Source organism: Coregonus clupeaformis, chromosome 16, assembly GCF_020615455.1.
Source record: "Coregonus clupeaformis isolate EN_2021a chromosome 16, ASM2061545v1, whole genome shotgun sequence".
Taxonomy (NCBI): Eukaryota; Metazoa; Chordata; class Actinopteri; order Salmoniformes; family Salmonidae; genus Coregonus; species Coregonus clupeaformis.
This window is the reverse complement of record NC_059207.1, coordinates 31,100,298-31,172,386: the sequence shown is the minus strand read 5'-3', so window position 1 is coordinate 31,172,386 and position 72,089 is coordinate 31,100,298. Positions and strand designations below refer to the sequence as shown.

The 72,089-nt window shown below is 42.2% G+C and overlaps 1 protein-coding gene, 1 long non-coding RNA gene and 1 pseudogene across 5 annotated transcripts; 2 read left to right on the top strand and 1 right to left on the bottom strand.

Moving 5' to 3' along the window:
- Positions 1-15,123: 15,123 nt before the first annotated feature.
- On the top strand, positions 15,124-18,512 carry LOC121584188. 3 transcript variants are annotated; one of them, XR_006003676.2, is made up of 4 exons: positions 15,124-15,308; positions 15,689-15,811; positions 15,945-16,021; positions 18,216-18,512. It is a non-coding gene; the product is annotated as an uncharacterized LOC121584188 (long non-coding RNA). The 3 variants fall into 3 exon arrangements; XR_006003675.2 differs by having other exon boundaries at positions 15,125-15,297; XR_006003674.2 differs by having other exon boundaries at positions 15,125-15,314.
- A 16,811-nt stretch (positions 18,513-35,323) lies between these two features.
- On the top strand, positions 35,324-41,647 carry LOC121583982 (annotated as a pseudogene).
- Positions 41,648-43,278: 1,631 nt separating this feature from the next.
- Positions 43,279-63,389, bottom strand: LOC121584907 (squamous cell carcinoma antigen recognized by T-cells 3-like). 2 transcript variants are annotated; one of them, XM_045225664.1, is made up of 19 exons: positions 63,068-63,389; positions 62,204-62,330; positions 61,792-61,896; positions 61,513-61,697; positions 60,794-60,899; positions 56,100-56,224; positions 55,661-55,816; positions 50,137-50,275; positions 49,804-49,932; positions 49,620-49,697; positions 49,473-49,531; positions 49,226-49,335; positions 48,984-49,096; positions 48,304-48,380; positions 46,688-46,859; positions 46,074-46,549; positions 45,822-45,974; positions 44,662-44,852; positions 43,279-44,439 (listed from the first exon to the last, which is right to left on the bottom strand). In XM_045225664.1, the coding sequence occupies exons 1-19, from the start codon at positions 63,251-63,253 to the stop codon at positions 44,250-44,252; spliced, it is 2,877 nt and encodes a 958-aa protein (XP_045081599.1). In that variant the 5' UTR covers positions 63,254-63,389; the 3' UTR covers positions 43,279-44,249. The 2 variants fall into 2 exon arrangements, with proteins under 2 accessions (XP_045081599.1, XP_041757084.2); XM_041901150.2 differs by having other exon boundaries at positions 49,825-49,932.
- Between the last annotated feature and the right edge of the window lie 8,700 nt (positions 63,390-72,089).

Sequence of the window (72,089 nt, the reverse complement as noted above, 5' to 3'; positions counted from 1 at the left end):
AATTCATTAAAAATCCTACAATGTGATTTTCTGGATTTTTTTTCCTCAATTTGTCTGTCATAGTTGACGTGTACCTATGATGAAAATTACAGGCCTCTCTCATCTTTTTAAGTAGGAGAACTTGCACAATTGGTGGCTGACTAAATACTTTTTTCCCCACTGTAACTCCACCAGTCCTACCGATGATATCATTTACGAAGATTATACCTTTTTAAAAACACACGTTTTTTTTATCAATTAGTATATTGGAGTTTAACCACAATATTTGTTGCATTATTTGTTCTGTCGTTTCTGGAGGATTCAATTGAAATTGCAACCAACTTTATATGGCTTGTTTTAGAAATAGTGATATTTGGGAGATGATTTCCTTTTCAAATAACTGAAAGTGTGAGGTTGTAATCTGAATAAAGGGAAAAAGACCAATCTTGAACATTGGGTGAGACAATCTTACTAATTTGCTAGAGAACCAGTTCGGATTTAAGTATAACTTTTGTATGACTGAAGCTTTTAGTGATAGGTCTAATCTTTAATATTTAATAATTTCTGTCCTCCGAATTCATATTCATTATATAAATAGGCCCGTTTAATTTTTGTCTGGCTTGCCGTTCCAAATAAAATGGAATATTTTTTTCTCATATAATTTAAAAAACTGTTCGCTAGGCATAGGTAAGACCATAAGCAAATAGGTAAACTGGGATAATACTAAAGAGTTAATCAGGGTGATTTTTCCACAAATTGACAGGCACCCACCTTTCCATGGTAGCAAGATCTTATCTATTTTTGCTAACTTTCTATTATAATTTATTGAAGTGAGATCATTTATTTCCTTTGGGATATGTATTCCGAGTATATCCACATCACCATCAGACCATTGTATTGGTAAACTACATGGCAATTTATCCAATACGTAATATAGTACATTTGTCATAATTTGGTTGTAATCCAGAGAGGTTAGAAAATGTATCTAGATCCTCTATGAGGCTATGGAGTGATTCTAGTTGTGGATTTAAAAGAAAAACATGAATCATCAGCGTACAATGACACCTTTGTTTTTAAGCCCTGGATTTTTAATCCCCTGATATTATTGTTGGATCTGATTGTAATAGCTAACATCTCGATGGCCACAATAAATAGATATGCCGATAGTGGATAACCTAGTTTCACTCCTCTTGACAGTTTAAAACTTTCTGAGAAATAGCCATTATTTACTATTTTACACCTAGGGTTACTATACATGATTTTGACCCATTTTATAAGAGATTTACCAAAATTGAAATGCTCCAGGCATTTATATACAGTGGGGGAAAAAAGTATTTAGTCAGCCACCAATTGTGCAAGTTCTCCCACTTAAAAAGATGAGAGAGGCCTGTAATGTTCATCATAGGTACACGTCAACTATGACAGACAAATTGAGAATTTTTTTTCCAGAAAATCACATTGTAGGATTTTTTATGAATTTATTTGCAAATTATGGTGGAAAATAAGTATTTGGTCACCTACAAACAAGCAAGATTTCTGGCTCTCACAGACCTGTAACTTCTTCTTTAAGAGGCTCCTCTGTCCTCCACTCGTTACCTGTATTAATGGCACCTGTTTGAACTTGTTATCAGTATAAAAGACACCTGTCCACAACCTCAAACAGTCACACTCCAAACTCCACTATGGCCAAGACCAAAGAGCTGTCAAAGGACACCAGAAACAAAATTGTAGACCTGCACCAGGCTGGGAAGACTGAATCTGCAATAGGTAAGCAGCTTGGTTTGAAGAAATCAACTGTGGGAGCAATTATTAGGAAATGGAAGACATACAAGACCACTGATAATCTCCCTCGATCTGGGGCTCCACGCAAGATCTCACCCCGTGGGGTCAAAATGATCACAAGAACGGTGAGCAAAAATCCCAGAACCACACGGGGGGGACCTAGTGAATGACCTGCAGAGAGCTGGGACCAAAGTAACAAAGCCTACCATCAGTAACACACTACGCCGCCAGGGACTCAAATCCTGTAGTGCCAGACGTGTCCCTCTGCTTAAGCCAGTACATGTCCAGGCCCGTCTGAAGTTTGCTAGAGTGCATTTGGATGATCCAGAAGAGGATTGGGAGAATGTCATATGGTCAGATGAAACCAAAATATAACTTTTTGGTAAAAACTCAACTCGTCGTGTTTGGAGGACAAAGAATGCTGAGTTGCATCCAAAGAACACCATACCTACTGTGAAGCATGGGGGTGGAAACATCATGCTTTGGGGCTGTTTTTTCTGCAAAGGGACCAGGACGACTGATCCGTGTAAAGGAAAGAATGAATGGGGCCATGTATCGTGAGATTTTGAGTGAAAACCTCCTTCCATCAGCAAGGGCATTGAAGATGAAACGTGGCTGGGTCTTTCAGCATGACAATGATCCCAAACATACCGCCCGGGCAACGAAGGAGTGGCTTCGTAAGAAGCATTTCAAGGTCCTGGAGTGGGCTAGCCAGTCTCCAGATCTCAACCCCATAGAAAATGTTTGGAGGGAGTTGAAAGTCTGTGTTGCCCAGCGACAGCCCCAAAACATCACTGCTCTAGAGGAGATCTGCATGGAGGAATGGGCCAAAATACCCTAGCAACAGTGTGTGAAAACCTTGTGAAGACTTACAGAAAACGTTTGACCTGTGTCATTGCCAACAAAGGGTATATAACAAAGTATTGAGAAACTTTTGTTATTGACCAAATACTTATTTTCCACCATCATTTGCAAATAAATTCATAAAAAATCCTACAATGTGATTTTCTGGATTTTTTTCCTGATTTTGTCTGTCATAGTTGACGTGTACCTATGATGAAAATTACAGGCCTCTCTCATCTTTTTAAGTGGGAGAACTTGCACAATTGGTGGCTGACTAAATACTTTTTTCCCCCACTGTATAAACCCCAGTCGTACTTTATCAAATGCCTTTTCGAAGTCTGCTATGAATAGCAGGCCTGGTTTCCCAGATTTTTCATAGTGTTCAATTGTTTCCAGTACTTGCCTTATATTTTCTCCAATGCATCTTCCATGTAAAAAACCTGTCTGATTAGAATGAATAATGTCCGACAATACCTTTTTAATTCTATGAGCTATACATTTTGCTAGAATTTTTGCATCACAACACTGAAGTGTAAGGGGCCTCCAATTGTTTTAATGGACTCTTCTTGAGTGTCTGATAATCTACCATTTACATAGGAGTGGTTAAAACATGCTAATAACGGTCCTCTGAGTATATCAAAAAAGGTTTGGTATACCTCGACTGGTATGCCATCCAACCCTGGAGTTTTCCTGGACTTAAAATCTTTAATTGCATCTAGAAGTTCCTCCTCTGTAATTTCACCTTCACATGAGTCTTTCTGTATGGCTGTTAATTTTACATTATCAATAGAAACAAATCTTTACAATTAGCTTCAGTTAGAGGAGATGGAGGCGACTGAAACGAAAACATATGCTTAAAGTACTTTGTTTGCTCCTTCAAAATATAATTTAGTGAATCATGGGTGACTCCGTCATTTGTAACCAGTTTCAGTAAATTATTTTTGGTAGCATTCCTATGCTGAAGATAAAAAAAATAATTTGGTGCATTTTTCCCCATATTCCATCCAGTTTGCTTTATTTATTTTTTATAATATATTACACTTGATCTTTCTTGAATAAGTTTCTCCATTTCTTTTTGTTTTTCCTCTAATTTATTCTGAGCCTCTATGTTACAGTTTTTATTGCTATCTATCTGTTCTGTTAGACCATCTATTTCCTTTGTTAGTATGGACTCTTGAGTACTGAATTGCATGGCCTCTAAAGGCACATTTAAAGGTGTCCCATACAATAAGGGGATTTGCTGTACCTACAGTACGTTATGTCGAAAAAAAATTAGTTATGAATTCCTCTGTCCTAGTTAAAAACAAGTTATCATCCAATACGCTTTGATTACATTTCCAATATCCTCGCCCACGTGGAAATTCAGTAAGAGTAATGTATATGCCAATTATATGATGGTCCGACCGCATTCTGTCCCCTATCAACACTTTTTAAACTTTTGGTGCCAACGAGAATGACATAAGAAAGAAGTCAAGACGACTACCTTGATTGAGTCTCCGCCATGTATATCTCACTAGATCAGGATATTTAAGCCTCCATATATCTACTAGTTCTAATGTATCCATGACATTCATGATTTCCTTAAGAGGGTGATTGTTTGTAGTGTGATTTCCTTTACGGTCCATTGAGCTATTTAAAACGGTATTATAATCTCCCACCATAATAATAGAGTCTTGAATTGCTTGCAGGGTTGATAATTTATTACATTGTCAAAGAAGTGTGGATCATCATTATTTGGTCCGTAAAGGTTAATGAGCCATATCTGTTTATGGTCCAATAACATATTTAAAATAATCCATCTACCTTGCGTATCTGTTTGGACAATTTGCACATTCGGATCAAAATTACTGTTAATTAATATCATCACCCCTTTTGAGTTTCTTTGCCCATGGGAAAAGTATATGTATGTATTTTTGACAAGCAATTATTATTTTAGAAAACAATTATTGTGGTTCATCCTATATTCTCCCTAACATCCTTACCCCCCTTGCAGCAGATGTGGGATAAACACACACACACATACTCTAACACACTCAACCCCTTTCCTCCACAATCAACCATAGAATCAGATGCTCAACGGTTTTCACATCCCAGAGCCCAACTCAAGAAAGGACCTGATTTACGAATGCATATACGAATGCATATACAGTTACAGCTGTTTGAGAAAGCATGCAAGATTGAGCAAAAATTGACAATGTGAGATTTGATTAATCTATTTAATCTATGTCAAGTCCTAGGTGATTGAGATCAGATTCAGCATGATGTTGACATGATCAGTCCAATCAAAGCTACGGTAGATATAACGTAATTTGACCTCTTTTTTAAAAAATCTTTCTAGCTCTCCCTGTAGATTTTGTGGTGTTGTAGTGTCCCCATGAGTGACAGAACAATGAGCCAATCAAGGCGCAACTAGAGAAGATTACCAACCACTACGCTCTGTATTTTTTCGCTGGCTGCCCCTCCACCACAGAAAGCACTGAGCTAGGCTGATGCATTTTGGAGCTGCCTTATTCAAGAAAGCAAAAAAGAGGCCATGTTTGTATGCAACTTTATTAACTCAATATGATTATTTTTTACGTTGTTTGCAAACTGATATATGACACGTATTAATGCCAAAATAACATGCAAAATGACGGGCCGCTAAAAACTGCAGTCCCATTTATGTGAATCGGGACATGTTCCCTTCTCTGCTTCCTGAAGTCAACAATCAACTACTTTGTTTTGCTGACATTGAGGGAAAGGTTATTGTCTGAGTACCGCAATGCCAGTTCACTTACCTCCTCCTTATAGGCTGACTCGTCGTTGTTGGTTATCAGGACTACAATCGTGGTGTCGTAAGCAAACTTTATGATGGAGTTGGTGTTGTGCAAAGCCACGCAGTCGTGGGTGAACAGGGAGTACAGCAGAAGGCTGAGGACGCACCCCTAGGAGGCCCATGTGTTAAGAGTCAGTGTGGAGGAGGTGTTGTTGACAATCCTCAGAGCCTGTGGTCTTCCCATCAGGAAGTCCAGGATCCAGTTGCAGAGGGTGGTGTCCAGACCCAGGGCTCTAAGCTTAGTGTCAAGCTTGGAGGGAACAATACGGTTGAATGCTTAACTGTAGTCAATGAACAGCATTCTCACATCGGGCTTTCCTCTTGTCCAGATGTGTTTGGGCCGTGTGAATAGCGATGGAAATGGTATCTTCCGTGGAGCGGTAGGCAAATTGGAGTGGGTCCAGTGTGCCTGGAATGCTGGCCTTGATGTGGGCCATGACCAGACTCTCGAAGTACTTCATGATGACCGGGGTGCAATGGGGCGATAGTCATTTGGGCATGTCACCTCTTCTTTTTCTTGGGCACTGGGATGATGGTGGTCTCCTTGAAGCAGGTGGGGACTACAGCCTGGGACAGGGACAGGTTGAAGATGTCTGAGAAGAGGCCCTCCAGCTGGTCAGTGGTGCTATCCGGGGCCGGTGGCTTTGTGAGTATTCACTCTTTTGAGAGTTTTCCTCACGTCAGCCTTGGAGAGCGAAAGCACCTGGTCGTCCGGAGCACCGAGAGTCTTCCTGGATGGCTCAGTATTGTCTGCCTTGAAGCGAGCATAGAATGTGTTAAGCTCATCTGGGAGGGAGGCGTCGGTGGGCACCACAAAGCTAGATTTGCCTTTGTAGTCCGTGATAGTCTGTTGTCCTTGCCAAATGCGTCACGAGTTTGAGTTGTCGAACATCAATTAAAGTTTGAGTCTGTATTGTCTTTTTGCGTCCCTAATGGATTTGTGGTGCTCATATTTATTTTATTTTATTTATTTCACCTTTATTTAACCAGGTAAGCCAGTTGAGAACAAGTTCTCATTTACAACTGCGACCTGGCCAAGATAAAGCGAAGCAGTGCAATAAAAACAACAGAGTTACATATGGGGTAAAACAAAACATAAAGTCAAAAAAATACAACAGAAAATATATATATACAGTGTGTGCAAATGTAGCAAGTTATGGAGGTAATGCAATAAATAGGCTATAGTGCAAAATAATTACAATTAGTATTAACACTGGAATGATAGATGTGCAAGAGATTATGTGCAAATAGAGATACTGGGGTGCAAATGAGCAAAATAAATAACAATATAGGGATGAGGTAGTTGGGTGGGCTAATTTCAGATGGGCTGTGTACAGGTGCAGTGATCGGTAAGGTGCTCTGACAACTGATGCTTAAAGTTAGTGAGGGAGATAAGAGTCTCCAGCTTCAGAGATTTTTGCAATTCGTTCCAGTCATTGGCAGCAGAGAACTGGAAGGAATGGCGGCCAAAGGAGGTGTTGGCTTTGGGGATGACCAGTGAGATATACCTGCTGGAGCGCATACTACAGGTGGGTGTTGCTATGGTGACCAATGAGCTAAGATAAGGCGGGGATTTGCCTAGCAGTGATTTATAGATGGCCTGGAGCCAGTGGGTTTGACGACGAACATGTAATGAGGACCAGCCAACAAGAGCGTACAGGTCACAGTGGTGGGTAGTGTATGGGGCTTTGGAGACAAAACGGATGGCACTGTGATAGACTACATCCAATTTGCTGAGTAGAGTGTTGGAGGCTGTTTTGTAAATGACATCGCCGAAGTCAAGGATCGGTAGGATAGTCAGTTTTACGAGGGCATGTTTGGCAGCATGAGTGAAATAGGCTTTGTTGTGAAATAGGAAGCCGATTCTGGATTTAACTTTGGATTGGAGATTCTTAATGTGAGTCTGGAAGGAGAGTTTACAGTCTAACCAGACACCTAGGTATTTGTAGTTGTCCACATACTCTAGGTCAGACCCGTCGAGAGTAGTGATTCTAGTTGGGTGGGCGGGTGCCAGCAGCGTTGGATTGAAGAGCATGCATTTAGTTTTACTAGTGTTTAAGAGCAGTTGGAGGCTACTGAAGGAGTGTTGTATGGCATTGAAGCTCGTTTGGAGGTTTGTTAACACAGTGTCCAATGAAGGGCCAGATGTATACAAAATGGTGTCGTCTGCGTAGAGGTGGATCTGAGAGTCACCAGCAGCAAGAGCGACATCATTGATATACACGGAGAAAAGAGTCGGCCCAAGAATTGAACCCTGTGGCTTGCCAGGTATATTTGTCATACCTGCTTGCCTTGTACGCGTTGCACCACCGAGTCATCAAGGTTCATTCTGCTGACATTGAATGCTGCAGTACGGGCTCTCAGCATGGTACAGATATCTCTGTTCATCCAGGGTTTATGGTTGGGGTATGTCCGGATTGATATTGTGGGTACAACATGAACACATTTCCTAATGAAGCCTGTGACTGACAATGTATATTCCTCGATGTTGATGGATGAGTCCGGGTGGATGAATCTTTGAACATATTCCGATCAGTATTCTCAAAACAGTCCTGCAGCATTGAGTATGCCTCCTCTGTCCAGCGCCTCACTATTCTCTGTGTTGATGGCTCCCTCTTGAGTTGAATTACCTCTGCTCCAGTGGCCATAAGCAGATACACCACTGTACAATATCAAGCTGGATGTGCTGTACAACAGAGATTAAAACAGGCCTTCTGATTTATTCTTGCTCCGAAGAAGTACCGTCACACACAGCCATGGTAGAAATAGCCACGAACATGCAGTTTGGGCATGTGGGATGGCATTGTGGACCTAGATGGCATACTAAGTAGACTGTCTATGGGAAACGGGTTGAAGAGCAGTGGATGCTCCTCAGAGGAGGAAGGGGAGGACCATCCTCCTCAGTGAATTTCATCAAATTAAAAATAGTAAAACATTGAAAAAGTTATCCTTTTTAGATAAAACTGTAATAAATATATTCACTTCACAAAATAATTGATTAAAACACAATGTTTTGCAATGAAGGTCTACAGTAGCCTCAACAGCACTCTGTAGGGTAGCACCATGGTGTAGCCGGAGGACAGCTAGCTTCCGTCCTCCTCTGGGTACATTGACTTCAATGCCAAACCTAGGAGGCTCATGGTTCTCACCCCCTTCCATAGACTTACACAGTAATTATGACTTCCGGTGGACGTCCTCCGAACTATCAGAGAGCTTTCAGCATGAACTGACATGTTGTCCACCCAATCAAAGGATCAGAGAATGAATCTAGTACTGAAAGCATAAGCTACAGCTAGCTAGCACTGCAGTGCATAAAATGTGGTGAGTAGTTTACTCAAAGAGAGACAAAGACAATATTTGAACAGTTTTGAACCAATTAATTTCTTCAAAAATGAAGGAGAAGCAAGAGAGAGAGAGCGCGAGAGAGCTATATTGTCATTCTTTTCACTTCACTTACTTAGCTAGCCAATGCAGCTAGCTAGCTTAGTCTACTCAAACACCCGGCTCAAACAGAGGGATGCTATGTTAGCTAGCTGGCTATGACTATCCAACACAACACTGGAACTCTTCAAAGTCAAGGTAAGTGGTTTTACTAATTTATTGCCACGGGGCCCGCCGGTGTAACTGCAAGACTTCTTACTGACTGTACACTGTAACGTTACTGCATGATCGTAGCGGGTTTACTAACGCGTTAGTTCTATTAGCTATGTTGACTATGACGTTACTTTAGCTAATATGACGACAATGATGTAGGCTGTGTGTAGCGGTTATGATATGGTTGGGCTTGAAAATGATTTTTTGCCTGGTCACATAGAGCTGATGTGTTGCGCATTGAAGTCCACAAACGAAGGGAAAAGATGAGAGGAGGAGTGCGTATAGATGCGAGAAGGAATATAACGTGGCTGATATGAAAGTGAACTGTGTTAATGTGTGATCAGGGGTGTATTCATCCTGCCAATTCTGTTGAAGCAAACGTAGATAAACATGCCTGAATTTGTCCAATAGAAACTCTCATTTGCAATTGTTGGACTAATGACTACACCTTAGATTAGCTAGATGTAGGCAAGAGTGTGCAAGGCGGTATTGAATGTATCAATGTCTGTCACCTAAAGAATTTCTCTCCTACTGTGTGCACCTACGTTGTAAACTTTCATTCATAGGCTATGTTGTAGCAACCTCATGATGGGTATAGGGAAAATGTGAGTATCATGTAGTAGCCTAAACCTATTGATGTTACATTGAACTGGGTAAATGGAATATGAATGACGGTCATCCAATATGTTGTAATAGAAATAAGGCCATGCTCATAAAAATAACATCCTCCCTCATCTTAAACGGCACCGTCCGCCACTGGTGCAGAGACACCACTCTTCTCCCTCTGACATTTCTTCAGATGAAGGAATAAAAGCTTTGAATCATCACATGATTGGGGTATTTGTTTTTTTCTTTCCGAAGATACAGTATGTTCACCATGGGCCAGCAATATAAGGCATTGGCTTGTTTCATGAATTATGGAAGGCATTTTCCTCCAAGGCATATCTATAATCATACAGTTGAAGTCGGAAGTTTACATACACTTAGGTTGGAGTCATTAAAACTTGTTTTTCAACCACTCCACAAATTTCTTGTTAACAAACTATAGTTTTGGCAAGTCGGTTAGGACATCTACTTTGTGCATGACACAAGTCATTTTTCCAACAATTGTTTACAGACAGATTATTTCACTTATAATTCACTGTATCACAATTCCAGTGGGTCAGAAGTTGACATACACTAAGTTGACTGTGCCTTTAAACAGCTTGGAAAATTCCAGAAAATGATGTCATGGCTTTAGAAGCTTCTGATAGGCTAATTGACATCATTTGAGTCAATTGGTGGTGTACCTGTGGATGTATTTCAAGGCCTACCTTCAAACTCAGTGCCTCTTTGCTTGACATCATGGGAAAATCAAAAGAAATCAGCCAAGACATCAGAAAATCAATTGTAGTCCTCCACAAGTCTGGTTCATCCTTGGGAGCAATTTCCAAACGCTCTGGATAAGAGCATCTGCTAAATGACTAAAATGTAAGTGTACTACATACTTAAACTGCCTACTATCTACTCACCGTCACATACTATTTAGCATGTACCATTTAGTAAAAAGTATGCAGTATGCCACGCAGTAGCGACTCCTGACAGGCTGAGTAGGTGGGGTGGGGCCAAGTGCGGGTTGATTTTTCAAAATTCAACAGACATGCATCGCATTAACCAGCCTGATAATAGCTAATTCCAATTCAATTAATTTCTCTAAACTCTGAATAGAATAGGAATGCCGTTATAGGCCTACTCAGGCTGGTTATAGGCAGACTACTACATTCCACCTACAGTGTATACAGTAGCCCATTTGGCCCATCTATCCTATTTAAAAAGGGACTGAAGACAGAAACAGATAATTTGGTTCAATTTCAACATATGTATTAGTGAAACCAATGTGCTGTAAAATATGAATTAAATCAAATAGCCTAGTACACACACCAAAACTTTTCAAATGTTCAAATCAAAAGGCTATTGCACAGAAAAATGTGGACAGTCAGCTGCATCGCAAATTCAGATCCGCTCGAGAGCAACATAATAAACTAAAGCATTGATCATTGGGAATGAGATCAGAATGACCTCTAAGGCTTGATCCATAAATTAAATAGGTAGCCTAGCCTACAAAACTACAACAATCCAAATGCTCAAATCAAAAGGTCTGATTAACATGACATCTATAACGCAGGCAACATCCAGAGTCCCCGGTGACGACACACTCAGAAATCAAGAGATGGTTTAGTATTTAGTTTAAAAGCTCTGACAAAGGCCAATAGAACAAGAAACACTTTTCAATGAGAAAATCCACTTTGGGTAAAAAATAAAATACAAATGTAATATGTTTTCAAAGATGTAGCCTACAGTATGATGCAATACTCATGTTAATTTTAAGGAGAACAAAACTACTTAGGCAACATTTGAACACCACCGCATATGCTTAGCTATTCGGTGTCTTCCCAAATTAGGCCTAGTTTTTGTTGTTTGGCTACTTGAAGAGAACTAGGGCCTATCACTCGCAGCCCACCTCTTACATTTACATTTTAGTCATTTAGTAGACGCTCTTATCCAGAGCGACTTACAATTAGTGAGTGCATACATTTTTCTTCCAATGCATTGTCAAAAAGTGTGCATCGAATTCTACTAGATGTAGAGCCGAAATGAGTAAAACATCCTGGCATTTAAACCATACTCAATTTTCGAAAATTCACATACTATAAAACATTCTATTTTCACATAGGCATACTAAGATTGCGTTGGTTCCCGCTATTCGTTGATTTCGGTAGCACATCCCCATATCTAATTGATCAGCTGTTGTCAAAGATTAAATTAGTATGACATCCGGGCATTTAAAGTATACTTGATTTTCGTAATATTACAATTCAACTTTATTTTTTCGCATACTCAAACGGCTTACTATTTAGGACACAGGTATGTGTGTGGGCGGCAGGTAGCTTAGTGGTTAAGAGCGTTGTGCCAGTAACCGAAAGGTCGCTGTTTCTAATCTCCGAGCTGACTAGGTGAAAAATCTGTCGATGTGCCCTTGAGCAAGGCACTTAACCCTAATTGCTCCTGTAAGTCGCTCTGGATAAGAGCGTCTGTTAAATGACTAAAATGTAAATGTATGGGTATTTGGACACGGCCCCGGCCACTGTCTTGTGTAGCCTACACCTCCACCCCCACCCAATTGAAAGAGCAGAATGGAGCCTTTACAGTAAATACACTTGGCCACTAGAACTGCTTGAGGTTGCAGAGGAGAGCTCTCTCATGACATAAATCACACTTTTCCCTTCGCACTGCAGAGGACGCAGACATCTGCAGCTTTAGCAGGCCTCAGCCCTTTGGGAAGAGTGTGTGTATGTATGCGGGTGGGTGTACTTATGTATGCATCAGTGGAGGCTGATGAGGGGAGGACGGCTCGTAATAACGGCTGGAACGGAGCGAATGGAATGCCATCAAACACATGGTTTCCATGTATTTGATACCATTGCACCTATTCCGCTCCAGCCATTACCACGAACCAGTCCATCCCAATTAAGGTGCCACCAACCTCCTGTGGTATGCATGTATTAAGTGTGTGTGTGTGTGTGTGTGTGAGCTCATAGCAGGGGGCAAAGAAATAATGTAGTGTAAGCTCTTTAGAAATGTCTTGCCACTCCATCATCTTCTGATGGAGGATGACAGTGGGACTAAGCACTCTGGGCTGGGGCACTGTGGGGAAAAAGGGAAGCCAGAGCATGGCTAAAGACTTGTATACATTGGCAGTTTGAAGTGACTCAAATCCAATTTTTTTGCATATCCGATTCAAATCTGTTATTTTTCCTAGAAAGACAATTTCCAATAGTTCCATTGAACTATTCAAATAATTGTCGCTGGGGCCGATAATTTTTTTCATCACTCACAGCCGAAGATATTAACATTTTATATTCATCCAATGTCTGCCATGTTTTTGGATGACATGATGAAGTTGTCGCTGCCCGCGCTGCTCCCTGTTGCACTGAGTGCTAGTGCACATGTGATGTTAGTCCGTATAAACCAATAGTGTGCAACTTCAGCCCACAAGCATCTCATTGGTTCCTTCCACAGCAGGTTGGGGTGATGCCATGCGCTATCTAGCTAGCTTGTTAGCGACACAGTGTGTTAGCTTACTAGTTAGCTAGCACACGGTGTGCCTCCGCCTGCTGTGTACCGGAGAAACCCATGGCCGCAAGGTGGGGGCGAAGGACACTGTCTATCGGTCACCCCAGCCTCCCGCTAACTAGTTAGGGACACTGTGTGCTATCTAGCATGCTAGTTAGCTAACTAGCACATGCTGTCACCCCAGCCTCACGCCTGCTGTGTACCGGACAAGCTGGCTAAGTTAGCACACAGTGTCCTTCGCTCCCGCCTGCCGAACACCTGCCCTCGCCGTCATTAACAGAACTGCAGGAAAACAATGGCCGACAGGCCGGGACAAAGGACACTGTCTATCAGTGTACGGCTAACTAGTTATCGTTGTCACCCCCGCCCCTTCTTCTGTGGGTGGCATCCAAAGTTATTGTGCATTAGCGCCAACCAATGTACTGGAGCGCCCCACCTCCCGCCTATCCTAGCTTAAAAATGTACCAATTAAAGTATAAAGAGGGGTTCCTGCAGATGCAGGAACGCCCTGAATTGCAGGCTGCAATTGCAACTTTCTCATATAAACTGGATGAAACCCGGAAATAGAAGGTCCATGAATCGGATATGCTAACGTGAGGCTACCCGGACTATTTGCACTGCCCCCCCACCCCATCCTTTTACGCTGCTGCTACTCTGTTAATTATTTATGCATAGTCACTTTAACTCTACCCACATGTACATATTACTTCAACTACCTCAACTAGCCGGTGTCCCCGCACATTGACTCTGCACCGGTACCCCCCTGTATATATAGCCTCCCTACTGTTATTTTATTTTACTTCTGCTCTTTTTTTCTCAACACTTTTTTTGTTGTTGTTTTATTTTTACTTTTTTGTTAAAAATAAATGCACTGTTGGTTAAGGGCTGTAAGTAAGCATTTCACTGTAATGTCTGCACCTGTTGTATTCGGCGCATGTGGCCAATAAAATTTGATTTGATTTTATTTGAGATTACCTTGAAAACAATGGTCGGACATCTTGGGCGCAGTCTCCAGTTCTTATTATACAGCCAAAAAGCACATGGAATTGGATATTTCAATTCACATTTCAAACCACCCCGTTACAAAAAATGTTGTTGCTGCAAACTAGGGGTGTGCTGATGAGTCGGACAAAACGAGTATCGTAACAGATGTGTGCAATTTTCTGGATATGATTATGATCCAAGTATTCTTTTTAATTGTCCGTGATCTGGAAAGAAAAAAAATCTGGGTGCCAGCAAGCATCTTTCTCATGTCAGTCAGTCATAGAGTTTCTAAACTGTACTGTCTTTGAGTCAATCATGTGGGAGGTTCTACATGGTCTAAATAACTAAACTGGCTAGTTTGCCCGTCTGTAAAGAGAAGGGCATAAACGTTGATCCTGCTGCTCTGATTGGATAGAGTGAAGCTCTATTTCTCCGTCCACTCGCCTCATAATTTCACTTGATCACTTTTCCTCCCATGTTTTCGGTCTGATCATTTAGATTGCTACTATGATAAATCACATGGCGAGGACGTTTGCTATCAAGCTATTTATTTGCATAATATCTAACAAGCGGGAAAGGGGTAGGGAAAAAATATGAAACGCTGATGCGCATTCTGTCTGAGTGACAGCAAACTTGGCTGCCCGCTCCAAATTGAGGACATATACCCCCACCCCTCCCTCCACGCTTCTCCTAATCTGCAGTTTTTTTTGCAGTTAGAAAGTGGATTTTACGTCAACATCTATTTAGGTATATTAAAACACTACATTATTTTCCAAATACGAGTATCATCCGATCCCATATTTTACGGATACGGTTATGACCATGTTGGAAGACCCCTACTACAAACTTACCGCAATGTGTGGCAAATTCGCTGCAAACTAAATAGTGTGCCACAAAATGTTGCCAGAAGTTTGCAAATGTTTTCCACTAGTGGTGAATTTGGTGGCAAACCTTTGGCAACAATAATATTTATTGCTGCTAGTGGCAATTCTCTCAATATTCTATTTTAATATGTGGCAAACCTGTAGCAACAATATGTATTGCCACTAGTGGCAAACAGTTGGTTTACCAGAAGTTGTTTCTGATTAATACATGAGTTCCAAGACCAGTAACCGTTGATGACCAGTCAGGGGGAGAAGAAAAATCTATTGGAAATGGAAACCACGGGATCTAGGCTACCTACGAAGGTTGTCTGGCGGTGACTGTAACTTATTTAATTAACTTCCTAATAAACTTTAAATTGCGTTAGCTAATTGATGCCTGGTTAGCAATGTCATGTTTTATGGGATATAGTGAAACACATTTGGTTGCTATGTCAGTTTCAACCCGTCAGTGTGACTGCTAGCTAGCTAATTAGTGGCTAGTGCCTAACTAGCTAGCTAACGTCAGCTATCATATATTTGCACAATTAAAGTGATAGCTAGCAAGCTAACTAATGATTTGATTGCTGTCTTTTATTACCAATATACATTTCAATATGCTAGCGTCACTGTTCATTAGCATGTTAGTAAGCACAACAGCTAAAGTAACGTTAGCAACAATATGACTTGACATCAAAGCAAAACTTCACTTTTGCAGATGGATACCCTTCCGCTACCCGTGGTGTTGGAAGAGGCTGCATTGGGAAGAGAAGTTTGTGGTGCACTCACTCATAACTTTTTTTTTGTGATAAATGAGTGTATGGTCTTAAAGCTTGTTAAGGTAAGAAAATGCATGTATTATTGTCATAAATGTAGTCAATACATTCCTTTTGTGTAACAATTAGCTAGCTCTTTCATTGCTTTAAACTTGTAGTTAGTTTCTCGATGATGTGTTGTTCCTTCTCTCTTTCTAGAAGCAATCACTTACCAGGCAAAAAGACAGATTGAGGCCTTCAATCAAACTGAGGACAGAGAAATGTGCATGCTCCAGGTCAAGACTTCTTGCAATCATGGCCTTATTTAAAAATAATTCATTTCGGAAAAGTAATGAATTGCCATATTAGGCATAACTACATTTTTATGTTGCTTTTCTTCCGCACAAGCCTTACACACCTGAGTCAGAAAGACGTGACAACTAAATTAGTAGACAACTGGCTCTTGATGATGACATCCCCAGTCTAGATTGAAGATCATAATTAGTTGATTAGTTTGAATCAATTGTGTTGAGGCTTGGCTGGAACATAACCTTGTATGCTGGAGCTCTCTAGGAACAATTGGCCACACATTTAGGTAGATTTAGTAGGTCCCAGTTTATGCTAGCTACAGTACATCATTTGTTTATATAGCATTTATACAAGGCAGATTTGTTTCCTTACTGAAAAAAATATACAGTGGGGAAAAAAAGTATTTAGTCAGCCACCAATTGTGCAAGTTCTCCCACTTAAAAAGATGAGAGAGGCCTGTAATTTTCATCATAGGTACACGTCAACTATGACAGACAAAATGAGAAAAAAAAATCCAGAAAATCACATTGTAGGATTTTTAATGAATTTATTGGCATATGATGGTGGAAAATAAGTATTTGGTCAATAACAAAAGTTTCTCAATACTTTGTTATATACCCTTTGTTGGCAATGACACAGGTCAAACGTTTTCTGTAAGTCTTCACAAGGTTTTCACACACTGTTGCTGGTATTTTAGCCCATTCCTCCATGCAGATCTCCTCTAGAGCAGTGATGTTTTGGGGCTGTCGCTGGGCAACACAGACTTTCAACTCCCTCCAAAGATTTTCTATGGGGTTGAGATCTGGAGACTGGCTAGGCCACTCCAGGACCTTGAAATGCTTCTTACGAAGCCACTCCTTCGTTGCCCGGGCGGTGTGTTTGGGATCATTGTCATGCTGAAAGACCCAGCCACGTTTCATCTTCAATGCCCTTGCTGATGGAAGGAGGGTTTCACTCAAAATCTCACGATACATGGCCCCATTCATTCTTTCCTTTACACGGATCAGTCGTCCTGGTTCCTTTGCAGAAAAACAGCCCCAAAGCATGATGTTTCCAACCCCATGCTTCACAGTAGGTATGGTGTTCTTTGGATGCAACTCAGCATTCTTTGTCCTCCAAACATGACGAGTTGAGTTTTTACCAAAAAGTTATATTTTGGTTTCATCTGACCATATGACATTCTCCCAATCCTCTTCTGGATTATCCAAATGCACTTCAGACGGGCCTGGACATGTACTGGCTTAAGCAGGGGGACACGTCTCGCACTGCAGGATTTGAGTCCCTGGCGGCGTAGTGTGTTACTGATGGTTGGCTTTGTTACTTTGGTCCCAGCTCTCTGCAGGTCATTCACTAGGTCCCCCCGTGTGGTTCTGGGATTTTGCTCACCGTTCTTGTGATCATTTTGACCCCACGGGGTGAGATCTTGCGTGGAGCCCCAGATCGAGGGAGATTATCAGTGGTCTTGTATGTCTTCCATTTCCTAATAATTGCTCCCACAGTTGATTTCTTCAAACCAAGCTGCTTACCTATTGCAGATTCAGTCTTCCCAGCCTGGTGCAGGTCTACAATTTTGTTTTTGGTGTCCTTTGACAGCTCTTTGGTCTTGGCCATTGTGAAGTTTGGAGTGTGACTGTTTGAGGTTGTGGACAGGTGTATTTTATACTGATAACAAGTTCAAACAGGTGCCATTAATACAGGTAACAAGTGGAGGACAGAGGAGCCTCTGAAAGAAGAAGTTACAGGTCTGTGAGAGCCAGAAATCTTGCTTGTTTGTAGGTGACCAAATACTTATTTTCCACCATAATTTGCAAATAAATTCATTAAAAATCCTACAATGGGATTTTCTGGATTTTTTTTCCTCAATTTGTCTGTCATAGTTGACGTGTACATATGATGAAAATTACAGGCCTCTCTCATCTTTTTAAGTGGGAGAACTTGCACAATTGGTGGCTGACTAAATACTTTTTTCCCCCACTGTATATATATAATGCAAGTTTCAGTGAGAAGCATAGCAACATCAAGACAACTTTGTAAAAGCAAACCCAGTTTTTCTGAAGCCAAACCCGCCCATTAGCTGATGAGTAATTTTTAAAGGTGCCAAAATATAAAATCCTTTCAGTAATTGTTTTCAGTAGGCCTATCTTAATGTTGTTTTTGTTTCATGTTTTCTGATTGTTTTAGTGCATGCATTCAACAAGCTTTGGATGAAGAACTTCTACAGGGCTGCCATCTCCAAAGTTCACTCAATACGGCAATAGTTCTGAATTGGGTTTGATTTTTGAATTTTGTTGTTTTAATCATTTCATGTTGTTCATTCTCTTTTAAACTTCCATTGGTTTAAAGCTCATTGCTCAGTTATCATTTGGCTCATGTAAATTCTGAAGTTGCCCATTTAAACATCCTAAGGTTAACGTCCCCATAGTGTTCACATTTTTCTCATGTAAATGTTGTAGCTACATAAAAAGATAAAACAAACAATTTATTTGGGAAATATTCAGTCTTGCTCTTCATTAGCATGCTGATGATTTCAAACTCAATATTGTAGCACTCTGCATAATGTTTTAATTGTGAAAGATAAGAAAGTTGTAGTGGATTTAATATTCTGTTAAGACATTGAATACATGTTGTTCAGTATATTTAGTTCTCTCTGTGAGAAGCAAGTTCATTTAAAGTTATGTGATTTGGTTTATGTAGATAAGACGTTTCAATGTTGTTAATACACAAAGTAACTAAAAACATGATCTAACTTGCATATTCATAATGAGTTTGCAGAAAATTAGCAAAAAAACAGTAGAATGTTCGGCACAAGTTTCCCCGCAAGTCGCTACATATTTGCCGCAACAATTTTCCACAAAACGAATTTGCATGTGAAAATATGAGTTGGCGGCAAATTGGCCAAAGATTTGCTGTGTGGCAAAAACATGTTTTTTTTTTGTTAAGGGCCATCGTAGATACAAATCTGATTCCTGGCCATGCGACTTGTGTCTGAACGGTCAAATCTAATTTATTTGCCCGCAATTGGTTTTTAGACTTATTTGACATATCTTGTTGCTTGCTAGCTACTCTGTTTACACCTTGACAATAACATGTGGTAGCTAACTAGCTTTTTAATTGTTTACAAACAAATTAATGAATGTGCTAGAAAGCTAAACAGCTACCTAGCTAGTTGATTGCTGTGGTTAGCCAAAAATGACTTGTTAAAAGCGTTCTTATACTATGATTTTGAACATTCAAAGCAACTTTGAAACGTCCATGGCAGGCATTGCTGTCACCTTAGCTTGCTACATAACTTCTGAGTGATAGGAAGCACGAGAACCACCAATCAGCCTACACCACTGCGCATGCACCTATTGTTATTATGACAACTAGCGTAGCCATGTCAGCAAATGACTGCTGTCTGAACACACACACATCTGATTTGGTCACTTGTAACTTGCTGTTTGGACAGTCAGTATTCCAAAATGGATTTGAAAAACAAAACTGATTTGAGCATTAAGGCTTGCAGTGTGAACAAGGCTTAACAAGCCTTGACAATTTCGGACATGGATTGGGAGATAATCATCAAGTCAGAGCAGAGCAGGGATGTAGATATACAGTGCATTCGAAAAGTATTCAGACCCCTTGACTTTTTCAAAATTTTGTTACGTTACAGCCTTATTCTAAAATTGATTTTTTCCCTGCCACCACAATATTTCACAGTATGGAGGGTGCCAGGTTTCCTCCAGACATGACGCTTGGCATTCAGGCCAAAGAGTTCAATCTTGTTTCTCATGGTCTGAGAGTCTTTAGGTGCCTTTTGGCAAACTCCAAGTGGGCTGTCATTTGCCTTTTACTGAGGAGTGGCTTCCGTCTGGCCACTCTACCATAAAGGCCTGATTGGTGGAGTGCTGCAGAGATGGTTGTCCTTCTGGAAGGTTCTCCCATCTCCACAGAGGAACTCTGAAGCTCTGTCAGAGTGACCATCGGGTTCTTGGTCAACTCCCTGACCAAGGCCCTTCTCCCCCGATTGCTCAGTTTGGCCGTGCGGCCAGCTCTAGGAAGAGTCTTGGTGGTTCCAAACTTCTTCCATTTAAGAATGATGGAGGCCACTGTGTTCTTGGGGACCTTCATTTACAGGGCTTGGTCTTCTGTAGCTCAATTGGTAGAGCATGGCGCTTGTAACGCCAGGGTAGTGGGTTCGATCCCCGGGACCACCCATACGTAAAAATGTATGCACACATGACTGTAAGTCGCTTTGGATAAAAGCGTCTGCTAAATGGCATATTATTATTATTATTATTATTTACATTTACGTCATTTAGCAGACGCTCTTATCCAGAGCGACTTACAGTTAGTGAGTGCATACATTATGATTTTTATTTTTTCATACTGGCCCCCCGTGGGAATCGAACCCACAACCCTACCGTTGCAAACGCCATGCTCTACCAACTGAGCTACATCCCTGCTGGCCATTCCCTCCCTTATCCTGGACGACGCTGGGCCAATTGTGCGCCGCCCCATGGGTCTCCCGGTCACGGCCGGCTACGACAGAGCCTGGATTCGAACCAGGATCTCTAGTGGCACAGTGCATAATGTATGCACTCACTAACTGTAAGTCGCTCTGGATAAGAGCGTCTGCTAAATGACGTAAATGTAAATGAAGGTCCCCAAGAACACAGTGGCCTCCATCATTCTTAAATGGAAGAAGTTTGGAACCACCAAGACTTAGACCACTGCGCCACTCGGGAGACCTTCAATGCTGCAGACATTTTTTGGTACCCTTCCCCAGATCTGTGCCTCGACATAATCCTGTCTCGGAGCTCTACAGACAATTCCTTCAACCTCATGGCTTGGTTTTTGCTCTGACATGCACTGCCAACTGTGGGACCTTATATAGACAGGTGTGTGCCTTTCCAAATCCTGTCCAATCAATTGAATTTACCACAGGTGGACTCCAATCAAGTTGTAAAAACATATCAAGGATGATCAATGGAAACAGGATGCACCTGAGCTCAATTTTCGAGTCTCATAGCAAAGGATCTGAATACTTTTGTAAAGAAGGTATTTCAGTTTTTTATTTTTTATAAATGTGCAAACAAATGTCTGCTCTACCCAAAATTACAACCAAATAATTGCAGCCTTACCGCAAAAGTGGAAGAGGAAAGTGGAAGGGGGAGAAAGTAAGGAACTTGTCTGTCGGCCTTGCATTAAAGAACATAATTGGTTAAGGAAAACTGTGATAAATAAAAAAGTATATCAGTTTCACTTAAGGACCAAAGGATTGACAGCCGTCCCATATAGATTGCAAAATAGTTGGGAAGAGATCTTTGACGTACCGATCCCATGGCATAGTGTTTATGAACTGACACGCAAAACGACACCGGATTCAAAAAATTAGAATCTTTCAATTTAAATTATTATATAAAATTCTTGCTACCAATAGAATGTTATTTATATGGGGGATACAATCTTCCCAGCTCTGCAGATTTTGCTGTGAAGAGACAGAATCATTAGATCATTTGTTTTGGTTCTGTCCATTTGTAGCTTGTTTTTGGACACAGGTCCAGGAATGGCTAAAGGATTGCAATATTTACCTGGAACTAACCTTGCAGATAGCATTACTGGGTGATCTGAAAAGTCATAGTCAATCAATCAATAATATAATAATACTTTTAGCAAAAATGTTTATTTTTAATTCACAATCTGTAGAAGCAATGAGAATAGAAAGGTTCAGAACTTTTGTAAAACATCACAGTACGGTTGAAATATATATGGCAAATAGAAATCCTATATGGATGGTGTTAAGAGATAGATGGGAGGTATTGAATAGAGTTGAAGGATGGGACTAATAACAAATAACAACAAATAATAATAAAGATAGCTAATGATGTAAGCATACTGTGTCCATAATAAGTATATGGGTTGTATGTTGGGAGCTTTTGGGAAAGAGCACAGTTAGAAAGATATGGCATATAGAAGCAAACCGGATGGACATCATGAAAATGATCGGAGAGGTTGAGAGTAGAAGAGCAAAAAATAAATAATATATATATATATATATATGTGTGTATAATATAATTATTGTAAAATTAACTCTGTCCATAAGGTGTAGATAGTAAGTATAGACCGGAGGTAGAGGCCTGGGCATTGTTGTTCACTAGTTTGCTCCAAGTAGGGAAAGGATGGTGGGGTTGAAAGGTAATAAAGGGGAGTATATATATAAAATAAAATTTAAAAAACAACAACAAAAAACATGGGGGATTGGAAGTGATGCAGACAATTACATTGATAGACGATACAATCTATCTGCAATATTAAGCTGATCCATTCCCCCCCCCCAAAAAAAAATATAAAAAAATACTAATACAAAAAAAATAAAAAAACTTTTGTAAAAACCTGTTTTCGCTTTGTCATTATGAGGTACTGTGTGTAGATTGATGAGGAAATGTTTTTATTTAATCCATTTTAGAATAAGGCTGTAATGTCTTACTTACTTTAAGTCATTTAGTTTACTCATCTGTTTCCCTATGACAGTGTAGAAGTGGTACCACAACCTGTCCAGTAGATGGCAAGGTGTAGGCCTGTTAAAGCACTGAAAATCCAGATTCTGTGGTCTTGATATTGTGGCATCTGGATCAGAATGATCTTATCTGAATATTTTCTGAAAAAATGGCTCAAAAACAGACAGATCGGTCTGATCCTGGATAGCAAAAAAAAGAATGACAGAATCCGGATCATTCTGATGCAGATTAAAAGTTTTGAAAAACTGGGCCCAGGTTTTTCAAAAGTATCTGTAATCTGATTACAATATTTTTGCTGGTAACGTAACAAATTACAGTTACAGGTTTTTTGTAATCAGTTACATGTAACGCCAACCCTGAATGTCCTCCATTGAGGTTTGAGTTGAGCACTCAGTTGGATCAAGGTGTAGGCTAGAGCCTACCCATCAGTATTGATGATGTTGATCTATCAGTGGTGGCTCTTGATTGTAGCATTGGATCGATTTACATCATCATGCAATGTTACAGTGAACACAGGAAGGTAAATCCACAGGCAGTCAGGCAAGTAGTACACCAGGAGCTCCAATGCACACCTAACATCAAATCAGTAATGGAGGGGTGCATTACTATAAACCAATTATAAATTGTCGGTGTAATAATCACAATGATCTTATCAGCAATGTGTGGGGGGAAACTAAATACATTTTTCACGATGGCACGATGATGCAGTAAAACTGTAGCAGCAGTAGTGTTACTTCTGTTGTTCATTGATATTGCTGTTATCAAATTCACAGTATTTGTAGGGAGCAAGATAGCTGCCAAAAGGTTGAACGTACATATCGTTAGGATCATAAGAAAATCCATACGTAAATTGTTAGGATCGTAATAAAAGCCATGCGTGAAACATGAAACATAAACATTAAATTAGATCTGTAAACGTACAAACCCTATGCTACGACTATGATTGAACATTTACATGTTCAATTCTTACTTTACATCTCCCTTTACTCGGTTACAGATATTTTTTATAGGTACAAACTTTTGTCAGTTATGTGGCATCTGCAAAGGACATGAACTGAACGTAGCGAGTCGAAGTTTGCTAGTCAATCAAGCAACTCTAGCCCAGACGTTAAGAGTTGCTTTGCAGCTTCCGGTTTCATTTCCAAAATAAAAGTCTAGAGCTTGTTTTAGAACTGCATTCAATAACAACATTATACCAGTAGATGGCATAGTATATGCTTGGGCCTTCAGCAAATTACTTGTGTGAGAATGATAGACACAGAAGAGCCTTGTCTAGAATAACTGCCTGAGCTGCAAAATAGAAAGTAAATATGATTTAGGCTAGGCCTATTCCGCTATATAAATATGCCGTGCTGTTGTGTGTTATTTAATGGCTATTTAATTGCATAATGTATTTTTATAGCCACGTGGGGCTACTGTGGTGATAATGTAACCTAATGAATAACACTTTTTCTAGTATTTGGGAGCAGAGACCTTAGGCCTTATTAGGCATTTTGACTGTTGTATTGGTGAATTCCACTCAGTATCTAGGCTTGTTATAGCCATTTGCGTTGCACAACCCCATCACGCAGAGGCTATATCCATGTCAATAAATGAGACAAAACAAAATATTGATTAAGTCTTGACTATAACCTGTCCTGAGCGAAATAGCCAAGGGGTCCCAAATGGTCAAGACTATCTATAGCCTATTCTTATTGCCAGATCTGTTTTCCCTATCAGCCACTGCACGTGCTTCAACTATTATGTTTAACATTTATTAAAGGCTATATTTAGAGGCCTGTGAGCTAGGGTCTCTTTTTAAGTGGAGCCCTATAATAAAAAGTTATAAAACACAATTAGAGCTCACACCTCTATAAACACCCCACAGTGATGAAAGGTCGGGGTAGGGGATCTTCGTTAACAGAGTTTACCCCCAGACCCTATTGGTTCCAGTTCTTCTCTTTTAACTATGTGTGTGTTCAACGGTGTTGGCATGTGGGCCTACCTTTTTGCAGTGGGTAACGTAGACCCAAGTGGCTCTCTCAGCTATTCTAATAGTGAAGGCAGTTACCAATAGGACTTGGTATGGTCCCTCCCAGTGTGACTGCTTTCAATCCTTTTTCCTCAACGATTGGTTCCACACCCAGTCTCCAGGTTATATAGAGTGGGTCACCTTCTCCTTTAGTTCACCTGTGGGGCACAAAACCTCTGATATACGGGTGTGGTTAATAAACTATCTTCACACATGTTCAGCTCTCAATTTCTATTTCTGACTGCATTCTCTTTCAAGACTGGATCTAAAAATTGTTGTTTTTTTAAAAGTATTTTGTCCTCTCCTTCGTATATATTTATTATTTAATCCTACCATCCCCCTTTTGACACATGATTTGCCCATGTGTCAATATTACCACCTACCTAAACAATCACTTAGTTAATATTGGTAATTTATCATCCAATTGCCATCCCTTATTTATTTTTGAGACTGTCCCTTGCTTCTTTATTGCTCCTATCTTCCTGATCTCATTACTAAATAAATGATCTAGGTAATAGCTGTTTCGCATTAGATTGTGCCTTCCTCTGATTACTGCAGCTCATTGCATTAATTTAGTTTCAAATACCAACTTGTTGTTTATTAAAGCATACAAAACATTTAAATGACAACATTTGATAATACCTCAATTTACTTATATCCCGTAAAAGTAATCCAAGATTAGTACAATTGACTAGCAACAGGTATCCCTCATTCAGGGAACGCTCTCTCTCTTCTGTTGTTTTATGGTTCAAATCATATATATTATTACCAAATTATAATCTTCTTCACACTTTTCACAGTATTATAAATTACCCTCAACTTAGTAAAATAAACTATCTTAAAGTCCTCCTCTCATGCCTTTAGAATTTACTAGTGTGGATGATTAATTAACACCAGAAGGTTAAAACAGAGTTCAGAGGCAATTGAAATTATTCAACGAACTGTTCCATCCCATAGTATACCAAACATTACCATTATTCTAAATATTTCATAAATGTTACTTATCCCAAGTGTTCATTAAGTCCTCATGACATTCATTCTCATAAGAAATCATATATACCCCAAACTCAGCCAAAACCGAAAAACTCCATAAAATTCACTCTGCGTGCTCCTCTAAGACCTATCACCCTTGACCTGCTGAAAACCCCCAAAAATTGAAACAACAAGGCTTTATAAACATCATACTAGGTGTGTTGTTTTTTGTTTGAAAAACCCAATTTGAAAAACAACAACCACAAATAGCCAGGCCTCACTTGATTTGGTAGCTCATTTTTATGACCTAAATACTGCACAACTGCTCCTCCTAGCCCTGGGCAACATTCCAATGAGATAAGCTAATTCTCTTTCTCCTGGTTATAATTTTTGTTAACCTTCAATTACCATCAGTAATCTACAGATGGTAGTACACACAAAAACATGATACAGATATCCCCAGTCCTATCCCATCAATAATTGTTTGTATCAATCTAATTCCTCATAACTAATCCATAAAACCACTCAAAATTCCTCGAGTATACAATGATTATTTAATTGATTACCCTAAATCTGCTACATGTGATCTCATCTCAAATGATCCATTATCAATTATTTGATCAACCCTCTAGGAAAATCTGTCTCCCCTTCTATTGTTCCTGTCCCCCCTGTAAATGTCATATTTCTTTTTTTAGCCAATACAATCACGGTTACATCAAAAGTAATGCAATGTCTATATTAGGGTGTAAGGTAAATTATTCCTGTTTTCTTTTTCAGCTAAACGTTTTATATCCCTCAGTTAATGGTATTTTCTCCCTAATAGATCTTCATACTCTTCCTCTTTCCCTAAATGAGATTGAATCCCTTGCCTTTCCTCTACTATCCTTCTATCATTACTGGATCAATGATAATAACTGTAATAACTATTAATAATAATTGTAATAACTATTTCACATTAAATTGTGCCTTTTTCTGATAATGTTATAATTGTAGCTATTGCATTACTTTAGTTTAAAATATAAGTTTGTTTATTTAACAAATCTAGAACCCACCACAGGCTGGCGCTATTCCCCCAGCACAACAGCCAAAGCCACTTGCATCCCCTGGTCCCCGTAACGAAAATAAATTATCGTTCTAGAATTCACCAACTATTTGCATACACCACTGGCGTCAAGCAACCTATCGAATAAAGTAATAACCATTAGACTTCGTCAAAGAAATGCTTTTCATTCAACTATTAAAACTTCTGCTCGATCTAGTCAAGCAAGTACAACCCTTTTACCCGGGAACTAGAATCATAAATTATTTTCCTTTGTCCTCAACTTAAATAATTTTCACAGCTCTATCGCCATTTCAGTTCGCTATTCAATTTATTTAACTGTTCTCTCTGATTAGGCCCTAATTAATAAAAAAAATACTGGCTATAATTTACCAGCACACATTTAATTCATATCCCTATCATTTTTTAACTATGTACTGTCTTTCACCCCTCCCCTTGCTCCTTCCTACACAACGGGGAAGGCGCGGGACCTTTTAACATATTTTCATAGACCTTTCTAGAATACTTCTACTTAAGATATCTAATTCAACCTTTCACATTTCTCAATCCACATAGTAATCTAGGTCTATAACCCCAATGCGAAAGCTTTACCCACTGTCCCTACCTGTGTTCGAACCAGGGACCCTCTCCATACATTGCCAGTCACCCCACACATTCCGCGATGCTTTCAAAGCACGCCAAACAACCACTTCCATGTCGCACAACCAGCCACGTCATCACTCCCGACTAGCCAGCCCTTTCATCTCAAACACTAAATCCCCTAGTAGCAAAAATAAAAAACACTATCAAACAGCGTTCTGCATTTACCTCTATCATCGGGTTTAAAAACTAACGTAACAACATTAACCATCCTCTATTGCTGTAGTAACGTCATGTTTGGTTCAGTTTATTTATTACGGAGTGTCCATTATACTTCTCTATTCTCAGTAATTTAACTCTCACCTCATTCAGTAACACAAAATAATGCTCTCTCTCCCTTCACCCATACCAGCCGCCAAATTCACTCATACACACAGACCCCACCCCATGCCACCGAAATGCCCAACATAACATAATAGTTCAATGGAGCCCCCTATTGGCTCTCCACTATTTATACATTACTTCCATAACCACACCAGTCATGGTCCGATCACCCATCAAATCCCATCACATGATCAAACAACGGTACAACCTTAAACTCATATTCTCTACTTTCTCGCCCATTACGTATGTCTACGTTCGGGCGAGCAAGCCCATACGTATATATCGTCAGAAACCCACAGGCACCTCTCAAACAATCGCCCCGTGGTGTTCCCAGCCAACTCCTCAATCGACACAAATCACCCCCCAGTCTCTCCTGACTCTCCAAAAGCCACACTCACGCTGTCTCCAGTCCCTCCCCTCGCGTTTCTCCCTCCTGTGTCCAGTCGGAACAGGTTGTCTGTTTTTTGTTTTAATTTGTATTATTCGTCCGTTATTTTTTTTTTTAAATCTATCTAGTCTATCTATTTATTTAAATCAAATTATTCCCACCTAATTAGTTAAAGTCGGTGCATATTTATATTTCAACGATAAACCAAATTATTTCAGTCTAATTATTTAACCAGTATTTTGCAGGGTCAAACATCAAACGTTAAATTAAATAATAAACCAAATTGCTTCAACATAATTATTTAAAACCAGTATTATGTTATTTCAAACACCAACGTTACAGTTCAGTTATATCAGTTCAAACGTTTCAGTTTAGTCATACTAGTTATTCATTATTTTACCTTTACGTTCCCAATTGTTATTAACGGGTTATACGGTTTAAGCAACCACAAACCCAATAGTTATTCACAAATTATACAGTTTGGACAGCCACAGACATCTTTAATTCCTAATTAGTTTTCTATCAAGTTATACAGGTTTATACATTTTAATAACCCGTATTCACTCTTTTATTTCGTCTGCAAACACTATTTTATTACACTGGGATCATTCGCACTCTCATGCATACAACACCCTATACTTTAAAGTGCTCCTCCGATCTGGGCGGTACCCCCAAGTACAACTCCCTGCCGAAGCGCAACACTATAGTGTACTTTAAAGTGCTCCTACGATCCTAGCCGTACTAGTTACGGACCTTGCCGATAGCGCAACACTATCTAAAATTTCCCGAACCTAGCTGTACCCTCGAAGTTACGGACCTTGCCGGTGTAATTCTTCGAACCTAGCCGTACCCACGTAGTTACGAACCTTGCCGATAGCAATTACTTAAGTCAATTATTCCCTGTATCTTCGAACCTAGCCGTACCCTCGCAGTTACGGACCTTGCCGATCGATGTCAGTATTTTCTCCGAACCTAGCCGTACCCCCGCAGTTACGGACCTTGCCGGTAGAACAAATACTCTATGGTACCATGGTTTAACATCACATTCACCACAGGTTTGCATGTCACAATATTGTGCTTATCTACTCATAATAATTTCATAATTTAGTTCACTTACATCAAACAGGTGTTCCACAAAATTAATTTGGATAAAGCCAATGTGCAGAACTTTAGTTATATAACAATAGGTGTCTGCTTACCTGTTTTTAGTAGTCCGGACTCTTTGTGAAACACACCGTCCAATGACAGAGATGTCCAATGGGCCGGACAATACCCAGCGAAGTCCCTTCTACCAGATCACAGTCGGTGGTCACCAATTGTTAAGTTGCGTCAATTCAAATCTGGTATTGGGAACAAAATAGGTCAATACATGTCTTCTATAATAGACTAGTATTTTAATAAATGCAAAACCTTCAATGGTAAATATGATGTTCGTATATACGGGTCCACTGAAATACCACACAGGGCAGACAGAGAACTGAGCCATTTGTTATAGGTTCTTCTTTAAATACTCTGACAGAGATAGTTCCTGCTCCCTGCTGGCCTATCAGAGTAGAGACTGAGCGTGGTTTAGACTTACTCAGCCTATCGTTGGCGCACAGGCTGGTCCCAGCCCCTTGGCGCTTCACTGTTGCACACTGTTGCCAGGCATAAGTTGTTATCATCACAACTTGTCCAGAGAGTCTGCACTTTTTGCAGTACACGTCCTTGAGCGCGGTTTAACAAAGAGGCAGTGTTTGTGTATGTGAGACACAAGTTCTTATCTCCCCCTACTCCCTAACAGCTCCTCACATGAATCACTGCTTGTTATGTTAAACAGTCTATATTAGTACAGCACAAACCTATTATGTTTAATCATTAATGTATTCTTTCTAAGCTAGGCATCACATCTAGTTATAAGAAAATAGAACCCCACAGTAGGTCTAAATTAAACATAGAATTATTAAAGTGATAGGCTAAAGAACTTTGAAGAATTTAGATAATTTTGAATACACACATGGATTTCAATAAACAAATGGATGACTGTTCTACTCTCTTTGATTTAGTTCCTATTGCAACTCAGACAAATTACTGAATGGATGACATACTGAACTGAATGAAGGATGAATTAAATGTTCAAATATGTTGGAATGACGAGTTGCACGCATCATGCATGCTCTGCACTTTATTTGGCTAGTAGGCAAATAGGCCTACATTAGGGTATATAATGACTCAATAGCTGCATGCCTCCAGAAGGGCATCTTCTGAGGCTTAGGGATGCTTTTCCGAAGGCGCATGGTGCTGTGGTGCTGCACGGAGATCACAAGCTCTTCAACTGGGCAGCAGTGTCACGATGGAGGGAATAGCCTATACGGAGACTTCCTAAGACCACCGCAACAGAGTTATACCAGACTTAGCCTACGTTTAACCTCTCCCTTGTTCATTTCAAAGTCCATATGTTCATGACCCGATTCATATAAATCATGTACAATTATTTTACATTCATATTATCCCATCTACAGAACATGCTTTGGCAAGATTTTGAATGATTAAATAAATGTCTAAATATTTTGAGTGGCAAGGACTCCAGTGGTCATACATCATTTATAGATTCACCAAACATCTATTATTATTCTGTTTCATTATTCCTGGTAGACACTACTGGTTATGACTGCCCAGATAATGGGATAGTGCAATATTGAATTAGTCATATTTTGATAAGGTGCATGCATGGGGATGCCCATGCTTATATTTACATTTACATTTACCTTTTAGTCATTTAGCAGACGCTCTTATCCAGAGCGACTTACAGTAGTGAGTACATACATTTTCATGCTGTAGAGATACACCTAGCGGACAGAAACATCCCTGTTGTAGGCATAATACAGCTAGTGCTATCTAGATTTGTGCTGGCAAACAAATCCATTACATTAGCTACCTAAATGTGAAGTAAAAAAAAAGAATGGAGACCTTTAACTTGAAAATGTGCAGGATACATCGTTCCGGTTTCCCTGACTTCCGGTTTTTATACTGTGTTATGTTTGTTCTCGTAGCACTCCTCACAGGCCGTTTGGTGTAAAAAAAAAAAACGTTGGTGAGATGAAACTGCCAAAACTCTGAAAGGTATTATTGTACGTCAGAATTGCAACACAAGATTTGTTCAAGCCTAAACTGTTAGTACGTAATCGAAACATGGTGTTTGAATGTTCACATATGAAATTTCACGTTTACGTTTCATGTTTCACGCATGGCTTTTCTTATGATCCTAACAATTTACGTATGGATTTTCTTACGATCCTAACGATACCTACGTTCAATCTTTTGGCAGGTATCTCGCTCCATATATTCGGCTCTGCAAAAAGTAGAGTATGGCAATACTGCCCTCCTCTGTTTGTAAGTGAAACTACAGACAAATTCATAGCTCATGAATAAAACATATTACAGAATATGAATATTTATATGGCTGTACAGTGACTGACTAAAATGTGATTTTATAAATTAGAACGTAGCCTAAGCATCCAGATCAAATGGAAATAAAAACACAGCATTATGGAAAAATCCTGTGGGTCTGCAGCAAATTGATAATTTGTTAGGCCAAGGACTACCAAAGATTATAATAACTAATCCCTTTAATCTGTGTGACTACTGTCACCTCAATCAGGCTGAGGCTAATTAGTGCTTTTAAAGGGATACTTTTGGCAATGAGGCCCTTTATCTACTTCACTAGAGGCAGATGAACTCGAGGATGTCTCTGCGTGCAGTTTGAAGGAAGTTGCTAACTAGCGCTAGCACAATGACTGCATGCTAGCAGATACCAGACTTCAAGTCATTGCACGAACGCTAGTTAGCATTGGCTTGCAAAACTACACTACCGTTCAAATGTTTGGGGTCACTTAGAAATGTCCTTGTTTTCGAAAGAAAAGCAATTTTTTTGTCCATTAAAATAACATCAAATTGATCAGAAATACAGTGTAGACATTGTTAATGTTGTAAATGGCTATTGTAGCTGGAAATGGCTGATTTTTTTATGGAATATCTACATAGGCGTACAGAGGCCCATTATCAGCAAACCATCAGTCCTGTGTTCCAATGGCACGTTGTGTTTACTAATCCAAGTTTATCATTTTAAAAGGCTAAAACCCTTTTGCAATTATGTTAGCACAGCTGAAAACGGTTGTGCTGATTAAAGAAGCAATAAAACTGGCCTTCCTGAGACTAGTTGAGTATCTGGAGCATCAGCAATTGTGGGTTCGATTACAGGCTCAAAATGGCCAGAAACAAATAACTTTCTTCTGAAACTCGTCAGTCTATTCTTGTTCTGAGAAATGAAGGCTATTCCATGTGAGAAATTGACAAGAAACTGAAGATCTCGTACAACGCTGTGTACTACTCCCTTCACAGAACAGCGCAAACTGGCTCTAACCAGAATAGAAAGAGGAGTGGGAGGCCCCGGTGCACAACTGAGCAAGAGGACAAATACATTAGTGTCTAGTTTGAGAAACAGACACCTCACAGGTCCTCAACTGGCAGCTTCATTAAATAGTACCCGCAAAACACCAGTCTCAACGTCAACAGTGAAGAGGCGACTCTGCAAAGAAAAAGCCATATCTCAGACTGCCCATCTTTTATTTTTATTGGCCAGTCTGAGATATGGCTTTTTCTTTGCAACTCTGCCTAGAAGGTCAGCATCCTGGAGTCGCCTCTTCACTGTTGACGTTTAGACTGGTGTTTTGCAGGTTGCGGGTTGCTGATAATGGGCCTCTGTACGCCTATGTAGATATTCCATAAAAAATCTGCCGTTTCCAGCTACAATAGCCATTTACAACATTAACAATGTCTACACTGTATTTCTGATCAATTTGATGTTATTTTAATGGACAAAAAAATTGCTTTTCTTTCAAAAACAAGGACATTTCTAAGTGACCCCAAACTTTTGAACGGTAGTGTACCTCTAACATCCTCATTGCCAAAATCCCGAAGTATCCCTTAACGGACACCAGTAGTACATTAACATTTTTAGTCATTTAGCAGACGCTCTTATCCAGAGCGACTTACAGTTGCATTCATCTTAAGATAGCTAGGTGAGACAACCACATATCACAGTCGTAATAAGTACATTTTCCTCAATACAGAAGTTATCAGCAAAGTCGGTGCTAGTAGGAAGAGACAAGTGCACATTATTTTATTTTTTTAAATAATAAAAAAAATTGGGGGGTGGGGGGGAATAAGACTGAGATGTCTTATTTAAGATACTCTTTGAAGAGGTAGGGTTTCAGATGTTTTTGGAAGATGGGCAAGGACTCTGGTGTGCCGGGACAGAGAAGAGAAGAGCTTTGACTGGGCTGAGCAGGAGCTGACCTCCTGTAGTGATGGGACTGCCAAGTAGGAGGATATTTTAAGTACAGTATATATCTCTGCAAAAGCATAATTTGCTGTATGCCTTTTAATGAATTTACTGTATAGCCTCCATTATCAGGGATCTACAGGGCAGGGCTTTCATTAACCTATCAAAATTAGCAGAATCAACTCCCCCAGGGGTTTGGCTTGTGGCAGTCTGTAATTACATGCAAAGCCCATTCCTGTGAATCACACCACTGGCAGGTGTTCCTCTGAGACCCTCCACACTGCCTGTACTCTATTTGACCTGCAACAGGGAGAGAGAGTTAAGCACGACACGTGGAGGGTTTATCTGATCACACAGTATAGCCTATAGATATCATGTTTATTAATATGCATATACTACAACGTTTTTGTAAATACCCACTGTATTTCCCGGAAATAAATAGCATTTACATTTGCAAGGGCTACGAACCAGTGTTTAACCGACTCAAGGCGACAATGACTGATTATCAGTGGGTTAACAAAATATTGGCTTAGCTGATAGGCATACACTAGATCCATTCAATACAAGGAATAAGATATATGAGTACGGGTGTCCTAGCTAGCTAGCTACTTTCCTCGCTGTAACGTTAACAGAACTGCGGGAAAACAGTGATCGGCAGACAGGGCAAAGGACACTGTATACTGATGTCCTAGCTAGCTACTTCCACTTGCCGTAAAGTTAACAGCTAGCTACTTACCTCACCTTAACGTTACCAGAACTGCAGGAAAACAGTATTCGGCAGGTGGGGACGAAGGACATTGTGTACCGTTCATTGTGTATTAGTTTCGACCTGAAGTGAGTTGTCAGACGTTTGGACGCTATCCTGTCTGTGGTAAACAGAAAAAAAATATTTCGCTTCATGTGTAAGGCCCGGAAATGACAGTCCTGGCGTTTGAGAGGGGCCTGAGATGAAGGCAAAGACAGTACAATATGAAGCCAGGCTAAAAACGGTTCTCCATTAGAAATCCCCGATCACACTTGTAGGCGATGTCATGAGGAGACCTTGGTTAGCTAAACTCATGCGTAAAAACACGTCATCATGTCTAACAGTCGTCTCCTTTTATATAAAGTTGTTTTTGACGAAAACGTGTCAGTTTGTCACTTCAACAAGGTTGGAGTAATAACATGTTCAACTACTTAAGATATTGGTTCAAATCGAAGTTGTGCCTTTAGATTTCTAGAAAATGAACAACTAAGGAACAATCTTTCACTTCTCTCACTGACTTCTCAAACCCCAAACCCTGGCCTAGTCTGTTTGGTCTGTTTCGCTATCTTTCCCGGAAGTCTTAAAATGTTGCGCCTCTGGGTTTAGAAACTCTGTGATGAAGGCCCTAAGAGATTATGTCTAAAGTCGTCCCACTAGTAGGTGGCAGTATAGAGACGGGCCTGGGAGATGATGGGCCTGAGAGATGTCTGCAGTTGGACCCCTCAAGTTGCTCCCGCCAGTGTGTCGTTTTGTCAATTACCTACCCCCCTTAAACTGGTAGAGGACTTTTCTCAGCACTGACTCTCATGGTAAAATGAAATGGGAATATCTATAGGCCTATTTGCAATTTAGTGTGTGTTACATGATCACCAAGTTAGTCAGTGCTGACTGTCAACATAGGCTGCAGGCTAGGTTATGATACAATAATATACAGGTCGACCTATTTCATCAATGCATAATGATTTACTCACCAAATTCCAATGTCATAACCTGACAGTTATTACATTGCATAGTATTCAACTTTGGTTACATTTTAATCAGGCAGAACACCATTTGTAAAGCAGGAGCCTACATCCAATTAACGAGGGATACGAACTGGTAGATCTGAGCCAATCAACAGCAACAAACAATTTTCTTATGCCCAATCATATTCCAGTATATATACCAGCCTGCTTTCCCAGGAAGTTGATGTGTATTTCAGCTAAGCAGCTTTTTCGCTACTTAATTTATCTTTAGTCTACAAACGATAGTGGGTACTTAGAGACTGATACTTTTTATTTATCATTACACATAGCTTGTAGTATGATTTTTTGTCAAGAATGGTGCAATGTGGTGAGTACGCAGACGAAGATGCTTGCCGGCAGTTAGCTAGCTAGCAATCCTATGTCCTGTGTATTGGGTGAGTATATTTAGCCATATAGCTAGGCTTACTAGTTGGTTGAATTCATTATTTAGCTACTCAATTGAACACATTTTAACTATCTAGCTATGTTTAACGTTAGTTAAAGAATGCCTCCTAAGTTTTTCGTTTGACATGCACACAACTGACAGCTATCAAAAATGAAACAATCATACATTTTGTGTGAACTGCTCCTGATTCTGCATCCTACACAGCTGTTCCTCGGCTAGCCCAACTGGAATAGATGGGGAACGTGCCACTTGAGAATGGAGGATACTATCATCAGTGATGATGGCTGCATAAACGGTGTGGTGGCGTTACAGCAGTGGCCGTCTCCTTGCTGGATGGGGACCGCTGCTCTGCCTGCTCCTGTGGTGTCTGGAAGCGCTGATGAGGCCCTTGGTGGGGGTGGAGGACCGGTGCTGTGCCACTCTAAAGGGGATTGCCAAGTTGCACTGCCAGCTATGGGGCAAAATTCAGCTCCCCACTGTCCAGTCCACCAGCCTCACTGTCCCCTCCACAGCCCTCGATCTCCTACCCCTTAGGGCCAAGCCCAGTATAGGTAAGTGTGAAGTTATCATGAATATATTATACACTGCTCAAAAAAATTAAGGGAACACTTAAACAACACGATGTAAGTCCAAGTCAATCACACTTCTGTGAAATCAAACTGTCCACTTAGGAAGCAACACTGATTGACAATACATTTCACATGCTGTTGTGCAAATAGAATAGACAACAGGTGGAAATTATAGGCAATTAGCAAGACACACCCAATAAAGGACTGGTTTTGCAGGTGGTGACCACAGACCACTTCTCAGTTCCTATGCTTCCTGGCTGATGTTTTGGTCACTTTTGAATGCTGGCGGTGCTTTCACTCTAGTGGTAGCATGAGACGGAGTCTACAACCCACACAAGTGGCTCAGGTAGTGCAGCTCATCCAGGATGGCACATCAATGCGAGCTGTGGCAAGAAGGTTTGCTGTGTCTGTCAGCGTAGTGTCCAGAGCATGGAGGCGCTACCAGGAGACAGGCCAGTACATCAGGAGACGTGGAGGAGGCCGTAGGAGGGCAACAACCCAGCAGCAGGACTGCTACCTCCGCCTTTGTGCAAGGAGGAGCAGGAGGAGCACTGCCAGAGCCCTGCAAAATGACCTCCAGCAGGCCACAAATGTGCATGTGTCTGCTCAAGCGGTCAGAAACAGACTCCATGAGGGTGGTATGAGGGCCAGACGTCCACAGGTGGGGGTTGTGCTTACAGCCCAACACCGTGCAGGACGTTTGGCATTTGCTAGAGAACACCAAGATTGGCAAATTCGCCACTGGCGCCCTGTGCTCTTCACAGATGAAAGCAGGTTCACACTGAGCACGTGACAGACGTGACAGAGTCTGGAGACGCCGTGGAGAACGTTCTGCTGCCTGCAACATCCTACAGCATGACCGGTTTGGCGGTGGGTCAGTCATGGTGTGGGGTGGCATTTCTCTATGTGCTCGCCAGAGGTAGCCTGACTGCCATTAGGTACCGAGATGAGATCCTCAGACCCCTTGTGAGACCATATGCTGGTGCGGTTGGCCCTGGGTTCCTCCTAATGCAAGACAATGCTAGACCTCATGTGGCTGGAGTGTCAGCAGTTCCTGCAAGAGGAAGGCATTGATGCTATGGACTGGCCCGCCCGTTCCCCAGACCTGAATCCAATTGAGCACATCTGGGACATCATGTCTCGCTCCATCCACCAACGCCACGTTGCACCACAGACTGTCCAGGAGTTGGCGGATGCTTTAGTCCAGGTCTGGGAGGAGATCCCTCAGGAGACCATCCGCCACCTCATCAGGAGCATGCCCAGGCGTTGTAGGGAGGTCATACAGGCACGTGGAGGCCACACACACTACTGAGCCTCATTTTGACTTGTTTTAAGGACATTACATCAAAGTTGGATCAGCCTGTAGTGTGGTTTTCCACTTTAATTTTTCGGGTGACTCCAAATCCAGACCTCCATGGGTTGATACATTTGATTTCCAGTGATAATTTTTGTGTGATTTTGTTGTCAGCACATTCAACTATGTAAAGAAAAAAGTATTTAATAAGATTATTTCATTCATTCAGATGTAGGATGTGTTATTTTAGTGTTCCCTTAATTTTTTTGAGCAGTGTACTTCTGGTTGTAAGAATAAAAATCAATGGTCGGTGGTAGGACACTGTTCAAAAGGTAAACACAGCTGTCAGCTAATGGGGATAATTCATTTCCGGAGTGTATTGTGGATGGGGGTAGTGATGGGACTAATGATACCGGAGCTCCGATGCGATTTTCAAAGCACTAAATCAAATGAAATTGTATTTGTCACATGCTTCGTAAACAACAGGTGTAGACTAGCAGTGAAATGCTAACTTACGGGCCCTTCCCAACAATGCAGAGAAAAGAGAACACAATGAGTAACGATAACTTGGCTAAATATACACGGGGTACCAGTACTGAGTTGATATGGGGTACGAGGTAATTGAGGAACATATACAGTGAGCTCCAAAAGTATTGGGACAGTTCATGTTTTGGATTTGTTTTGGATTTGAAATGAAACAATGACTGAGGTCAGACTGTCAGCTTTAATTTGAGGGTATTTTCATCCCTATCGAGTGAACCGTTTAGAAATTACAGCACTTTTTGTCCCATTTTAAGGTACCAAAAGTATTGGGATAAATTCACTTGTATGTGTATTAAAGTAGTCAAAAGTTTAGTGTTTGGTCCCATATTTCTAGCATGCAATGATTACATCAAGCTTGTGACTCTACAAACTTGTTGGAGGCATTTGCTTTTTGTTTTGGTTGTTTCAGATTATTTTGTGTCCAATCGAAATGAATTGTAAATAAGAATAGAATGTTTCTAAACACTTCTACATTAATGTGGATGCAACATGATTATGAAGAGCCCTGAATGAATCGTGAATAATGATGAGTAAGACCATGCTAACCTCTCACATTACAATAACAGGGGAGGTTAGCATTTTTGGGGGGTATGATAGCATTTTTGGGGGGTATGATATTTGTGCCGATGTGGTGGATTGAGACATAGCCCATGCAAAGAAACAGATATTGCTATCTTAAACCGACAGGTTTTGATGGGGATTTTTTTATTTTCTTTATTATACCTCAAATGGAGCATGGCGGGGCCTCAAGCGGATACATTATTTTAATTAATACGGCAAAGGAAGCTATTCTGAAATCGTAGCACACTAGTATCTAATCTTGATAGCGCCTATTTAGATTGTTTTTCTTTCTCAAACGGTGTTTGTAAATTAAACAGCTTTAGTAGTTATTGGTAATTATCAAATTATGGATCCAAAGTTTTGTTTATGTAAAAGTGAGTTGAAAAAGTTTAATTCAAACCCAAAGCAAATTTGAGAAGCAGTTACCACTTCATAAATTACCTACAAAGCCTTGTTTGATCCCTCATTCAGTGTATCCCGCTGTGGCTTCCAAAACATCGACCTCTGCTGGACACTATTTACAGACTTAGTCTAGATATTATTCTCCATTTCTCACTTGACAGGTGGCTCCGACTGTAGAGCAGCGGTGAGTGAGTCTTGTGGAGGCACATGATCAAATCCCAATATTCTAACATTTTAAATGATGAGTTTCGATAAGCATAGGCTGTTCGTTTCAAAGCATAAATGGATAGTTTCAAAGTAACATTACCACGTGATCAATGACGTCTGAAGCTTCGTTTGATCACATGCTTTTTCTAACTGTGTGTTGCAAAATGCGAGATCCCACTGATTCGCCATGGTGCCGGTGCTTTCTTCAATGCAAAGTTGCGTTCAAACACCGACCTCTACTGGACACCTTATTTCCAAATTTAGTTAGATTTATTTTTTTATAGCACCTGAATGGGTAGCTCAGCGGGTAGGGACAGGGATTTGGGTTCAGACACCAGCATAGGCACAAGATCGAATCCTGGCTATGGTTGAACTTTTTTTTTCTTCTGTGAAACCACACTGTTTTCCCCTTGTTGTTCAAATAACTTTTTATTTTGTGTAGCCTATGATAATCTTTTGTCTTCAGCATCCTAAATAATACCACGGATGCACCGTTTTTGAAAGAATTGTGAACCTGGAGGGTGAAAACCCCTCATTCAAACTAAATTTAGTTGACCAACTCTCTCACCACGAAGTTTGGATGGATGAAATGGGAATATAAATAATAATAATAATAAATAATATGCCATTTAGCAGACGCTTTTATCCAAAGCGACTTACAGTCATGCGTGCATACATTTTTGTGTAAACATCAAACATGCTGTTCTGTATTCTAGACCAGCAGCTGTCACTAATGTGCACTGTGTTAAAAGCTCAGAGTAATTAACAGTTTTTTCGGCACAATTTGGTGAAAGCCCCAAATGGTTCAGAAAGCCTCGGTTTCCATTACTAGGTGGGAGGATCATAGCCTGGCTACCCATCCACATGGCTCCGGCGAAACGCCACGCCCTCTAACCTTTCTTCTCCATGATGAGTCTGGATTTGATCTCCCCGACTAAATTAAGTATGCGTTGTCAGGCAAGCAGGATCACCCCCTTAATACTCTTGAGATCATGATTCATATTTGAAAGTACAAATATTAAATCACCTTTTTTTAATGGGTTAAAGTGATACTTCAGGGTTTTGGCAATGAAGCCCTTTATCTACTTCCCCAGAGCCAGATTCATTTGTGGATACTATTTTTATGTCTGCATGCAGTTTGAAGGAAGTTGCTAACTAGCGTTAGCGCAATTCCTAACTAGCTTTAACACAATCACGAAGCTAACTTCCTTCATACTGCATGCAGACATACAAATGGTATCCATGAATTCATCAGTCTCTGGGGAAGTAGATAAAGGGCCAAAATTCATTGCCAAAATCCCAAAGTATCCCTTTAATACATTTATTTGACAGCACAGCCTGGTTATGTAATGTGTTTGGTGTGTGCGGATTGCAGAGTCCCAGCTGGAGGCCAAGGCAGCACTGCAACAGGCTGTGGAGATGAAGAAGAGGGAAAAGGCCCACAAGCTGCTGGTGCATACGCTCAACATGAACCCAGACTTTGTGGAAGCTCTGACGGAGCTGGGGACCATTCTGGAAGAGGAGAAGGATGTTGTCCAAGCAGACCACCTATATACCAAGGCCCTGGCCATCTCACCATGCAACGAGAGGGCCCTGGTGAGCCATGACCGCACACTCCCCCTGGTGGAGGAGATCGACCAACGCCACTTTGGGGTTATCGACAGTAAAGTATGCAGGATGATATCCATCCCCAAGGGAAACTCTGTCCTTAGACGTGTCATGGAGGAAACCTACTACTACCACATCTACCACACAGTGGCTATAGAGGGTAACACACTCACTCTGTCTGAGATCCGCCACATCATTGAGACTCGCTACGCCGTGCCCGGCAAGAGCCTCCAGGAGCAGAACGAGGCCATTGGTGTGGACGCAGTCATGAAGTACATCAACACCACGCTGCTGTCCCGCGCTGGGGCCATCACTGTCAATGACATTCTGGAGATCCACCGGCGCGTGCTGGGCTATGCAGATCCTGTAGAGGGTGGGCGGCTGCGTACCAGCCAGGTGTTTGTAGGCCACCACATCCCACCCCACCCCCAGGACCTGGAGCGCCACATGCTGGTGCAGTGGCTCAACTCAGAGGAGGCCCTGCAGCTGCACCCTGCGGAGTACGCAGCGCTCACCCATTATAAGCTGGTGTACGTGCACCTCTTTGTGGACGGGAACGGGCGCACGTCACGGCCGCTAATGAACCTGGTGCTTATGCAGGCACGCTACCCACCGATCACCGTCCGCAAAGTTCAGAGTACTACACTGCTCTGGACACAGCCAACGATGGTGACGTCCTCTCCTTCATCGCCAAATGCACAGAGATCACTCTCTGGATACCCTGCTGATCGCCACTACTGAGCATACTGTGGGGCTGCCTGGCTCCAGCCACCACCAGGCCTGCCACGATTGCAAACAAACCATCCTTGTCCACAACAGTGAGAGGGGACGGCGAGGGAGGGTGCATGACTGTGTTTGGCTTTGTATTTCTCTTTATTTAGATTTGTTAATTTGGGGTTAATCCTGCTCTAAGTGTAAAGATATGTCAATTGATTTATGGATAAACTAATAGCAGCCCTGTGTCAATGATAGCATGACCTTGCACATTTTACAGGGAGAATGCATCTTTTACAGAAATGAATATTTATGGTTTGTTTCCTCATACCAGGTAGTTTGAGGTGCAGGTGTTTGAACTAATTACGAAATTGGGGAGTAAAGGGGGTTAAAAAATATATATATATTTTTTTAAGTATGTGTTGTGAATAGAACACACGTTTTCAGCTGCAGATTATTGTCCGTAAAGGGATAAGGGTAAAATGTTTCTAATATTGACTAAACATAAGGGTCATGAATTTGTTGGCGCAGACACATGGACCTGTTTCATACTCTTGGCAATGCTACTCATTGTTTTTAGTGCCGATTCTAAAGGACATTTAGGCCTATAACTCTGAATTTGCATTCCATCTTATCTATTATCAGTTATTATTTTGATGACTGAGATGAGTGAATGCATTACATTAACTGAAGGTGTTACGAATGGGTACTACAGTATGTGTACGTGTCTGATAAGATTGAGTTATGCGATTCGGCTTTGATTTGTCCCCCTTATGGACAAGAAAGACAGTGCACAGTAGATCACTTGCTGGGTGTCGACGAACGGTGATGATTCAACATGTAAAATCTTTGTGAAATGAACAGAAAACAATGTTCTGCGGTAAGGCGATAGGTGGGCTGGTCATTATTCCTTTGAGATAAAACATGGTTTGTATCAATGTACTGTACAGTAGCTCATCCAACTGGGTCATACTGTCTGGTATTTCACTGAAGCACTTTCATGTAGTTGAGTATTTATTTTCACAAAATAAACAACCTGTTGAATGTGATTTCCTTAGTTTCAAAACTCAACATTATTTGAATTGCTTTAATAAACTTTAGGCCAGAAATGGCAACAAAACCACAAGATTACATTTTTACAACACCCAAATGACAAGTGTAAAACTTGGAACAAGCAGTAAATGAATAACTGAACAAAAGTAGACCAAGTTCAATCTCCTCAGAGGGTTGCATTGACCATTTTGTAAAGAAAAAAGCTATTTCTAGTTTACATCTGCGTTCTCGTAATATAAAAATTAAAACACCATGACATGATTTTAAAGTTATCACACAATGTGCATACACCATATATTGGACAAACAGAACACAACTTCTAAAGCTCAAACATTTGTAGTCTCTAACTAGATTAGGCCACTGTGGTGATAGAACGTTGATAGATATAACTAATAATTCTCAAACATACAAAACTATGGCCAATCACTCTGGGTGTGTGAATACTGAAAACACATTTGACATTCCCCACTCATCCAAACAGGATTACTGGTCGAAACTGAATTCTTAATGACGACATTAATTTGAAAGGCAAAGGAGACTTTTAGGAATTTAGTTCAAACCTTTACATTCCCCATGATGTCATAATTTATTGAACTTATATTGTGGACATTGAGGGCTGCATAGATTTTCTTTCTCCCAAAAATGGTTGATTCACTTGTGGACAGGACTGGTTAGAATACTGAGATGACAAAAGCCAAGGCCCTTTAGTGCTTCTCCGAACTCAGTTCTTCATTCCCCACCCACCTCATTGCTTACACAGATAGCTTATTCAATACCTTAGCCAGGAATGAGCAATCCAGTCAAAAGGTTACCTGGAAGTAAATTGGGAAAATATAATAATAATAATAATATGCCATTTAGCAGACGCTTTTATCCAAAGCGACTTACAGTCATGCGTGCATACATTTTTTTTTTGTATATGGGTGGTCCCGGGGTTCGACCCCACTACCTTGGCGTTACAAGCGCCGTGCTCTACCAGCTGAGCTACAGAGGACAGTACACAACAACAATCCCTTCGATCCTTTCAGGTAAGACAGCCTAAACATGATAGGCAAAAAAAAAATGACATGCAGTCACAGACAACCTTAAATTACAGTGTCATCAATAAGAAGTCTCAGTAAGGGATTAATAACAATATAAAGGATCATGTATTTTTTTAGTTTTTATGGACAAAGACTTAAAACTACAGTCTAAATGTGAGCACAGAACAGGTGAGGAATGAGTTCTGGGCAGTACATCTGCAAATAAATTATTTGTACAACTGCAGTTTTAGGTAATATTCTGTAAAGCGAAGCATTAGTCAATCACTGCATGGGAACAAATATCGTTGCATGTTAGCTGCCCTGTAGGGCAAACAAAAGATGAGTGGTATGTTGACACCTTAAGTTGCCTTTACATACCGGAAAAATATATTTCATTGTTGTCATACATATATCTCAATGTCAAGCTCTCACATATACCTTTTAAAACAACAAGAAACACGATTCACAAGCTGGGCTGTAAAAAAAAAAATCTATATATCCTATCCAAAACAAAAGAACACACCGAGCGATAAGGTATTATTTACATTTACACACACACATATATGTATATGATACATGTCTTTATAAAACACCTTTCCAAATAAAAACAAACTGAAATTGGTAATTAAAATAGGCATTCTCTCACACTAGTTCAAAAGGAATATCAATCAATTATTGTTCAAAATGATGTGGTAATATGGGGTCTGGGGCCAGTTGAGCCAGGGAGATTTTCTTACAGAAAGTGACAAGGAGGATGGGGGCCATTGGTGTGGATTAAAGGGGAGTCAAATTACAGCACAATATCTGCCATCTCGTCTCCTCCAGGACACAAGATGGCTTTCCATACAAAGGCAGTTCTTTTTATTGTTTTCACTTTTTGAAAAGCATTTTGGCAAAGTCTGAATTAGACAAGGGCTTGGCTTGTGCTTCAAATCCAGCGTCTCCAGATGTGCCCCCTGTGGGTTTAGGTGCAGTCCCATTCTCTGCTTTACTTTCTGATCCAGTCTGCCGATGTAGTGAACGAGGGAGTAGTGAGAGCTGGGTGCGCCCTTTACCCCTTCTGAAAAACAAAACCAAAGGAATCAGACTTCTCAAATTCAAGTTTTACTGGTTCACATCTATATTATACATCTCTTTAGTGGGTGAGTATAGCTGATTCAAAACATGGCTAAATGGACTGATAGGAATGAGTACCATCTTAAGGGCAACATCTTTGACTATTAATTGTTTTAGGTGCCAGTGTGTGAAGAATACATTATTGCTCAATCGTTGGGCAACTTACGATCCATAGACCATAGACCGGGGCATCATGGCTCCCATGGGTCTGCTGAAGCCAGGCTTGTCGGCAGTGTTTCTGCGAGGCGGGTTGCTAATGGCAACAGAGAGTGTGTGTTCCTGTAGTACTGTGCCATCCAACTTCAGCACGGCCTGGGAGGCCAGAGCCTCATCCCCAAACTCCACGTACGCCAGACCCTGCAGACACCACACAGCAGCCATTAGACCAGCAAATCTAATTACCAAATGTGTCAATGGAGCTTTTACATTTATGATTCAAATGATCTGTTTGGATTAGGGATGTGACAAATAGACAATATTTCTTAAAAGTTTAAACAGATTTTTTTTTAAATCAGTTTTCCATTAAAACGATAACCATTCATAAAATTCCACGTAAATTCACAATGCAGCTGTGCTGCCACCATGCAATGGTTTGTGTCTCACGGTGCGTCCCTTTCAGATGGTTAAGCATTGCACCTGTACCTGTATTTTCTTTTCATTTAATTTCTCAAAGTATTGCCATACAAAACTTTGCTGCTGTCGCTTGCCTTTCTCTGCCATTTATCCAACTTAACAACGATGACGTAGTGGTGGAGAGTCAACTCCAAAATAATTGACTCCTTACACGTCAACTCCCATTTCTGAGTGTCAAGATTAGATTCCGCTAGAAATCAACTCCTAAGATTCAGTATTTTTGGAACGGAGGAGACCGATTTGTTGCCGTACTTCCAAGAATACAAACACTTGCATCTTTCATAGCGAGGGACGGAGAGAGAGGGGAGGGGCACCAGGCAGACAGAGTCAAAACTGTGCACTAGGCCTATCTATCAGCTATCAAAAGCTGTATCTAGCCAATGCACCAAAACAGCTGAGAAGTTGAGCCTTGCGCTTCAACGCTCTCAGTTGTTGTGGAAATTGACCTACTATGCTGTTTACTTTCTGCATCTACATAAAGAAAACAAAAAAACTATGTTCTTAATGTTAAGGATCCCAATTTCATTTAAACCTTTTAACGTTTAAATGTTCACACCCCTAGTTTGGATGTTTACAAAGATGGACATTTAATTCACATTACAACAAATATAAGACTCAAGAGCAAATTACTATTCTTAACCTAACATCTGGATAGAGAAACGCATAACCCTACCTCCCAGCATTATGCCTCACCTTGGGTTTGCCTGAGCGGTTGGTGACCAGGCGGATGTCTTTAATGGTGCCATGATCCTTGCACAGCTCCTCTAGCTGCTCCTTGGTGCAGGAAAAGGGCAGGCCCGAGATAAATATCTTGTGTTTCTCCAGGTTTGTGTTGTACTTAAACACCTAAAGGAAGATTTAATTAAAAGTTACTCAGTAGCCGCTTGGTAAACCACCATTCCATTCATCCAACCCTAAATACAAACTAACACGCGGGTCTCTTACCTTAAAATCAGGGTTCTTGTTTTTATCCACACAGGGTGATACGAACATGGGCCTGCCGTCCACTTCTTGCCGGTCCATCTTCAGGGCCTCGAGCACGGACGCCTTGCCCTCAAACTGTACGTAGCAGTACCCTCTGAAGCCCTTGGCAGCATAGACGGGGCGCACTGACTGGACAGGACCGCAGGGCTCAAACAACTCCTTCAGCCTCTTCTCTGGATCCTCCATGGTGAAGGCCAGGTTACTGATAAACACACTGCAGTCGTCTTTGCGTTGCTCGGGGTCATCTTCCTGGGTCTTCCATATGGTGGCTGGTGCCACCTGCTGGCCCCTCTTAGCACCAGGGCGTTCCTGTCTGCGGCCAGGGGGAGCTCTCCTCCCAAACAGTCCACTCTCTGTCTCCATGAACACCTCAGTACCGCCGCCTCCCTCCCTGAAGCCTTGGTCGCCCTCCCCTCTGTGCCTCTTTGGAGGTTGCTCTGTCGCAGAGAGAGGTGACAAAGCTTTAGCAAACACACAGGATGACTTCTATACATGCCACTTTATTAGCATAAGCGGACACCAAGCAATAATATTCCTATGTTAAATAAATGTATGATCTTCATGCCTCTCCTTACCCGATTCCTCCCCCCACTCATCCTCGTAATCCTTGTCCTCTGCCTTCCTCTTCTCCCCAGGCCTGCTGCCTTTCTGGCCCTTCTTCTGGTTCTTCTTGTCTGCCTTGGCCCTCCGCCGCTGTTCAGTCTTCTCCTCCTCATGTAGTGCCAGATGGGCTTCTTTCTCTGTCACCTGAGAGGGACAAGGATGACGTTATGAACCTGACAGCAAAGAAACAGCTGCACAAGCAAAACTTTTGTTTTCCTTTCAATTCTGTCATTAAAATCTGTTGCTCGCCAATGTAAAAATAGATAATACTACATTTCCCCCTACAACCCAACTCATCCTTCCTCTCCTGCCCAGTATTATCAACTTCCTACTACAGTGCCTTCAGAAAGTATTCACACACCATGACTTTTTCCACATTTGTGTTACAGCCTGAATTTAAAGTTAGAGTTAAGTATTCAACCTCATACGGCAAGCCTAAATCAGTTCAGGAGTAAAAATGTGCTTAACAAGTCACATTAAGTTGCATGGAATCACTGAGTGCAATAATAGTGTTTAACATGATTTCTGAATGACTACCTTATGTCTGTACCCCGCACATATAATTAATTATCGATAAGGTCCTTCAGTCGAGCAGTGAATTTTAAACACAGATTCAACCACAAAGACCAGAGGGGTTTTCCAATACCTCACAAAGAAGGGCACCTATTGGTAGATGGGTAAAAAAATAAATTAAAGCAGACATTGAATATCCCTTTGAGCATGGTGAAGTCATTAATTACACTTTGGATGGTGTATCAATACACCCAGTCACTACGAAGATACAGGCGTCCTTCCTAACTCAGTTGCCGGAGAGGAAGGAAACTGCTGAGGGATTTCACTGAGGCCAATGGTTACTTTAAAACAGTTACAGAGTTTAACGGCTGTGATAGTAGAAAAGAAACTGAGGATGGATCAACACCATTGCAGCTACTCCACAATACTAACTTAATTGACAGAGTGAAAAGGATGCCTGTACATAATAAAACATCCTGTTTGCAACAAGGCACAAAAAAAGTGGCAACGCAATTAACTTTTTGTCCTGAATACAAAGTGTTATGTTTGGGGCAAATCCAATACAACACATTACTGAGTGCCACTCTCCATATTTTCAAGTATAGTGGTGGCTGCATCATGTTATGGGTATGCTTGTAATCGTTAAGGACTGGGGAGTTTTCAGGATAAAAAACAAACGGAATGAAGTTATGCACAGGCAAAATCCTAGAGGAAAACCTGGTTCAGTCTGCTTTCCACCTTTACACTGGGAGATGAATTCACCTTTCAGCAGGTCAATAACCTAAAACACAAGGCCAAATCTACACTGGTGTTGCTTACCAAGAAGACAGTGAATGTGGCCAAGTTAGTTTCGACTTCAATCTACTTGAAAATCTATGGCAAGACCTGAAAATGGTTGTCTAGCAATTATCAACAACCAATTTGACAGAGCTTAAAGAATTTTGAAAAGAATAATGGGCAAATGTTGCACAATCAATCAAGGTGCGGAAAGCTCTTAAGAGACTTACCCAAAGACTCACAGCTGTAATCGCTGCCAAAGGTGCTTCTACAAAGTATTGACTCGGGTGTGTCCTACCTTGGCCCTCTGCTCGTTGACTCTGTTCAGCCGTGTCTCAGTCTTCTGCACCGCTGCATCCCAGTCCTCCAGAGAACCTGGAGGTGACACAGAACAAACTGCAATGAAACACTCACCTTACTCTCAGACTAAGATTTACCAATACAGTGTTATGTTTTCAACAAATCAGCCAATCCATCCCATCAACCGACACTCCAGATACCTGTCCACTTATTGAGGGGATTCGATTAAGCTGGCCCGGGTGCCCAGTTGGTCGGAGTTTGCACCAGTGAAAAGTGATTGCATTCATTTTGGAACCAGGCTGCCTCCCGGGCCTGACCAGGGTGCCCCGCTATGTCCGACAGCGAAGTCGGCTCAAAACAAAAGTGACACAAGTTAAGCACGTGGAGTAATGAGTAGGATTCTGTGTTTTCACATGCTAAAGTGATTGTTTTGATAAACACGCTTTCTGCCTTTCCAATGAAAACTAGTTTGAAAATTCTAACATATTTTATGGAAAATAGATCTGTTTCTGAACAACGCATCATGCTGCCTTGTTGACAACATAACCAAGAGGCACAAATTACGGCAAATTCGCACCTCCCTCACCGGCTTTGCGGTCACGTGACGGGCCATAGCCCAGTGCAACCCAGACTTAATCGAATCCCCTCATTCATGACATTTCCATCACGTTGACTTACCCTCGACCCTCTCAAAGTTGAGCAGGACCTCGCACACATGCTCTGGGTAGTCGGAGGTACACTGGACGGCCCTGTGGAGTGCTTTCCTGCAGTGGAGAGCGTCTCCGTACGACCTACAAAGAGTCAGCCCATCAGAAAACATAACACACAAAATCAGCATCAGATTTGTCACTGATAAATCAATATCTCTAACCTTTAAATCAACAGTTTATAGGTGACCACTAAAGAGTGACTTCACTGACCTCTCCAGGTTATAGTACTCCAACCACATGTTGGCGAATTTGGCATTCCCTTTTGTCATGATGCTGTCCCACAGTTCTCTGGCCTTCTGCATGTTCTTACAATGCAGGGCCTGGTCAGAGAGGAAAGAGAAGGTGTTATAAAAATCACATTTTAAATTTGTATAGATGCTGTTTTTGCACTGACTTGTATCTGCACTGATAGAAGCAAGTGAACACAAGACAAGTTTGTCATAATCTTCACCCTTACCTCGATCTTCGCCCAGACCTGCATGATAGTACAGGAGGGGTCTCCACTTTCACTAAACCCTTAAAAGGAGCAAGACACATTGGTGAGTCTCCAACACAAACACACAAAGACTGAGATTAACAGTACACAGGCTGCAGGTCCACTTACTCTCTTCCACATCCTGTTTCATATAGTCCAGAGACCGGGTGAAGGCTGCCCGCAGCTCCTCCAGCTCTCTGCTTGACTCTGGAAACACATAACGCCATTATCAATAGAGGACTTCTTTCATGTATACATTTGACTTTCCCCACACCACAAATAAGATCTTATTACTTATGTTACTTTGCATTACCCAATGTTAAGGTGCTTTCACCTTTGCTGAAATCGACACGCCTCCTCAGGTAATCGAGGTACGCTTCCCAGATATTCACGTAATCTGTGGCTTGTATGAAACCAGCATTCAGGGCCTTTTCAAAAACATCTGTGGAGGGAAAACGAGATGATCTTCATAATTCCAAGGATTCCACAGTCTTAGTACCCATGAATGATATGGGCAAAACAACCCCTGCATCCAAGTTCACCCATTTTCATTGAAATATACATTTAATTAATGTCTTGAAATCTCTGTTTACATCCACTACATGCATGACAGATATCAGTGCTGCCCCAATAACCCAGTGGTTACCTGAGATAGTGTGGTGGTCAGCCCCATGCCTCTCCAGGGCCAGCAGGTAGTTCTTCCACAGGCCCATGGTCCAGGGGCAGTTCCTGACCGCACGGTCGTGAGAGGACAGGACCAGGTCTTTGATCTTCAGTTGGCGGTCCTGAGGCAACAACAAAAGACTAGTTAATAAAACAATCCAACAAACTATCACAACCCACATTTACAAGTAGTGTTGTCACGACACCAGAATACTTCGATACCGATAACAGGTTTAGTATCACGATACTCAAAACCAAAACAATACCATCGCAAAAAAAGAATGGATATTAGCAAAAGTCACAGAATAACCTTTGGGCATCTTTTGAGTTGTCGTACTTTGTGTCAAGTTCTAGCACAGATGTAATGGTAGGCTGACTCACTGTAGCTGATGGGGTGGTGGCAATTGACTTCTGAAGATAAAATAAGAGAAACCAATAATGAGATGTGGATATTAGTAGTGATGGGAGGGGATTCGATACAGTAGAGTATCCGCATAATGTTTTTGACAATATATCGATTCTATGACTCCAAGTATCGATAATACAAATAAAATATATACAGTACCAGTCAAAAGTTTGGACACACCTACTCATTCAAGGGTTTTTCTTAATTTTTTACTATTTTCTACATTGTAGAATAATAGTGAACACATAAACTATGAAATAACACATATGGAATCATGTAGTAACCAAATAAGTGTTAAACAAATCAAAATATATTTTATAATTTGAGATTCTTCAAAGTAGGCTTTGCACACTCTTGGCATTCTCTCAACCAGCTTCATGAGGTAGTCACCTGCAATGCATTTCAATTAACAGGTGTGCCTTGTTAAAAGTTAATTTGTGGAATTTCTTTCCTTCTTAATGCGTTTGAGCCATTCGGTTGTGTTGTGACAAGGTAGGGGTGGTATACAGAAGATAGCCCTATTTGGTAAAAGACCAAGTCCATATTATGGCAAGAACAGCTCAAATAAGCAAAGAGAAACGACAGTCCATCATTACTTTAAGACATGAAGGTCAGTCAATACAGAAAATTGAACCATGGAGGAGGAGGTGTGATGGTGTGGGGATGCTTTGCTGGTGACACTGTCAGTAATTTATTTAGAATTCAAGGCACACTTAACCAGCATGGCTACCACAGCATTCTGCAGCGATATGCCATCCCATCTGGTTTGTCCTTAGTGGGACTATCATTTGTTTTTCAACAGGACAATGACCCAAAACTTTGAAAGTTTCTTCAAGTGCAGTCGCAAAAACCATCAAGCGCTATGATAAAACTGGCTCTCATGAGGACCGCCACAGGAAAGGAAGACCCAGAGTTACCTCTGCTGCAGAGGATACGTTTATTAGAGTTAACTGCACCTCATATTGCAGCCCAAATAAATGCTTCACAGAGTTCAAGTAACAGACACATCAACATCAACTGTTCAGAGGAGACTGCATGAATCAGGCCTTCATGGTGGAATTGCTGCGAAGAAACCACTACTAAAGGACACCAATAATAAGAAGAGACTTGCTTGGGCCAAGAAACACGAGCAATGGACATTAGACCGTTGGAAATCTGTCCTTTGGTCTGATGAGTCCAAATTTGAGATTTTTGGTTCCAACCGCCGTGTCTTTGTGAGACGCAGAGTAGGTGAACGGATGATCTCCGCATGTGTGGTTCCCACCTTGAAGCATGGAGCAGGTGGTGTGATGGTGTGGGGGTGCTTTGCTAGTGACTGTCTGTGATTTAGAATTCAAGGCACACTTAACCAGCATGGCTACCACAGCATTCTGCAGCGATACGCCATCCCATCTGGTTTGCGCTTAGTGGGACTATCATTTGTTTTTCAACAGGACAATAACCCAAAACACACCTCCAGGCTGTGTAAGGGCTATTTGACCAAGAAGGAGAGTGATGGAGTGCTGCATCAGATGACCTGGCCTCCACAATCACCCGACCTCACCCCAATTGAGATGGTTTGGGATGAGTTGGACCGCAGAGTGAAGGAAAAGCAGCCAACAAGTGCTCAGCATATGTGGGAACTTCTTCAAGACTGTTGGAAAAGCATTCCTCATGAATCTGGTTGAGAGAATGCCAATAGTGTGCAAAAGCTGTCATCAAGGCAAAGGGTGGCTACTTTGAAGAATATAAAATATATTTTGACTTGTTTAACACTTTTTTGGCTACTACGTGATTCCATATGTGTTATTTCATAGTTTTGTACAAATGTACAAAATAGTAAAAATACAGAAAAACCTTGAATGAGTAGGTGTGTCCAAACTTTTGACTGGTACTGTGTGTGTGTGTGTGTGTGTGTATATATATATATATATATATCTCTCAGCAAAAAAAGAAATGTCCCTTTTTCAGGACCCTGTCTTTCAAAGATAATTCGTAAGAATCCAAATAACTTCACAGATCTTCATTGTAAAGGGTTTAAACACTGTTTCCCATGCTTGTTCAATGAACCATAAACAATTAATGAACACACACCTGTGGAACGGTCGTTAAGACACTAATTGCCTACCGTCTGTAAGCTGTTACGGTCACAGTTATGAAAACTTAGGACACTAAAGAGACCTTTCTACTTACTCTGAAAAACACCAAAAGAAAGATGCCCAGGGTCCCTGCTCATCTGCGTGAACGTGCCTTAGGCATGCTGCAAGGAGGCATGAGGACTGCAGATGTGGCCAGGGCAATAAATTGCAATGTCCATACTGTGAGATGCCTAAGACAGCGCTACAGGGAGACAGGACGGACAGCTGATCGTCCTCGCAGTGGCAGACCACGTGTAACAACACCTGCACAGGATCGGTACATCCGAACATCACACCTGCGGGACAGGTACAGGATGGCAACAACAACTGCCCGAGTTACACCAGGAACGCACAATCCCTCCATCAGTGCTCAGACTGTCTGCAATAGGCTGAGAGAGGCTGGACTGAGGGCTTGTAGGCCTGTTGTAAGGCAGGTCCTCACCAGACATCACCAGCAACAACGTCGCCTATGGGCACAAACCCACCGTCGCTGGACCAGACAGGACTGGCAAAAAGTGCTCTTCACTGACGAGTCGTGGTTTTGTCTCACCAGGGGTGATGGTCGGATTCGCGTTTATCGTCGAAGGAATGAGCATTACACCGAGGCCTGTACTCTGGAGCAGGATCGATTTGCAGGTGGAGGGTCTGTCATGGTCTGGGGCGGTGTGTCACAGCATCATCGGACTGAGCTTGTTGTCATTGCAGGCAATCTCAACGCTGTGCGTTACAGGGAAGACATCCTCCTCCATCATGTGGTACCCTTCCTGCAGGCTCATCCTGACATGACCCTCCAGCATGACAATGCCACCAGCCATACTGCTCATTTTGTGCGTGGTTTCCTGCAAGACAGGAATGTCAGTGGTCTGCCGTGGCCAGCGAAGAGTCCGGATTTCAATCCCATTGAGCACGTCTGGGAACTGTTGGATCGGAGGGTGAAAATAAATGCAGTTGACAGTGAGAGGACATTTATTTTTTGCTGAGTTTATTTATTTATTTATTTATATATATATATATATATATATATATATATTCCCAATACTCAGACTCATTACTTACCAACAACAGCTGCAAATTCCAAGAAAACTACAGCACATTTTTGAAGTTCACTTTCCTTGCTTTGTCTAACACTATCATCAATCTAGCAAAGTAGTTGTGGGTCAGAGTGCAGTATTTATTTTGTTTCATATTCATAGCACAAACAATTGATAGCAAGTTTCTCACACTGGCATTAGGCACGGAGGGAACAAGCCTGTCCCAGCAAGTAAAGGGGGGTTGCCTAGCAACACGTGTCTCAGAGGGAGTCAACATCTGCATTGCGCGACAAATCCCCATGATTTGTGAATCTGTTCGGCCCAAAACAGCTAGTACGGCAGCAAAAATGGCTTTGAAAAAATATGATTACAGCTAATAGGGAGAAGTATCTAATAACTACATTATGGCATTCACTGATCCTAAACTATTTACATATAATAGAAATTGATACATTTGTTGACTAAATTCTTAACTGCTTCTCAAAAGAGAGGCTGCAGTAGCCAAGACGAATGGTAGGTATATTTTTGTAGAGCTGTCTTTTTGTATACTATCAACAGTAGCTTATTGCTAATTTTCAACTATATTCACTATTGAAAGTTCACTTTTGTAAATCACTTTCCCTCAAAATAAGGTCAGCGAGTAGATTTATGTGTTTATTTTTTTTGCTAGTCTGGACAGCCCACGTGCATTATATTTTACATTTACAATTTAGTCCGACGATCTTATCCAGAGCGATTTACAGTTAGTGCACTCATCTTAAGATAGCTAGGTGAGCCAACCACATCTCAGTCATATTAAGTAAAATGTTCATAAATAAAGTAGCCATCAGCAAAGTCAGTGCTAGTAGGGGGACAAAAGTAAAGTGTGAGTCTTAGTTCACAAAGGACATGTGAGTTCGTTTTTTTTTTTTGGGGGTATTGAATGATTGATTGATCGACTCACCCATGTACTGCTCAAAAAATTGTGACTCGCGTCAAGCGTGGTTGTGCTTGAATGAACGGCCAATCATATTGCTCAAATATAGCACAAGTTTTCCGTGTGTAATCGCAACAATGCGGTGCACCAGCAGTTTTCTATTGGACTTTTACAGGGCGTGTAAAAGTCAAACTGGAACGCCAAATGCGCTGAGAAGTTACTGGCCCGGTTGGCAAATTACTACAGACTTCATCCTCTCAGTCAGTATAGGAAGTGAGACACATTTGATAGAAGAATCGAAAGTAACAAATTCTAGTACCGAAATGTTTTTTCATGTTATAGTATCGAAAAAGTACCCAAGTTTCGCTACAGCGTGCAACACTATTTACAAGGAATTCAAAGACAGCAAATCTATCATTTCTACCTGGGTGATATTAATGACAAAAAAAAAGTGTTAGGTGCAACCATGAGATAGCAGAAATGTTTCACTACGGCAGCTACTGATATTCCACACCTCTGTAGATATGTTGCTGGTGTAGATGTTTTCACAATGCTGCACAAGGAATAATATACTGCCAAACTCCATTAGGCAGTGTCATAATTTGATTAATGTGTGGAAGCATATCATTCAGTTAAATCACACTTCCAATGTAATCACTTCCCTGAGTATATGCAGGAGACGACTAGATTTAAATCACAGCACTTCCATAGTATATAGCTACCTTGATGACCTTCTTTATTTCCTTAAATGCTATAGCTGCTGAGCCTGGGTTCCTATGTGAGACACAGCAAGGGCCAAAACTGGGATTCTGAAAGAGAGCCTACTGGATTACAGGTTAGGAACCATATGATTAAAAGTAGTTTTTTTCATCAAACTAGTGAAACACCCAGGCTCTGATGAATTACTCGATGTCTGTGTTTGCGATCTCAGCATCTCATTACCATCCCATTAAAGATATTAAAAGGCCCATGATACATTTCAGGAGCTGCTGGAGAGAGGGAGACGGCTGGCTGTGAGTAATTAAAATGAGGCTCACCAGGTATTTGGTGTACTTTGCCCACATGTCTGGTACCAGGCAGTTTTCTGCCAGTGCCCGCTCAAAGATGATCTGGATCCGTGCTGGGTCACCCTCCTTTTGCTCATAGTCAATGTAGGTCTGATACTCTGCCAGCTTGGGCGGCTCGGCTATCATCTGCAACACAAACGTTGGCATATGAAAGGCATTGAGCAGATGACCATGTCTAGAATACAGACTCACACATACAGAGTCACACAGAGATTTCAGAGGTACACATAGAAAAAAGCAAGACATTTGCTTAAGCACATAATACTTAAAATTATACATAACTTTACTACTAATCTACTGCTACTTTCTAGGCAGTGCAATCGAATTGAATGCTTAAAATCCATTAAATCCTTCCAAAACAAACAGTATGGTATAAATGTCCAGACTAGAATACAATCTAGGTAAGTACCAGAGTCTCCTCATAAGGCTTGCTCTTCTCCATCTGTTGCAGGGCTCTCTTATACTTCTGGGAGACTGTATCAGACACCCCCTGGTCAGACCACTCCTCATACTCTGCATATGTTCCGTCCATGTCTGCAAAAGATCACAGTTATCATTAGGAGAAACCTTTCACACTCAACCCTGAATATGCATACCACAGCCAGACACATTCTAAGTGTGGATTAGAATGTAGGTGATTATATAAAAAGGATCCTGTGCGTTTATTACAATTACTTGAAGGGAGACACACCAAAAGTTTCTAATCTCATGACTCTCCTGACAGTGGATCAAAGGACCCATCAGCTAGGCAAATGTTTGAAGATAGCCAGACCCCCTCTCACCCACAGAAGAGAGGAAGGGGGGCTGTGCCGTCTTGACACCTTAACACTGGGTCGTAAATTTAAGCAGGAGAGAAACTCTCTCTCTGCCTTTCAGTACATTTACATTTTAGTCATTTAGCAGACGCTCTTATCCAGAGCGACTTAGTTAGTGAATACATTTTTTTTTTTTATACTGGCCCCCCGTGGGAATCGAACCCAAAACCCTGGCGTTGCAAACGCCATGCTCTATCAACTGAGCTACATCCCTGCCGGCCATTCCCTCCCCTACCCTGGACGACGCTGGGCCAATTGTGCGCCGCCCATGAGTCTCCCGGTCGCGGCCGGCTGCGACAGAGCCTGGATTCGAACCAGGATCTCTAGTGGCACAGTTAGCACTGCGATGCAGTGCCTTAGACCACTGCGCCACTCAGGAGACATTATCCACCAAAGGAATGCCTTTGTCAAGAGAGTGTGGCCCGCCTAAAAACTAACGTCAAAAGCTTGGACATTGGATTATTTCTGACATCCAAATGTTTGGAATGGTCAGTGGGGATCTAAAGAATAATCATGTCATATTGTTTATTTTGTGATTGTCATTAAGGATGGTATCAAGAAATAACTATAACTCAGAAAGTGTACATATTCTACTTGTCAAGTTTACATCTAAATGTTGTATAAAATATATGATTAAGTATGAGAGTATTTTGGTTAAGATAGCAATGTGATTTTAGCCTTCTAATGAGAGAATTGTTGAATTGGTGAGAAACTCTGAAACTCTCAATCTCTACACAAGAAGAAGAAACTCACTAGACCGTAGCATTACCAGTCTGCAGCTGGCATGTAAAGTAGTCTAGAACTTTCACTAAAGACACGAGACAACCGTTGGTACATCTGAAGTATCTATTCTAACGAACACTCCATTCGAAGACAAGCCGAGTCGCACCGAAGTGGGATAGGACACTCAAACCCTTTTTGAGAAAGTGGTTCAACAGAGAGATGACAATCAAGGACAGCTACGCGTAAATATGCATTGCATTTCTTATCCGAATGAGCGGTGGTTTCCAAACGTAACAACGATAAGTTGAATCTCTGTCTCTCCCTTTCACTCTCTTTCTATTGACCCCTCCTTCCCCTAACCCAGCAGTCATGCTGTTAGTCTACTAGGGACTTGTTTTCATTGTATTACGTTAGTAATCAATAACATATACAGTGTGTGTGTTTATGTAGTCTGTGTTATTATTTAGTTAGTAAATAAACAATTAAGCCAATTTGTGTATTGCTGATTCATCAATAAGGTTAGGGTTCTTGCAGGTTCAAGGATTATGCGACGTTCAGAATGAGACGGATATGAGGTAATGATTAGATTTGTGACTTATCGATATATCTTCTAAGAGTTTAATTAGGGAAATGGTAACTCGTTAAACAACTTCTTCCGTGGTGCCCCAAAATCCTAATGAGTTAATTGTTACATTATTAATTTAAATCGAGTGACTATTAAACTATAGTTAGTTGATTCGATAAAACAGTCATCAGATTAATGAAAGCCATGACACTCATTTACTGGGATATTGGCTTTTGAAATGTTGAGTTCGTCCTCATTTGACCAATAACACACAGCCATGTAAATGCTTAACCGGTTTTCTTTTTGCCATCATCTTGTGGGGGTACAAAACACTGACTGACAGGCCGTAGATAAGGAGGGATTATACACTGAGCGTTGGCACAGGTCATAGAAGAGAGAGACGGGATTAGCCGTTCCAGAAATGCCTCCGGTGGCCGTTCAGCCGGACCAGAAAAAAGGCAGCAGACAATGCCAGACCATCTATCTCTTGGCCAGTCCTGCATTTGGATGAAAGGTTGGTCAGGGACCACATTACTGGGCCTGGTGAGGAGGAGTGCTTTTGCTGTAAACCTCTGTTTAGTCTTTCAAAAGCCACATTGTAAGAGAAAGCAACACTCTGCAACTCTCCTGACATTGCACTGGCTCTCCACATCTATCCTGAAAAGGTCTTTGCGATGGGTACCTCCCAAGTCTGCCACGATGGACTCTCAAGGACATGCTATTCCACCCAACCAAATCTCCTCCCCTCTATACAGCACCCCAGTGTTTCCTCTGTGTTCATTTAAGTGTGGTGCTACGCCACGGCAGAATCATTGCCGCCACACCAAAAGCAACATCCTATTTCTACCAAACATCGTTTCAATAAAGTTCTGTAAAGCACATTTGCTTTTCTTGGTAAATAGATCATCTGTCTGGGTTCAACACAGTTCTGAAGGTTATTTAGCCCAGTGACCAGTGCTCGATGCAGACCCTCTGCAGCCGAAACAATTCACTTGAATCACTTCAGAGTGCACCTGCGTGAGAAATTGCAACAAAGGTACGTTAGCTTGTTTGACTAACGTTAGCTAGCCAACTAGTTAACTACATAAGCTAGCTATAACCTAAAAACTCTACTAACATCAATTAGATCTATAATATTGCTGTAAAGATGCATCAGCTGAGGTCCCCTATATGGACACTTTCAAGGAGCAGCTACAGCAGCTCCATAGTTACTTTGCCAAAAGCAGTAACAAGACAGAAGTCTTGAAAGCTGCTTCAGCGACCCTGGGCATTCAGTACTTAAAAGTGAAGGTGAGATTATGCATCACATTTCTTCACTTTGATACTCTGGTCTCATCTTGTTTACCTACTGCATCTACACTCAAAATAAATGTATTTTGCAGGAAGTAAAGGATGTTCGCTGGCTGTCCCAGCACCTGGCCGTGGCTAATCTTCAGCGAAACCTCAGCTCAGTGTTGGCTGCATTGGCTGAGGAGGTGGAGGTGAACCGGTGCCCAACTGCGTAGGGCCTCTACGCTTTCTGTGCCACGTACAGGTAGGCCTACATGTATTATAGATTATAGTGGACTCCAAATTAAATAATGTACTATGTTGCTATTACTGCGTTCAGTGTCTCAAAACTCTATTTGAGTGGTCCACAATGTGGCTTTTAAACCCTGTTTTGTATTGTCAATTGATGTATCATTGTGAAGTGACAAACTTTTCTAACTAAGATTTGTGGCAGCACTTTACCTGCAGGCGGACGTGCTGCCTCACCTACGCGGCTTTTAAAAGTATTCCAAAAGGCGGATGTAAACTTCCCGGCCATAAAAGAGCAGGTACATTCTTTTCTATCTTCATGTTCAAACGTGTGCAAATGTTTCAGTTTAACAGAGTCACAGGACAGCACTACTCAATTATTTATTTAAGAACTACTGACACTTCATTATAATAACTTAAAGCAAAACAACTCGTGTTGTAGGTCCCTGAGACAATGGCATCACTCCTCTCCAATTCTGGTGATTCCCAGCCTCCGGGGTCATTTCTGAGCCAACTCCACCAGGACCTTGATGACTCAATGGGTCTGGGCGCATTCAACATCTAGGAGGAGGAGAGGCCAGCTGGAGAAGACCAAGACCAGGGAGCAGTTCTGGGCTCAGTTCAGAGAGCAGGTAAAAACATTTGTTTTCAAATGCTGTGATGAAACCAATATTACATCATGTGTGTTAGATAAACTAAAACAAAACAGCTATTAATCACTTATTTTCTGTTTTGTGCTGTAATTAGGTCATGGATCCATATCTTGTTGGCCTCCAGGACAGCCTAGACCGGAGGTTCCAACACCTGGAGATTCTGGAGGCCTTCAGTGTGTTGGGACCTCAGGCTGCGTTCTCTAGTGAGAGGATAAACACCTTTAACCTGACCCTCCTCTCCAGGCAGTTCTTGCCAGCACCAGTGGCTGCTGTGCTGCAAGAGTGGCCCTCTTACAAGCAACATGTGCTAGTTGGAGCTTTCATGGTATGGCATGAGTGTGACAATCTTTTGAAGATAACTTTTTCCTGTTGAACTACCACCCTGTTGGCTATTCTTTAATGTTGTACATCTTTTTGTTTTTAATGTATTTCAGGGGTTGGACCAGCTGACTGCAATGACAAAGCTGGCCTCGCAGTTTGATGAGTGGGGGCAGTCTACCCCTGCCTTAGCCAGCTGGCAGCAATCGCACTGACTATACCAGTGTCTTCTGTTAATTGTGAGAGGGACTTCTCTGCAATGAAATGAGAAAGAGGAATTTAAATGTGAAAGTAGATCCTCTTTGTCCCTCTCCCTTCTCTTATTTTTCTTTCTGTTATTTCAGGTCAAAACAGACTTGAGGAACAGACTGCAGGGAGAGCATCTAGCCGCCTGCATGCGGCTCTCCATCAACGGCCCCCCCACCCCCGCTAAGTTTAGCCCCACAGCTAACACATTTTCCAGAGGAAACACTGCAGCACGCCCTCCAGAGAGGAGCAGGAAGAGCCTTACCCATTAAGGGGATGGCCAGCTGGCGGCGGAACAGAGTGTGGATGCGCTCGAGCTGAGCATTCAGAAGCTCCTGCTGCTCACAGGTGGGAACGCTGCCAGGGGGAGGCTGAGGAGAAAGCAGGGAGAGAAAACTGAGTCAAAATCCAGCATAGAGACTGGTTTGTGTAATATCAGATTGAGTTCAAATCATGTGTTTTTTGTTTTGTTTCTGCCCAATACTCAGATAAGGAAAATCTACCATCATTAATTTAGCAGATGATCTTATACAAAACACTAGTGATTGGGGGAACCGATACAGTTACATATCGGCATATAATTTTAGACAATACATCATATCATATTGACAATATCGCAATAATTTTTGCGCTAGTTTGCTGTACGTGCACCAAAACTGCAGTATTTTTCCTTCATAGCTTGTTCTCCATCTTCTTTTCAAATAGGGAGCCAATTTGTTTTCAGCACTTATTTCCATGACTGATCAAAAAAAAAAAAAAAAATTCTCATGGCTCTCTTGTCCCTCTGCAGCAGACATACGGTGAGCAATATGTTTGGAACATCGAATCGCAATAAAATCACAGTATCGAAACCTAAGTAACGTGATAACGTTAAGCAATTCCGAGCCTTACAAAACACCCATACAGATAAAGACATGGGGAGGTATAGAGAAATTAGTAGCATGTTGCAGCTACTTGAGATCATTATTCTTCAGGGGAGCTCACCTGAACTGTTACCAGTATGGCGTTCTCAAACTCCCTGTAGGCCTCCCACACTGTCGCCCCCTTGGTCATGTGCAGCCCCACAGCTGTCAGGGCTCTCTCAAAGATAGACCTCACCTTCTCCATCCCACCAGGCAGTCCCATGCCCCCGATAGAGTACTGGGCATATTCCAGCCAGATTTCTGGGCCTGAAGGCCACACAATAATTGCAATGTTTAGTTTACAATAACATCACATCATATAGAATCGTAACACAAGCCAATGAGTGGGGGCAGAACTCACAGATATAATCTTTCATAGCCGTCTCAAAGAGCTCATAGACTTTCTCCCGGTTCGGCTCCTCCTCTGTTAGGCGGATCTCATCCTTGAGCCAGTCCAGCCAAATCTCTGCAGGAGAGGACAAGTCAGCTTTGCATACAGTTCACAATAACATTCAGTATGTTCAAAACAATGAAACCATCACAACTTTCCACAGGAATGTGATGAAACAGTAAACCTTGTTCCAAATGATTAAATCATCATCATCCATAAAAGGACAATCAATCACAACAAAAGGAGCAGCAGACCTATCTTCAACGAGTCTTAGATGTCATCCAGTCTACTGCATGAAGCACTTCAGCTCAATCATAGAAGTTGTAATGCATAAAGCCGGATGCAACGCAGCATCTCCAGAGGCCATCAGACACCAACCAACCTTCAGTGAGTGGGAAGAGCTCACTCATCTTCTGCCTTGCCTTACGCAGCCGAGGCAGCTCCCCCTCCTGCCTCAGGAGTTTTATGAGGTCCACATGACAGTTGTAGTCAAAAGCATTGATGGACAGCTGAAAGTTACAGAGAGAGTATAGAACAGTCAGACCAACAACCATTGGGGTGCATTTACAGATTGTCTTTGGTTAGCAAACAAATATACAACGTAACTAGCTAAACAGGACTCCACCACTTTTACTTGTGTAATAAGTATTGTTTGTGCAATCAACCAAATAGCTTGACTGTTCAATGTTGTTGCTGTCTAGCTAGCTTACTAGCTGCAGCTCGCGTAAAAAGGGCGCGTGTTTACAGCTGCTGCAAGCACGTTGTCGTTGGGGAATCAACTTCGCAGAAAGCATTGATTAGCTGACTAGCTAACGCCAATGTAACCAGCTAGCTAACTGCCTAGAAATCCGTATTTGATATTTACTGAATTCGCAAACATTATATCATTGTGGCTAGGTAACATGCTAGCTGGCTAGCTAGTTATATAATGAGGCAACATTTGCTAGTACGTTAACGTTACCTAGTCAACGTTACTCCAACGAAGCTAGCTGGCTAATAGTAGCATGCAAGCTAACGTTAGCTCGCTAGCTAGCTTTCTTTTCAATGTTAGCGGTGCAAGTCTGCAAACAAGCCAACTCGCTGTTTGTGATGTGTAGAGGATTGCTTTCAAATCTCAATGTAACAGACAACGTTGTTAGTTGACATCAAACGTTATATAAATTGCTAGCTAGGATTCCATTAATTTCTCAAATACAGCTAGCTAGCTAGAGTAAGTTAGCTTAGCTAGCTACATTTGCTAACGTACCTGCTCCTCCAAACGCTGAATTTCGGCTTCATTCTCATTTTCGTCTTCTGATGAATCGTCTATTTCATCGTCGGAATTTTCAATTCCCAAACCCTCCTCTTCATCTAAATCCATTTCATTTTCCATCCCTGTCTCTTCCTCCATCTCTTGCAACTGAGTCTCCTCTGCGTCCCCCGTTGCTGCCATGTTGGAACTTTGTCTGCCTGTTAAAACTGTCAGTGAGAGCTTTCCAAGGTGAGAAGGGTGCAACTGCAGCCCGCAATTCGGGGTGTTCCTGCAATGTGGGCATTCCTGCACCTGCAGGAACCCCTCTTAATATTTATATTGGTCAATTCTTAAGCTCCAATATGGTGGATGGACAAGCGTTTCGCTACACCCGCAATAACATCTGCTAACACCCGCAATAACATCTGCTAAATATGTGTATGTGACAAATAAAATTTGATTTAATGAGGGTAATGCACCATAACGTTGGATCCCAACCGACTATAAACCCCACAGAAGGAGAAGAGGCGGGGGCAACAATGGTAGCTAGCTATAGTTAGTACACACCAGTAGAGTGTCCTTCGCCGGGCTGCAGTTGCTCACTATTGTCCAAGCCTGGCTAGTGTTGGGATTTGTTTTCTAATAATTGGATTGAAGTGATGAATAGCTTAGAAGGAATGCATTAATGAGGAGCATAGGTTTGTACTATACTGATATAAATTGTTTCACATAACAGGCTGTGATTCATGTGTGGAACGTTAGGGGAAGGACAGATAAGACTTGTATTTCTCACAGATACGAACACTGCCTCTTTGTTGTCTGTGAACCGTCCTTGAACGTAGTACAGTGGAATGGTGTCTTTTGGGTGCTGACTCCACAGGTTGTTATGATAAACTTATGCCTGGCAACAGTGTGCAACAAGTGGAGCGCAGAGGGGTGGGACTAACCCGTGCGCCAACGGATTGGCTGAGTAAAGTCTAAACCACACTCAGTCCTTTACTCTGATTGGCCAACAGAAGAGGTGGGAACTCTCTGTCAGAGTATTTGAGAAAGTACCTGTAAACAATGGTTTAGTTCTCTGAGTGCCCTGCGTGGTATTTCAGTGGACCCGTATATACGAACCTTCATACTTATCATACATACATTTTGCATATAATAAATTAGCTTGGATTGAAGATCTCTTGATTCTTATTCCAATAACAGATTTGAATTACGCAATTTCTAACACTAGTGAACACACCACCTGATTCTATGCAAAATTCAAAACGTCACATAATCTAAAGTTTGGACACACCTACTCATTCAAGGGTTTTTCTTTATTTTTACAATTTTTTACATTGTATAATAATAGTGAAGACATCAAAACTATGAAATAACACATGGAATAATGTGGTAACCAAAAAAGAGTTAAACAAATCAAAATATGTTTTATATTTGAGATTCTTCAAATAGCCACCCTTTGCCTTGATGACAGCTTTGCACACTCTTGGCATTCTCTCAACCAGCTTCATGAGGTAGTCACCTTGGAAAGCATTTCAATTAACAGGTGTGCCTTCTTAAAAGTTAATTTGTGGGACTTCTTTCCTTCTTAATGTGTTTGAGCCAATCAGTTGTGTTGTGACAAGGTAGGGGGGGTATACAGAAGATAGCCCTATTTGGTAGAAGACCAAGTCCATATTATGGCAAGAACAGCTCAAACAAGCAAAGAGAAACAACAGTTCATCATTACTTTAAGACATGAAGGTCAGTCAATACGGAACATTTCAAGAACTTTGAAAGTTTCTCCAAGTGCAGTCGCAAAAACCATCAAGCGCTATGATGAAACTGGCGGAAAAGTGTCCTTTGGTCTGGAGTTCAAATTGGGAGATTTTTGGTACAAATCGCTGTGTCTTTGTGAGACGCGGTGTGGGTGAACGGATGATCTCCGCATGTGTATTTCCCAACGTAAAGCATGGAGGAGGAGGTGTTATGGTGTGGTGGTGCTTTGCTGGTGACACTGTCTGTGATTTATTTAGAATTCAAGGCACACTTAACCAGCATGGCTACCACAGCATTCTGCAGCGATACGCCATCCCATCTGGTTTGGGCTTAGTGGGACTATCAATTGTTTTTCAACAGGACAATGACCCAACACACCTCCAGGCTGTGTAAGGGCTACTTTACCAAGAAGGAAAGTGATGGAGTGCTGCATCAGATGACCTGGCTTCCACAATCCCCCAACCTCAACCCAATTGAGATGGTTTGGGATGAGTCGGACGGCAGAGTGAAGGAAAAACAGCCAACAAGTGCTCAGCATATGTGGGAACTCCTTCAAGACTGTTGGAAAAGCATTCCAGGTGAAGCTGGTTGAGAGAATGCCAAGAGTGTGCAAAGCTGTCATCTAGGCAAAGGGTGGCTATTTGAAGAATCTCAAATATATTTTGATTTGTTTAACACTTTTTTGTTTACTACATGATTCCATATGTGTTATTTCATAGTTGTGATGTCTTCACTATTATTCTACAATGTAAAACATTTAAAAAATAAGGAAAAACCCTTGAATTAGTAGGTGTGTCCAAACGTGACTATTACAGAGTCAGCAACAGCAGACAAAGAAAAGCAAAACAAATGTTTGGGGAATAAGAGATTTGAAAGTCTAGGTTTGAAATAAAATGTCACCAACTACCACTCCCGAGTGGCGCAGTGGTCACTACAGACCCCCTGGTTCGATTCCAGGCTGTATCACAACCGGCCGTGATTGGGAGTCCCATAGGGCGGCGCACAATTGGCCCAGCGACGTCCGGGTTTGGCCGGTGTAGGCCGTCATTGTAAATAAGAATTTGTTCTTAACTGACTTGCCTAGTAAAATAAAAATAAAAATAAATAAATTCCAAAATGGTGACGCTCTAAACATGTTCAAATTCCCATAGGAACACAGCCATTTTTAAAGTGCAGGGCTTGTGCAACGTGCCATGCCTTTATTTTTCGTCTTACATGAATGATATATACACTACCAGTCAAAAGTTTGGACACACCTACTCATTCAAGGGTTTTTCTTTATTTTTACATTGTAGAATAATAGCGAAGACATAAACTATGAAATAACACATATGGAATCATGTAGTAAACATGAGACAAAGGGCTGTGAGACAGAGATTTAAATCCTAGACACATGGAAAGTGGGATGGACAGTCGTGATCAGATGAATTACAATGAATTGCAAAGTCCCTCTTTGCCATGAAATTGAAGTTAATCCCCAAAAAACATTTCCACTGCATTTCAGCCCTGCCACAAAAGGACCAGCTGACATCATGTCAGTGATTCTCTCGTTAACACAGGTGAGAGTGTTGATGAGGAAAAGGCTGGAGATCACTCTGTCATGCTGATTGAGTTAGAATAACAGACTGGAAGCTTTAAAAGGAGGGTGGTGCTTGAAATCATTGTTCTTCCTCTGTTAACTATGGTTACCTGCAAGGAAACACGTGCCGTCATCACGTTTGCACAAAAAGGGCTTCACAGGCAAGGATATTGCTGCTAGTAAGATTGCACCTAAATCAACCATTTATCGGATCATCAAGAACTTCAAGGAGAGAGGTTCAATTGTTATGAAGAAGGCTTCAGGGCGCCCAAGAAAGTCCAGAAAGCGCCAGGACCGTCTCCTAAAGTTGATTCAGCTGCGGGATCGGGGCACCACCAGTGCAGAGCTTGCTCAGGAATGGCAGCAGGCAGGTGTGAGTGCATCTGCACGCACAGTGAGGCGAAGACTTTTGGAGGATGGCCTGGTGTCAAGAAGGGCAGCGAGGAAGCCACTTCTCTCCAGGAAAAACATCAGGGACAGACCGATATTCTGCAAAAGGTACAGGGATTGGACTGCTGAGGACTGGGGTAAAGTCATTTTCTCTGATGAATCACCTTTCCGATTGTTTGGGGCATCCGGAAAAAAGCTTGTCCGGAGAAGACAAGGTGAGCGCTACCATCAGTCCTGTGTCATGCCAACAGTAAAGCATCCTGAGACCATTCATGTGTGGGGTTGCTTCTCAGCCAAGGGAGTGGCCTCACTCACAATTTTGCCTAAGAACACAGCCATGAATAAAGAATGGTCCCAACACATCCTCCGAGAGCAACTTCTCCCAACCATCCAAGAACAGTGCCTTTTCCAGCATGATGGAGCACCTTGCCATTAGGCAAAAGTGATAACTAAGTGGCTCGGGGAACAAAACATCGACATTTTGGGTCCATGGCCAGGAAACTCCCCAGACCTTAATCCCATTGAGAACTTGTGGTCAATCCTCAAGAGGCAGGTGGACAAACAAAAACCCACAAATTCTAACAAACTCCAAGCATTGATTATGCAAGAATGGGCTGCCATCAGTCAGGATGTGGCCCAGAAGTTAATTGACAGCATGCCAGGGCGGATTGCAGAGGTCTTGAAAAAGCAGGGTCAACACTGCAAATATTGACTCTTTGCATTAACTTAATGTAATTTTCAATAAAAGCCTTTGACACTTATGGAATGCTTGTAATTATACTCTAGTATACCATAGTAACATCTGACAAAAATATCTAAAAACACTGAAGCAGCAAACTTTGTGAAGACCAATACTTGTGTCATTCTCAAAACCTTTGACCACGACTGTATATGGAGAGTGTGGGGCAACAGAAAACGAACAGCAGTGGGGCTAAGGATTTTAGAGATGGGGAAAGGGCCGATAAAGCGGGGGAAAAGTTTACGGGACTCCACCCGGAGGAGCAGATCCCGAGTGGAGAGCTATACCCTCTGCCCGAGACGATAGCAGAGAGCCGTGGTCTGGTGGCAGTCCGCCTGTTGCGATACACGGAGGTGGTCTTAAGAAGAGTGGACAAGGCTCTCTTCTAGGTACGCCAACAGCGGCAGACGAACATCTGGGCCGAGGGTATGCTGACTTCTTCCTCTTGCTCAGGGAAGAGCAGAGACTGGTAACCCAAGGAACACTCGAAGGGCAAGACACCAGTGGCCGAGCAGGGAAGGATGTTGCGGGCGAACTCCACCCACACGAGTTGCTGGCTCCAGAAGGTGGGGTTGGCAGAGACGAGGCAACGAAGAGTCGTCTCCAGGTCCTGATTGGCTCACTCCGACTGGCCGTTAGATTGGGGATGAAACCCGGAGGACAGGCTGGCCGATGACCCAGTGAGGGTGCAGAACGCCTTCCAGAATTGGGACGAGAACTGAGGACCACGATCGGAGACCATGTCGACCGGAAGTCCATGGATCCGGAAGACGTGCTGTACAATGAGCTGGGCCGTCTCCTTGGCTGAGGGTAACTTGGGAAGGGGAATGAAATGGGCGGCTTTGGAAAACCTATTCACTACCGTAAGGATGGTGGTTGGGACCAGGGGTGGTGAGGAACGGAGAGTGGTTGAAGGAAGCCTGCCGCAGCTCGGCGCGGAGTCTTACTCTGTGCACACACAGTACAGGCGGCAAGGAACGTGGAGACGTCAGGAACCATGGTGGGCCACCAAAACTGTTGTCGGAGGAAAGCCAGGGTCTGGCGGGAGCCGGGGTGGCAGGTGAGGTTAGAGGAATGGGCCCATTCCAGGACCGGGGAGCGGGCAGAATCTGGGACAAACAACGAACATGAACTGGTTCAACATGTCACGGAGCACATCATTGACCAGGGCCTGAAACTCTGCGGGAGCATTGGTCAGTCTGAATGGCATAACCAGGTACTCATAGTGCCCGCTAGCCGTGTTAAAAGCTGTCTTCCACTCGTTTCCTTCCAGTATCCGAACCAGATGGTAGGCATTCCGAAGGTCCAACTTCGAGAAAATGGTCTCCCCCTGGAGAGGCTCGAACGCCGAGGAGAGGAGTGGTAGAGGGTTATGTTTTATTACCGTGATGTCAATAAGGCCCCGGTAGTCGATACACGGGCGCAAACCCTGCGCCGGCCGGGGAGGCAGAAGCACGAATGAACCCTGCAGCCAGAGAGTCCTCAATGTACGCTTCCATGGTCTTGGTCTCCGGATCAGACAGGGAATAAAGCCGCCCCGAGACGGTGTAGTGCCCAGGAGGAAGTCAATGGCGCAGTCGTAGGGTCCATGCGGAGGAAGAGATGTGGCGCGGGCCTCTCGGAGGTCCTGGTACTCCGCAGGAACGGCTGAGAGGTCTGAGGCTTTTCCCAAGCCCGCAGGAGAACGCCCAGGGGCAGGCTGCACCGCCTTGAGGCAATGTGCTTGACAGAACGGGCTCCAACCCAGGATAGAACCCATAGCCCATTCGATCAGGGGGTTGGAGCCATGACAATCCCAAAACCACTCAATGACTCAATGAGCAGAAACTGCATGGACTCACTGTGGTTACCTGACACTCGCAGGTTGATGTGAACCGCACTGTGAGTGACCCTGCCAATAGAGCGTCCATCCAATGCTCTGGCGTCCATGGGAATGGAGAGGGGTTGTATGGAGATGCCCAGCTCCGACACCAGCATAGCGTCCATAAAGCTCCCGTCGGCCCCAGAGTCCATGAGCACCCGGAGAGATTTAGACTGGTCACCCCACAGCAGGATAGCATGGAGAGGAGTTCAAGTAATGGGAGATGGGAGACTCCCTGTATGGCCCACCAGCATACCCATACCTACTGATGAGCCTGGTCTTTTACTGGATATGTAATGTCCTGAAGTACCACAATACAGACAACTTTTGGAGCTCAGTCTGTGTAAACGTTCCTCAGGAGACAATCTAGCCCTGCCCAGTTGCATGGGCTCCGGAGGAGGCGAGTCAACAGTCCTCGATGATTCCCGGGGAAACTCGGTTGACATCGGATTCTCTCGGGAATGCAGGTATCGGTGACTTCCGGGATTCTTCGGAGGCGAGGGGGAACCCGTGGACGATCGCGTGTGAACAGGAACAGACCTCCTCTCCCTGCTGCATTCCCGCAACCGCCAATCGATCCTTATGGTGAGGGCTATGAGGGAGTCGAGGTCCATGGGCAGCTCCCGGGCTGCGAACTCATCTTTAATTCCCTCCGATAATCCGTGAAGGAAGGTGTCAAACAGGGACTCCGGGTTCCAGGTACTCTCGGCGGCCAACGTGTGAATATCTACAGCGTAGTCTTCCACACTACGGGAGTATTAACGCAGCCGAAGAAGCTTCCGAGCCGCCTCTCTCCCGGACACCGGAGAATCGAACACCTTCCTTACCTCTGCCATGAAATCCTCTAGACTAAAGCAAACGGTGGATTGTTACTCCTACACCGCCGTAGCCCAGGCGAGCACCCTTCCGGTCATCAGCGTTATAAGATACACCATCTTCGTACGATCTGAAGGAAACGAAGAGGGCTGTAGCTCTAAGATGAGGGAGCACTGGGAGGGAAACGCCCTGCAGGTTCCAGGATCCCCAGCGTAGCGCTCCGGAGGAGGTAAGCGGGGTTCTCGGGAACCCGGGGTAGGCTGGGGAGAAGCACCGCTGGTAGCGGGGTTACTGGGAGTCTGGAAGGTTAGCGTTGTGGCTTACTGCCTAGTAGAAAGTCTGTGGAATTATTCCAACAATGCATTGAAGGCATGGTCATGGTGTTCCGCCAAGGTATGGAGTCCCTCCACAAGGTTATGCAGTAACTCCTTGTGTCTTCCAATAGTGGCTCCTTGGAGGGAGACAGTGTTGCGGAGCTGGTCCGAGTCTGCTGGGTCAGTCATGGCCAGTTCGTACTATCACGATTCAGGATATGACCCAGATGCAGACACAGGAGGTGGATAGTTAGATTCTAACACCAAGGGGCAGGCAAAGGGCAGGTCGAGGGCAGGCAGAGGTTCATAATCCAAGGCAGAGTCAATAAGGGACAGGACGGCAGGCAGGCTCAGGGTCAGGACAGGCACAAAGGTTGGAACCGGGAAGACAAGAAAAAAAGAACTTGAGAAACGGGAAACACGCTGGTAAGACCTGACAAAACAAGATGAACTGGCAACAGACAAACAGAAAACGCAGGTATAAATACACAGGGGATAATGGGGAAGAATAGGAGACACCTGGTGGGGGGTGGAGACAAGCACAAGACAGGTGAAACAGATCAGGGTGTGACAACCTTGCTTTTCTAAAGTCTACCAACCTTGCCAGCAGGAATGCCAGCTAAAATAGTTAGACAAGCTAGCTCAAGAGGTATGCTTACTGTAGATATGCAGAAAGACTGACATTTTTTTTTACATAGAACTAAGCATAATGATTATGGCTCTAGATTGCAGGAAAAAGCTGTTTCAGACATCCTCAAGTACTTTGTGCCCCCTCAGACTTTTGGGTGCATGACGCCCCTGCTCTCTCTCCCCACAAGTGAAATTTTAGTCAATTCTCACACCTGCACTTATCTGTCCATCAAACATGTAAACAACTAGCTTATATCCTGGATACCCACCTGAGTGACCCATACACCAAAGAGAAGTTCCCATCTCTTTTATGGACCTGCTGTGAGTATGCAGCCTAAACAGAGAAATAAATGCGGTCAGAGACCTACTTGAGCAGCACCGCCCCTCAAGATTCTGAGCCTGCCTGGCAAAGCCAGAGCCCCCTGATGGGAGAGCATTATATACAAGGAAATTCTCAAAGCTGCTAATGAGAACCTTGACGACTTTGCACCTAGCCGGTGGGGATTCCGGTGGGGTACCCCCACCCAGGTAGTGGCAGTGCTGGCAACACTGGCTGCAGTAACCCATGGGGAGGGGGTCAAACTCTGACAATCAGAGAGGGTGTTTATCATTGTGGCCCAGGTGGCACAAAATAATCAAAGGTCTGACTGCACGGAGATGCTTGGGAAAAATGGTTACAACGGGGGACCAGAGTGTTTGTGTCTCAGGTGAAGAGGGTGGATCTGATCTCCATCACCTAGGACTTGACATAGATTAAGTAGATTAATCAAATCTCACATTGTTGTCAATTTCTGCTCAATCTTGCATGCTTTCTCAATCAGCTGTAACTGTATGTGCACTCGTAAATCAGGTCCTTTCTTGAGTTGGGCTCTGGGATATAACAACCGTTGAGTATCTGATTTTATGGTGGATTGTTGAGGAGGGGTGTTGAGTGTGTTGGAGTATGTGAA

Coding starts and splice junctions, on each gene's coding strand:
- LOC121584907 (XM_045225664.1), bottom strand. CDS start 63,253: ATGGCAGCAACGGGGGACGCAGAGGAGACTCAGTTGCAAGAGATGGAG. Junction 62,331..63,067: donor TTCAGCGTTTGGAGGAGCAG/GTACGTTAGCAA, acceptor TGTAACTTTCAG/CTGTCCATCAATGCTTTTGA. Junction 50,276..55,660: donor CAAAGTACACCAAATACCTG/GTGAGCCTCATT, acceptor TTGTTGCCTCAG/GACCGCCAACTGAAGATCAA.